Below are 72,089 nucleotides of genomic sequence, written 5' to 3' on the forward strand. Positions count from 1 at the left end.
GTAGAGCCAGGTTTTGATTGCTCTCCTAAAGGTCAGTAAATTGTCAATGGATTGCAGCATAAAGGGAAGAGAATTCCCGAAGTGAGCTGCTTGGACTGAGAAGGCACGTCCGCCCACTCGTACCCTTCTAAATTTAGGGATTATAAGAAGGTTGACACTAGCAGACTGCAGCAAGTGCTTAGGCGTGTATTGTGAAAATCTTCTATGAAGAAAGAGCAGCCACACCGGATGTATAGCTTTATGAACTATACATAAGAAGTTAAGCTTCAGCCTTTTACACAGCTATTACCAGTGAAATGTGTTATAGGCATCGGAAGAAGAAGAGTAACAATGGGGGGACACTGATAACTTGGCAGCAGCCATTTTAATGTTTTAAAGCCATTTGATCAGATAATTTGGTACACCAAGAAGCAGTGAGTTGCAATAATCCAGATGGCTTAAAATAGATGATGGGACTATCAAAGGACTTTAATGGAGAAAGAGAAGTGGCAGGATTTTTTAAGAAGCCTCATTAAAGCAAAATAGTTGAATGATAATTTTTTTGCATGTGTGATGAGTGAACGATCTGCATCCAAAAGAATGCCAAAGTACTGAATAGCAAGAGAGGCAACGGGACAGGATTACTGGGAAGTGGCCAAAAATGAGATAGTAAGGATCCAGATGAACTACCTATGGAGCAACAGAGTATCTCACCACTGAATTTTATAAAATTACAGCCCTGCTATGAAGGGATTTCACACAGACAGCATGGACGGCTTTACGAGGCAAAGGGATAGAACAATCCACTGACTAGATGATCTGTGTATCATCATTGTAGTTCATGAAATTGACTCCAGACTATGGTGGTCATTATGAAAATGGTGGGAAACACCGCACCGCCAGCAGTGGCGGTAACTACCGCTGAAAGGCTGGCAGTCCGGTCCGCCAAATAATGAAGCACATGAGAAACAAATAGCGGGCCATCCACACACCACCATTTTTGTAGTCCCGCCGGCAACGGAGGAGGCCTCCCTTGTAGTGTAGCCATTTTTAATGTACCTTTATGCGTGTTAGCTTAACGTATTAGGCCTGTGTGCACTTTGCCCTAGATGCATTTTATTCAATCTCGCACTGTTATTTTACAATAACCAGTTTCACGGTCTTGTTTTTATTTCATTCTATCACACTGTTTAGCTTACTTCAGCGCTGTGTTCTCAAACAATACATTCTTGCTCGCTCTGTGCTTCAGTCAAGGCTACAGTCTGGTACTTTGCCGGTAAACGTGGTAGAAGTTTAGTCTTTAGTGTTCATAGAAAGTACACATCCTTACGTAGGGACATTTCTTAGAACATCTGCGTGTTAGTTATAAAAACACTTTCTAGTCCTAGTACACGTTAGAGGGAGATTCCGACCAGGAACCTACAACTAGACGCTGACTGCCCCATTGCAGATGCTGATGCAGATTACAGGCCTTTGCTCAGGTATGAGGGTTGATGTCCTCCCGGGGCAACCTGAAAGGCAGGCTTAGGGCTTCACATGCTGTGCTCAGAATATAACTTAGAGAGAACATATTTTAGTTGCACTATGATAGCCTTATTCTTGTGCTTCACTCTTCTCATTACTATTTTAATCCTACTGTGTTGTGTAGTTCTGGTTATTTCAGCTCACGCTTTGTTATCTAAAATGCAGTTGTTTAATTAAACCAATCTTTAAAACTTAAACTGCCTTTGTCATTTATATATGAGACCGTACTGTGTATGAGAGAGCCGGTTGCGACCTGAGTGACCACAACTTCCCTGGGATGTACTAAGATGTAATGCGCTCGGCTGCCCAATTGTCTCTTCTCTTTGAGAGAGACGAACACTGCTAGTTAGCCGGAGCGAAACCGGATTTGGGGTGACAAGGGTCCTTCACCGTGGGACAGACTTAGGCCCTCATTCTGACCCTGGCGGTTCTCTACCGCCAGGGCCAACGGGGGCGGGAGCACCGCCGACAGGCCGGCGGTGCTCCCTTGGTCATTCTGACCGCGGCGCTTTGGCCGCGGTCAGAACGGGAAAACCGGCGGTCTCCCGCCGGTTTTCCACTGCCCCTTAGAATCCTCCAAGGCGGCGCAGCTCGCTGCGCCGCCGAGGGGATTCTGACCCCCCCTACCGCCATCCTGTTCATGGTGGGAAAGCCGCCATGAACAGGATGGCGGTAGGGGGGGTCGCGGGGCCCCTGGGGGACCCTGCCGTGCCCATGGCATGGGCACGGCAGGGGCCCCCTAACAGGGCCCAACTAGGCTTTTCAGTGTCTGCGATGCAGACACTGAAAAGCGCGACGGGTGCTGCTGCACCCGTCGCACGCCTTCCACTCCGCCGGCTCGATTCCGAGCCGGCTTCCTTGTGGAAGGCGCTTTCCCGCTGGGCCGGCGGGCGATCTGAATCAGATCGCCCGCCGGCCCAGCGGGAAAGTCAGAATACCCCTCGCGGTCTATTGACCGCGGGGCGGTATTCAGGCGGCTTCCGACGGGCGGGCGGCAACCGCCGCCCGCCTAGGTCGGAATGACCACCTTAGTCCCCCACACTGTGAACGATCTTGCTGCCCAAAAATCCAGTAGTCTCATTAGGATAATGAGAGCCTACGCGACACCCTCAGGCTGGCAGAAAGGCCCTACCTTCCCACCAAATAATGAAACACCACACCACCATCAGTTCCAGGGCTGGAACCACCGCCAGGCAAAGCGTGGCGCAAACAACCCACATAAAGGGAAACACTCACCGGAGTCACACAGAACATGCCAACGCAGTCATGGAGTGAGAGTTGGAAATAATCCCAGTGCTTCTCCTTGCCATATTCCTCCAGGACCGTGACTGACGACGAAAACAACGGCGGTAAGTACGGCAGCCTAGTACACATGGAAGAAAGGGAATAGTTACACACCCACCCAACCCACCCCGCAACACACTCCCAACCACTCCCACCGTCCCAAACCACACATACCATACCAAGATGTACTTACCAGACACAAGTCAACAAATACCTGCACCAATGCACACACCTGTGCACGCCACACCCTCACAGTGAAACGCTGCACAACGTCTCTAGATTGTGCCAACAGCACTGCTGGGCACTCAAATGTAATAGTAACAAAGAACATGAATGTCCAAATAAGGCCATTGGCCAGTCCATTGCAAAGTCCTGGAAGGGAAAATATAGCCCGAACTTGACCCCTACGATGGTAAAGGAAAATCCACTGGGAAGGGGCATCAATGGGGCAGCCAGGCACCTCAGGGAACAGGGGCAGGGGGTGGTGGGGGTGGGGACTCAGGTCTTGAAGGGGGGTGTTTGGGTTTAGGTTTAGGAGGTGGAGAGGGTTTGGGCTTGCCCTTGGAAGGAGAGGGAGTGGGCCTGGACTGGGGGGGTTGCAGAGGGATCTGGGGTAACACAGGGCTTCTTCCTCCCTGGGGAAGGGACACGGAAATGAGAAGGGCGGTCTGGGGTGTACTTAGACGAGGAAGGGGTGGACTGGGCTAGGGCATGGGAACGTATAGGGACAAGATGGGGTGAGCCAGTGGTTTCAAACAGGTCAACACGGGAGAGGAAAAGCTTCTTAGGTGCAGTTGGAGGGGATTTGGAGCCAGGTCTGGGGGGGGCAGTTGAGGGAGTGGTCTTACGAGGTGTAGGTGTGCTGGACATGGATGCAGGTGCCTGTTTAGTATGCTTATGTATGGTGGATGTGTGTGGATGAGTGTGAACGTTTTAGTGTTTTGTGGGAAGAGAGGGGGTGGACACAGTGGGAGAAGACAGGCTGCCAGTGTAGATGGATTTTTTGTGGGTGTCTGCATGTCTGGTGAGTGTGCTGCAAGTGTATGTGAATGTAGCTGAGGTGAGTGCAGGTGTGGTGTCTGGGGTGCATGGCTGGATATCAGCTTGTGTGGTGACTGCAAGCAGTGACTCAGGGTGTAGTGCATGTGGGTGTGCATGGTGAGGTGACAGACAGGGAGGAGGGGGAGGCTGACACAGTGGGGGAGGTGGATGTTGTTGTGTGTGCCTTGGGATGTTGGGAGTGTGCATGCCTGTGTTGGGAAGTGTGGTGCTTGTGTTTCTCAGTGTGCTTCTTGTGTGTTGATCTGTGTGCATGGCTGTCTGTATGTGTGCTTGGGACGGGTGAAGGGAGTGGGATGCTGGAAGGGGTAGAGGTGGTGGGAGTGGGGACAGTAAGACCAGGGACACTATCTGCCATCAAAGAGGAGGCCAGAGCCTGAAAAGTTCTCTGTAGGCCAGACATGTTACCGTGAATGCCTTCCAGGTATGCATTGCATTGCTGCGTCTGGGATGCTAGGCCCTGGATGGCATTCACAATGGTTTTCTGCCCTACAGAGATGGTTCTCATGAGGTCAATAACCTCCTCTGTGAGGGCAGCTGGGCTGACTGAGGCAAGGGATGAGGTGCCTGGGACGAAGGAGACGCCCACCCTCCTGGGTGAGCGGGCACGGGCAACTCGGTGGGGAGCAACTGGGAGAGTGGTGATGGTATGGGGGTGGTGGAAGATGACAAAGAATGGGTGGGCCCAGTAGGGTCTGCCACCACCAGAGAGCTGCCATCGGAGAAGGTATCAGAGTCACTACCTCCAGTGGTAGTTGCCTCCCCGTGGTAATCCCCTCGCCCTCCAACCCACTGGCCCCCTTGGCGTTGGTCGACTCTGCCTCCTTTGAACCATGGGCTGCTGCATCCCCACTCGCCGGCGCCTCAGCTCCCTCGCCAGATGATGCTAATGTACACAGGGACACAAGAGCACAGGGGTGGGGAAACAAAACAAGACAGAAGTATGTCAATTCCTGGAAACATGTACATTTTGGGACACATACACTCCTACCCAGCTCAGGCACAGACCCTCAGCAGACACAACACACGTTATGAATGTGCCCTTGACTAGTATGCCTGACTCCAGCATACACTACATTACCATCCTGAACCACTACTCTGATACACTTTGTGAAGTGAGCCCATGAGAGACTCTGCCAAGGCAACACATCTATTAGCTTATCAGGCTACATTTAATACAATATTACAAAAAAGAGACCCCTCACAGGCCACAGACCCTGACAAAACTAGCAATGACACTATCTCACGGATGTGGAGGGGGGCAGGACTGCAGGGACACAACTGTCTATGTGCCTGGCACTACAATGCATGCAACCCTTAGCATCTAACCACACTCATCTTAGTGGCATCACAACAGTGTCGGTACTCACCCCCTTGTGGCTGCTGTGCTGCCTTCAAGCGCCCAACCAAATCTGGATAGGCCACTGCCAGAATGCGGGCCATTAGGGGGGTCAGGGTCCGACGGGCACCCCTCCCTCGTTGGGAGGCGCTCCCCAGCTTGGCCCCTCTGGTCTTCCTGTCCCAGTGCCTCAGGTCCTCCCACCGCTTCCTGCAGTGGGTGCTCTGCCAGTTGTAGACCCCCACGGTCCACACTTCCTTGGCAATGGCTTGCCACAGTCCCCTCTTCTGATGGGCGCTGACCTGCATGTGACACACAGAGAAAAGAAACAGACGTCAGTGTGGGTGCCCCGTACACAAATGCCATGCACGTTCATACTGACATGGCCCATGGAGACTTGCAAATGAACAAATAACAAGCAGAAACTGCCAGACACACTAGGGGTGAGCAGCCACACAGCGAACAAAAACGCATACAGGCATCCGCCACAATCAAATAGATCTAAGGACAGATAGCAACCCACCTGCTCCTCTGGTCGCCCATACAACTTGGCATAAGGGGGTAGGACTCCGTCCACTAGCTTCTCAAGCTCCTCCGCGGTGAAGGCCGGGGCTCGTTCCCCTGTCACACGTGCTAATTCAGGGACCAGAGTCAGGACACAGCAGCACACGCAGTGGAGTTCTTCCCTTCACATAATGCAGGAGTCAAGTGTCTGTTAAAATGGCGGTAGATACCGTGGCGGTGTGCACTGTCACCGTCGGCACGATCATGATTGGCCCAGGTTCCCCATTGACAACCATGTAATCCAATGATCAGGTGCACGGCAGCGAACACCGCCTACCGCCATGATGAATAACGCCAGCGGAATTAAGTCACTTCCACACTACAAAACCTGGTTAGCGGGAGGCTGCCATTTTGCTTCCACCACATCTTCATACCCTGGCTGGGGGCCTTATCCATGCACCCATTCTCTCTCCCCTTCGTCGATTACTGACATGAGTACTGGTTCCCCACATGTACTCATGGTTGGAAGTGTGTCTACACTGTGATGTCATTATGACTGTAAAACCTCACCACACATTAGCCTGACGGATTACCTCATTCTTTGTGAGTGCGTTACCTATGTGTTGCATTGTAGAAATGTATAGTGACACCATGTGTTGCAAGTGTATGTCCAAGCTCAAAATGTGTTCCTTCATCACCCATAGGTACAGACACGAGTGGCGAAGGAGAGCCATCTGTTTACAGACCCCTAGTAGATCTGGCCACCATGGAGGAACGTCACATCATTATAACTCACCAACTTAATCGATCTACAATCCTTGACCTCTGTGCAGTAACGTATCCTGTTCTGAAGCTGGCCAATCGGAATCAGCATGCCATACCTACAACTGTGCAGGCGCAATCTGTGCTCCATCTTTTGGCCACAGGCTCATTTCAAGTAACAGTGGGCATGTCTGCAGGGGTATCTCAGCCAATGTTCAGCCACATCCTGTCCAATTTCCTGGATGCATTTGTTCAACACTTGCAAAGTTATGTTCAGTTTCTCCAAAGGGCTGATCTCACGCCATCAATCAGGATTCTATGCCTTTGCTAATATCCCCCCTGTGATATGTACCATTGATGGAACCCATATAGCCCTCATACCCCAAGAGTGAATGAACAGGTGTATCGGAATCGTAGGAACTATCACTCCATGAATGTCCAATTGGTGTGTACTCCTGATCAGTACATTTCACATGTAAATGCAAGGTTCCCAAGATCCGTCCATGATTCATTTGTCCTGAGAAACAGCAGTGTGCCACACATGATGGGACAACTACAGGGGGACAGAGCTTGGCTCATAGGGGAGTGTGTATGACACTGGATCAGTTACTTAGCTGACAGCCAGGCTATATGCCAGTAAAATGTGTGCGTATAAATATTCTTTCGCCCACTTTTGCAGGGGATTCTGGGTACCCCAACATGCAATGGCTCCTGACACCTGTGAGGAATCCCAGGACAGATGCAGATAGGAATTATAATGAGACCCAGGGTCGTACGAGGAGGGTGATAGATCGGACCATAGGACTCCTGAAAGCAATATTTAGTTGTCTTGATCTCTCTGGAGGATCCCTGTGCTATCTCCTTGACAAGGTGTGTCCGATAGTGGTGGCCTGCTGCATGCTGTACAACTTGGCTGCGAGTACAGCTATCTGACTTCTGGAAAAGGAGGGTGTTGTCCAACCAACCCTGCAACCTCAGAGGAGGGATGAGAGTGATGGTGAAGAAGAAGAGGGGAAAGATATCAACTCCAGGACCCAACTAATCCGCCTATACTTCCAGTGACTCTCAGGTACTGTTCTATGATGCTAATGTCTTCACTGCATTGTTTGAGTCTGACTCGTAATAAGTACTGTGGTGTCCTTTACCAATGAAAATGCAAATTCATGACTGAAGTGGCCGATGCCAGTGCACGCAATGAGATATACAGTGTGACATACCTAAGACACTACAGTGTGTTGGATCCCCTCCTGCAATAAAAAAATAAAAGTAGCATTATGATGGTAACTGGCTAATGCATTCACATTCACAAATGAACGCTCATATTGATTAAGGACAGATGTTTTGAGTGCACAGGTGTATTTATTCAAAGTCAAAACATACATGAGCGTTGAGACAGTGAAACGGAGTGGGAACATGGTGAACAACATACTCAGGTACATATGATCATCTGTTGGTTGCACAGGGGTATCATCCAAGGGGCCATTGGAAGATGGTGAGATGGCAGTGGCATGTCAACGAGGTAGATCTGTGGCACACAAGGGAGACAGTTCAGGGCAGAGTCACTTCCTAGCACTGGGCATGGTCTTGGCTGGAGTTTCAGTGGGATATCTGGGTCTGAGGGCACGTTTGCGAAGGTGCAGCTGGAATGCATGGGTAGGGGTGCTGGTGTCCTGTGAGTCCTCTGGCAGTGCCACCAGTCCAGTAGATGCTGAAGATGTAGATGGCAGGGCAGTGTCCTGGCTAGTGGTAGGGGCTTGCAGGTGGGTGGAGGACTCAAGCTGGCTGTGGTACTGGCGCTGCAGCACCCTTGCAATGGAGGCCATGGTGATCTTGAGTTGTTTCCATTGCTCCATGGCCTCCTGGTGGTGTGCTATCTGCAGCCTCTGATTCTGCTCCAAAGTGGCCAGGGTCTGGCCCATCCTGTCCAGGGAATGGTGGTATGCTCCAGTACCTCTGATATCACCTCCTGGGCGGCTGCATCCATCCTTTGGCCAGCACCCAGGGCCACTGATGCCCTCCCACTGGCCCTAGCCCCTGTGCCTGTGTGTCACAGTACCTTGATTCAATTCCCTCAGGAGCAAAAGATTAATTCTCAATTCCCAACCTAAGCCACTCGCAATGAATAATTCCTCATTTTGAGCACCCTGGAAGGGGAAAAGGGAAAGGGGAAAGGGGAATTCTTCTTTTGTTCAGTCTGCTACACTCTTATATGTTTATCTTGAAGTAGCACCTGAAAAATTACAATCACAATTACAAGGGGCACATTGTTTTCTTTAACACCTATAACATTACCAACAATTAATTAGTTTTTTTCTTCTGTTATACTCCACACTCTTTACCTGCACTTTCTGAGGAATTTGCCTCTGTCTTTCTCTCAACTGGTATATATTAGTATTTATAATAAATAAATTACATGAACGACTTATTGATATTCGATTGAAATAATAGTCAATTTGATGTTTTCTTGTTGAATACCATTGTCTCTGTAGGCATGTATTATTAGTTCATTCTTGCCTTAATTTTCTTCTGTAAATAGTGGTTGCTATATTTATATATATCTATATATCTATATATCTAGATATATATATATATAGATATATATATATATATATATATATATATATCTATATATATATGTATATATATATAGATATATATATATATATATATATATCTCACAAATGCCAGATGCCCGAGGCTGCTTTATCAATGGCTGTCCGGGCGTGGATCCAGCTCTCAACAAATATAAATATAATTCCTCCAGTAATATATAGATGAATGCCCGGACGTACGTGAGCAAGGCTACGGCTGAAACGCTTTGTATTGGGAGGAAGCAATTGGTATTAAAGTAAATTATTGACCTCAACTTGCTGTCCGGGCATTCGTCTATATATTACTGAAGGAATTATATATATATATATGTATATAGAATTAAATACTGTCACATGACTTACGAAATTGGAACTCTTATTGACTGTCTTTTAAGTGTTCCTTTGTAGGCAACACTGCTTTTTGTTTGAGATTCTTCTTGTAATGTTCGCTCCTTGAAACTAAGCCAACAACTCTCTAACACCCTGCCGACTACTTCGAAGTCTGTAGCGTCAAAATTCAGTTATAAATGGATCTCTGACATATTTTGGAATTTGTTCTAACAAGTGTTTACATAGATTCTAAGCGGAACTCTCAGGACACTGCGAATAACCTTCAAATCTTTGACAACTTTACATTGTCAAGAATTATCCGAAACTTACTTGAATTGTTCGTTAATTCTTATGGACTACTGTGCCTTCACTGATACCTTTTACCTCAGGGTTTCTGTGAACTATGGTGCCTATGCCGAAAACTTTCACTTCTGGATATGCACTCTCATATTTTGCCTCTGGACTCCAGTCAAAACTCAGTTGAAGTGCTCAACTCGATTGTGGAAGAACAACACTAGAATGGTAACTTGTGCCGGCACAACCTGACAGCCATTTTGGATGCCTCTCTGTGTAATATAATATAACCCAACACAATTGTTTCCAATAAGGACGCCGTCTCTGCCACTGTGGATACCTTTTGAATTGCAAGTATTTCACTCTTCTCTCACTCTTCACAGGAGTCAAAGCATTGCAACTCAGGGGGTTCTTGACACTGTGTCCCCTGCATAGGTCTGGTAGTCCGACTTGTAGTTGGCCCTTCATCATCCTGCCTAGTGGTGGGTGGAGACTCTGGCCTATGTACATTTGAGCAGCCAGTCCATTGCCCAGTGACACTGGTTTGGGGTCGTTTGGCCAGGGTTGATGGTGGTGGCTGAGTGGTAGGGGTGTCACTGGTGTCCTGGGTGAGGCTTCTGGAGGGTGACTGTCCAGGGGTGTGGGATGGGCTGGGGATTTCCTCTGTGTCCAGACATCTCTCTGCACTCTCCTGAGTGGGGCCTCCGTCTTCAGGTGGAGGACTGGCACTCCTTGACGTGTCCGTCTTGGTGGCATGGATGTTGGTGCCTGTGTGTGAGAGAATAGAGATGTGGGTGTCCTGTACTTTTTTTGTCAATTACAGCACTGGTCAGCACTAATTGATGGTTAAATTCCCATGCAGTGGCATGCAAGGTCCCTTTGTGTACATTTAGATGCATTTGCTGTGGGGGTGGTGGTGCATTGTGGGAGCTGTATTACCACTGGGATTCCATGCAGGGGTTGGAGACTGTACACAGGGGGCTGGAGGGTGATTTCTTTGGGGGACTGTGGGCATGCAGGTGACTTGGATGTGAGTGTGTGGGTGTTGTGGACTGGGTAGGGGATGGGGTCCTGGTGGTAGTGAGAGGGATTGGGTGATACATGCATTATAGGTGAGGTGACTGTTAAGGTATTGTAGTTGACTTACCCAAGTCCAGTCCTTCAGTGAGTCCAGTGAGTCCAGTGAGGCCCTCCAGGTGCAGGATAGCCAGGACCTTCTCCTCCCAGTCAGTGTATTCCGGGGGAGGTGGTGGGGGGTCACCACCAGTCTTCTCTACGGCGATGTTGTGACTGGATGCCAAGGGCTAAACCTTCCTGTGCAGGTCATTCCATCTCTTCCTGATGTCCTCCCTTGTGCGTGGATGGTTTCCCACTGTGTTGACTTTGTTGACAATCATCTGCCATAGCTCCATCTTCCTGGCCACAGGTGTCTGCTGCCCCTGTGCCCTGAATAGGTGTGGCTCGACCCTGAGTATTTCATCCCAATGGTCCTTAGCTCCCTGTCTATGAAGAGGGGTGTGAAGTGTTGTAGGTGTATTGGTGAGGGTGCTGTTCTGTGGTTGGGTGTGTGGCTTGTGATGGTGGTTGTGCTATGTATGTGTTTTGGTGGTATATTTGTGAGTGTGACTTGTGTGATGGTTATTTCAGTGTATGGTGTTGTGTTGTCAATATCTGTTGTGCTGTTGACATTGCAAAGGATTGTGGGGTGTGTATGTGTGTGTTTTAAATTGTTGTGTATGTGTGTCAGGTGTGTGGTTTTCGAACTTGCCAATGTGTGCATTTGTTGTTAGCGGGTCCCATTACTGGATGTGGCGGTCCGTGCCGCCAATGGTCGTTCGACATTCACTGTCCGCCAAGCTGATTTGTGCATCATTATTTGGCGGGCGGGGATTTGTCTGTATGGTGGTGGCGGTGGCGGTGGCGGTGGCAGTGGCGGGGTCGGGTGTCCTGGCTTTCTGCCGTCGTTGGTCCTGGCAGTGGGGGGAGGTTGCAAGATTTTTGGAGATTTGTCTTTTTGGAATCAATATACGGCGGTGTGCAGTTCACCGCCACTGGCGGTCTTTTGTTCACCGTCAGCACGGCGGTCGGCGGTGATTGCCGCCAAATTCATAATGAGGGCCAATTGTATCATCTGTGCCAGAGACCTCAAATAGATTTTTTTTTAATGTTGGTTTGAAGAAGAGCCCTGTAGAATCCTTTGCCCCACTGGTCTATTTTCAGACTGGCATGGTGGGAGATGGGTTGCTTGTGTTCTGTTTTCCAGATAGAAGGTAGAAAGTTCAAGTGCCACACCTCGAATTCCAGTGTCCCATAGCCCTGAAGTCAGGATATTTTTGTTCACAGTTTTAAAGACAGCAGATAGATCAATCAATATCGAAGTAACCAATTGGCCCTCATCCGCTCTCATTCTAAAATCATCTATTACAGCTACTAGTGCTGTGAGGTGGTTGGCCCTTAATTGGGTTGGGTCTATTAAGTCATGATCTTCAAGGAAATCAGGGATAAGTGTGTTGACATATTTCTCAACTATTTTAACCTGGAAGGATAAGCAGGATATAGGCCTGAAATAACTAAGAGATAAAGGATTCATTTATGGGATTGTTTGCAGAAGAATCGCCATAGCTCTTTTTCTAATCACAGTTAACTTGCCTGGCCCTAAAGGGTGGTTACACAAGGTTTAAAGGGGCAGGAAATGTTTGACAGAGACTGTGTGATGTAGAAATGTTTTTGTTGTTCTTAGATGACTGATTCACTGATTATTTTGACATAAAAATATGTTTTGCCCTTAGAATTAGTTGTTTGCATGATTGTAAAGCAGTTTTTAGTTCTATTTTTAACTCCAGGGAGTAATTAATGTGCCAATCTTTTTTCTGATTTTGCTGTTCTCAAATAATTGCTGAATCTCCTGTGGGTCACACATGTGAACCTATTCTTCTGGCTGGACGTAAAAGATCTAAAGCCTACTTAATACAGTCATGATAGAAAGTGGATTCTTCATCTACTGAAACCTTTTTTGGCGAGTACAAGGTGGAAGCTGGGCACTAATGAAGCATGTGACAATGTAGCCCAAGGGCAATAAGTGATGAATTTATTGCTAGCTACCCATTAAGGCTCTCAGGTAGTATTAGCACCTTGGTAGGAGTTCCTTGGCAAATCATAGAAGCTGTCTCAGATTCCCAGTAAATCATTGCATTGATTTCAGTTAGCACAGGCTTCCCCCTTGTCAGTCACCCTAAATGAAGTGAGCCTCACCAGTTTACCTCCAGTCAACCTGCTCTTTTCCATGACTCCTAACAGATCATATATATCACAGTCCTCGAACACCCTGCTTTTCTTATACTGCTTTATTTTGCATACTGTTAGACTTGGCATCTTTGGCATGGTCTCCCCTAAATGATTGCCACTACTTCCCAGGTTGTTTCCTTGTGCTGGACTCTGCTTTTGCTGCTTTGTTTGCTCTGGACACTTTACCACTGCTGACCAGTGCTAAAGTGTAAGTGTTCCCTGTATAAATTATATGTGTACATTGGCTTATCCTTGATTGGCATATTTGATTTACTAGTAAGTCCCTAGCAAAATGCACTACAAGTGCCCAGGGCCACTAAATCAAATGGCAAATGCTACTAGTAGGCCTGCAGCACTGATTGTGCCATAGACATATGTAGCCCTGTAAACATGGCTCACACCTGCCACTGTAGTGTCTGAGTGCAGTTTTAAACTGCCAATTAGACTTGGCAAGTGTACCCACTTGCCAGGCCTAAACCTTCACTTTTCATATATGTAAGGCACCCCTAAGGTAGGCCCTAGGTAGACCCATGGGCAGGGTGCAGTGTATAGTAAAGGTGGGACATGTACTTATGTGTTTTACATGTCCTGACAGTGAAATACTGCTAAGTTCGGTTTTTGGTTTTCGCTGTTGCAAAGCCTTTCTCTCTCATAGGTTAACATGGGGCTTCCTTTCAATTTTGTTAAAGGGCAGATTCTGTTTAGGTGCAGATAGAAGTGTGGAGTTTGGGGTCTCTGAACTCACAATTTAAAAATAAATCTTTTTTTAAGTTGGTTTTTAGGTTGTGTGTTTGAAAATGCCACTTTTAGAAAGTAGGCATTTTCTTGTTTAAACCATTCTGTGACTTTGCTTGGTTGTGGATTCCCTGTGTGAGTCAGTTTGACAGTTGGCCTGTTTGCACCTCTCCTCTAGACAGTGACACAAAGGGAGCCTGTATATCCTGATGGGCCATCTGGGCTGAGGGGAGGAGAGGAGTGATCACTTACACCTGAAAGGCCTGCGTCCGCCCTCACACAAGGCAGTCCCCAAACCCATTGTGAGTGTATGGGGCCTGGCCTGGGCAAGGCAGGATCTTGAAAAAAACAGAGACTTCCCTTTGAAGTAGGCCTACTTCAAAGGCAGACAGGGGTATAAGAAGAGCACCAAAAGCCTCTGAAAATCCGATTACTTCTGGAACCAAGAGGAACCTCTGCCAAGCTGGAAGCTGGAGGAGGAGTACTGCCCCTTTGCCTATGACTGTGCTTTGCTGGGTTGGCCTGCAGTAGCTGCGTCTGCCTGAGAGAGGACAAAGACTGACTTTTGTGTGACTTCCCACTGGTGAAGAATCTCCAAGGGCTTGAACTGAGCTTGTGTCCTGTTGTTGAAGTCTCAGGGACATCAAAGACTTCTCTCTGCCAGCACTTGGGCTTTCTGCTGAGTCCTGCCTGCCAAGTGGTGCCCTAAACTGTCTCTGGTCCCTTGAAAGGTGCAGCTACTGGAAAAGGACAGAAATCCACACAAAGACTGCAGTGAGGGGACACTTTTGACGCACCACCAGCCTTGTGGCTGAAAAACGACATGCCGCTGGTCTCGTGGCTAACATCGATGCTCCACCTGCATCACGGCTGGAAGATCGATGCTTCTGAGGTTAAGCCTGCCTGCTCGTGCCAAGCTACCAAGGGGGTGAGTGGGGGTTAACTGAGGGTGATTCTCCTTTACCCTGACTAGAGTGAGGGTCCTTGCTTGGACAGATGATAACCTGACTGCCAACTAAAGACAAAGGGGATCAGCGGTTGGGATTGGACTTGTATTTTTACTTGACATACAGTGACTAAGTGTGCACTACTGTTTTCAGTGCAGACCATTACGTGACCACATACTACTTGTCTGTGTGATTCTTGCTTTATTCTCTTTTTTTGGATCATTCCCTACTTCCATTTGGTGGTAATCCTTTATTGACTTTTAAACTCCTTTTGGAAACTTGTGTTTCTGCGTTTGGAACTTTGCACCTTTAACTCTTTATCATGTCTCAATCTGAAGATGCATTAGCTGGAGCTGGAGAGCTTTGCAGGGAAACTGGAGAGCTATGCGGTTGCCCAGTTGAGGCAGTTGTGCAAAAACTTTGCTTGTCCCATTAAGGGCTCCACCAGAAAGGAGGAGCAGCAAAAGGCACTGAGGGCCTGGTTAACAGCCAAGGAAGTTGAGGGGCACACAGAGGAGGAGGAGGAAGAACAATCCATCCACAATGGTGTAATGGGTTGGCCTGTTATGTTCAGGAAGAGGGTCTCCAAGGCAGGTAGCAGTGTGTCATCCAAGGGTCTGACTCCTGAAGAGTTGCAGGACAGACAGGCTGAGAGGGCTCACCAGTTGGAGTTCGAGAAAATAAGGATGGCGATAGAAGATTTTTTTTTATTGTTGGCCCATGAGCTCAGCTTGAGGGAGCTGGATCAGAGGAGCCAGTCTAGCCAGTCTATAAGAGATGGTGGCAGAAATAGCACAGTGCAGCTTGAGAGGGGGTGCATATTCCTAAGGACCTTCTGAAGGATTACAAAAGGAAGGATAACATACTGTTGTGGTTCAAGGGGTATGAGTCTGCACTCCATATGAATCTGGTCCCTGCAGCTCATAGGGGGTGGGTCTGTGGAGGCACTACGAGGTAGAGGAAAGGGATACTCTGACATCCTTAGGGGATCCAAAGGGGCTCACCTATCATGATGGACGCCCTGATCACAAGGTATGGTCTCACCCCTGATCAGTATAAGGACAGGTTTAGGTACTATAAGAAGAAGGAATCCCAAACATGGTTGGAATGTGTTGATTCTTCTTGCAGGTCACTGGATGGTCGGGTGAAGGGCAGTAAGGTAACAATATATGAGGGGTTTACAATTTGATTGCTTGGGTGCATTTGTACAGTTTATGTTTTCCAGATCTGTGCCAGCACCTAATTGACAGCAAGCTGACTGACCCCAGGAAGCTTGTGCAGGAACGGAGAGCACCAGGGTTAAAGAGAGGTATGGGGGAGACCATGCCAAGGGTGGGCAAGGTCCCCATCAGAAAAAGTGGGGGGATAAGGGTAAACAGGGGGAGCTCTCTAAAGGGCCCCAACCTAGTTCCCAGGGTAAAGAATCCCAGCCCCCAGTAGAAAACAAACCATGGGTCTCTATAGGAAAACCTGCAGAGAAGGGTCCCCGCAAGTGCTTTGCATGTGATCAGGGTGGTAACATGAGGGGGGACTCCAAATGTCCCAGGTATACACTGGCACCCACTGGCGCTCCGTCACAGGGTTTGGCAAGTGTAGCGCTTGGGGAGGAGTTGATTCCAGGTGGGTGGGAGCCATATGAGATGACCCTTGTCTAACTAGGGGACAGTGAGATGGTCCAGAGGAACCTCGTGCCTGATAACACTAATAAGTGCAGGCAGTGGGTGATTATCAATGGACAGAGGGTAGAGGCTCTGAGAGACACAGGAGCCAGTGTGACTACAGTGAGGAGTCACCTGGTGTCTGAAGAGTAGATAGATCCCTGTGTACTTCATCAAATAGTTGCATTGGACAACTCAGAGTGGCGCAGGTTCCCTTTAAATGGGGGGTTCTCAGGTTCCTTGAAGGTAGCTGTTAGTCCAACCATGCCTGTAGATCGTTTGCTTGGCAATGACCTGGAGGATTTCCCTTGGCAGGAGGTGGAACACTGGTCACAATTGGAAATGTTGGGTCAGCCTGGGTGGGTGGGTGTGTCTACCCAGTCAATGGTAGCCTGTCAGGATGATCAGAAGACCATGGAGCCTGAAAGAGTAGCCCAGGTGCCTGCCAGAAGGAGGAAGGGCAAGGGGCATAGTAAACCGGCCCCAGAATTTCCCACGGCCCAGGAGGAGGCTGAACCTGAGGGGGAGGCCCTGGAGCCTACAGGGGAACAGGTGGCTGAACTGGGCAAGGTCCCTGAGCTGTCACAGTGGCAGCAGGAAGGGGGGTCCACCAGGGAAGCATTCTGTTAGGCACAGAAAACATGCCGTACTCTGGAGGGTTTGCAGCAGAAGGCCGCAGACCAGGGGTCTGGCAAGGAGCCTGGATCACATTTGATTCCTTGGGAGGATGGCCTCCTATATAGCCAGCCTAAGATTCCTGAACCAAGGTCATCCGGGGTGCTGGCGGTACCCCAGTGCTTCAGAGCCTTCCCCCTGGGTCTGACTCATAATGTGCCTTTAGCTGGTCATTTGCGGCAAGACAAGACCTTTGAGCGGCTTGTAATCCACTTCTTTTGGTGCCAAAGGCGCAGGCGCTCTGATGCTCATTGTAGGTCTTGCCCAACTTGTCAGGCAAGTGGCAAGAGTGGGGGGAAATGCAAGACTCACCTTCAACGTTTCCCTGTGGTTAGTACCCCCTTTGAAGGGGTTGGTATTAACATTGGGGGGCCTCTGGATCCCAAGACAGCCATGGTCAACAGGTTTATCCTGGTCTTGGTGGGCCATGCCACTCGATGCCTGGAAGCCATTCCTTTAAGATCAATCACTGCCCCTTTGGTGGGCCGTGCCTTGATGGTTTTTTTTACCTGCATGGGGTTCCCCAAGGAGATGGTGTCTGATAGAGATACCAACTTCATATCAACATATATGAAGTCTCTGTGGAAGATGTGTGTGGTAACGTACAAGTTCACCACACCTTACCACCCCCAAAGCAATGGTCTGGTTGAGAGATTCAACCGCACTTTGAAGGGCATGATAATGGGCCTGTCAGAGCCCCTGAGGCGTAAGTGGGACGTCCTCTTGCCATGCCTTCGGTTCGCTTACAGGGAAGTGCCTTAAAAAGGACTTGGCTTTAGTCCTTTTGAGCTGTTGTATGGCCACCCTCTGAGGGGCCCTTTGAGTCTGGTCAAGGAGGCTTTGGAGAACACCCGTGGTAAGCACCCCATGATGTATTCATTTACATGCTGGCTCTGAGAAACCAGACTGCCCACTTCAGAGCTCTCGCACAAGAGAACCTAGAAGAAAGCCAGGAAGACATAAAACGCTGGTATGACCAGAATGCCCCTATGGTTGAGTTTCACCCTGGTCAAAAAGTGTGGGTGATGGTACCAGTGGAGCATAGGATACTCCAGGACAAGTGGACTGGGTCATTTGAGGTGGCGGAGCGCAAGAGTGAAGTCACCTCCCTGGTGAACTTGCGGACTCCCAGGAACCCTTTAAGGGTCCTGCATGTGAACCAGCTCAAGCCACACTTCGAGCGGATTGAATTGTCCATGCTCCTAACAATGCTCCTAACAACAGATGATGGGGTGGAGGAAGAGAGTGAGCCTCTTCCTGACCTCCTATCTGTTGGAGAAAAAGATGGGTCTGTGGAGGGAATGATCCTCTCCCCCTACCTGACCACAGACCAGCAGAGGGACTGTCTCCAGGTGTTAAGTCAGTTCACCTCACTGTTCTTCTTGATCTTAGGGGTCACACAGTTGTGTACACACAATGTGGACACTGGGGACAGTCCTCCTGTTAAACACACAGTTTACAGAGTGACTGACAGGGTGAGGGCTAACATTAAAGATGAAGTTTCTAAAATGTTAGGGTGGGGGGTTATTGAGTTTTCCAGCAGCCCTTGGGCCAGCTCTTTGGTTCTGGTCCCCAAGCTTCTGGTGCCACTCCAGAACTCTGCTTCTGTGGGAATTACCGGGGACTAAATGCAGTCAATAAGACTGACGCACACCCCATCCCCGAGCGGATGAGCTCATTGACCGGTTGGGAGCTGCCAAGGTACCTAAGTCTCTGGGTACTGGCAGATCGCCCTGACTGAGGGGGCTAAGGAGAGGTATGCATTCTCCACACCAGATGGGCACTACCAGTTTAGGATGATGCCCTTTGGAATGAAGAATGCCCCTGACACCTATCAGAGGTTGGTCGACCATGTGTTGACTGGTCTGGATGATTTCAGTGCTGCCTACCTGGACTACATTGCTGTGTTCAGTTCCACATGAGGAACACTTCAGCACCTCTGCAAATTGTTATAGGCCCTGCAGAAGGCAGACCTCACTATTAAGGCACATACCAAATAGACGCCTCAGAGCATGATATTGGAGCAGTATTCTCACAATTTAATGAAGGGGGCCTAGATCTACCTGTAGCCTTCATTAGCAGGAAGTTACTTCCTAGTGAAGGAGCACAATCAGGCTGCCTAGCACCACACACACATCTTTTCATCATAGTGTCTGCATCATGTCTAGTCTAGGTTTGGTACTGGAAGGGCACCCTTCCAGTACAAAATTCTATGCCTAAACAAACTTTAAAACTTTTCAAACGTTGGATTTGGGCTGTACAGTGCAGCACACATGTAAAACTGTTAAAGTTTAGAGAAATAAAAGCATTTCTCCAAGGTAATGACAATCTCAAAGAGGTGTTATTTTGGGGTGTGATAACATGTCCTGCCCTAGGTAATTTACTTAGTCTGGACTCGTTTTAGGCCAATGAACCTTTTGACCCTGATTGGAGACACCTTAAGACGAGATCCCTATCCAGCATGTCAATCAATAGATCAATAGTCTCATCAATGTTCCCAACAGCAAATCAATCAAATTAGTTAATCACATCAATATGAATTTGAAACGCAATATGACCTTTCAGCCATGAATAACCACACGAGTTTAGTAAGTTTTATGATATTTATTCCCTATTGGTTACACTCTACTAGCAAATGTATTAGTCTCAACACCAGAAAACACATCAACAGTGTTATAATGTGGCAACTCGAATAAGATTTGAGCAAAGCGAAGATTATAAATGTTAGAACAAAACACGGCGTCAACACATATCTATTTAGGAGAGTATCGTTAGCGCATCTATTCAACACAGCAAAGATTCAGTCATTTTGTCTGTTTGCACCCAATATTAGTGAACTCCTTGACTAACCTCGAATTAACATCAGCATGTTGGGCTTCATGCAAAACAATTTAGTAACACAAATTTGGAAAACGTCTGACTATGGTCTCTGTCAAAAGCAGTTGGTACCTAGAAAGGAAAGGCAAGCAGACTATTACAATTTCATTATCAAATAGTTACCCTTTGTAATGGGTCAGCATACAGAGTCAGTCTTCGTCCTCAGGACAGTAGTAAATCCGCTATCCTCCAGGATAGAACAGCAAAGTCTCAGAAACCTGGGCAGAAAGTTCTTCCCTCTTAGTTAGGAGAAGAAAAAGATATCGGACAAGACAAGCTGAGGATGGTTTGAAGAATCAAAGCAGCAAAGGCAATAGACGGAATGCCAGAGTAACAGCAGGGGTGTCCCTCTAATGGCTGATGTTTCCTTGTGACACAACGTTAAATTGAATGTGCCAGACAAGTCTCTAATTTCCCATTGGTCGGTATTCGGTGCACCACTGTCTATCCAATGGTTAAGTGGTCACCTTACTAGAATTTTCACCTAAGATAGTTCTCATACAGTTCATTGGCTCCTGTGATTGGTGAGATGGCAGGTAGGAAAAGTTACACGCATGACTTCAGTCAGTATCTCCATTTTCTTTACCAGTTCAGGCGACCTTGTGCCTGTTGCGAATTACACTGTTGCATTCAACAATAATGTCTCCTTGAGCAAGGCGGGTCTCATGAGAAAGAATTTACTACGGATACACACATCTCTAACTTCTGGAAAAGTACAGCTTTATGTTCTTTAGGAAGACAGCACAGTGCACGTTAGAAAAAACACATTTAATATGAGACCAAGCAGCTAGGCCCAGACTCTTGCTAACTAAGGCCAAATGATTTATTCAGCAAAACCTTAACACATAACTCTTAATGCTAAGACAGAATCATACATTAGTACATTAATAATTAATTATTAGTCAATGGCGGTCATTACAACATTGTTGGTAAAAGGATCTTACCGCCGTGCAGAAGACCCCCAACACCCCGCCGCGGAAATCCACCACACCTATTATGACCCACATCTCGGAATCCGCCAAAAGTCACACACCCACACAAGTCCGCCACACCAAAGGTCAGTGATAAACTGGCGAAAACAAAACAGACACCGTCACGCCAACAGAAATACGCCCACACTATCACGACACACAAATCCACGCGGCGGTCTTTCAACCGCGGTATTCCATTGGCGATACACACCGCCGCGCTCAAAATACACACACTCTTACAAAACACAGCCACATTGGACAATTCTAAATACACACACCTGATACACATACACACACCACTCCCACACACCCATTATAAGATAAAACACACACCCACATCACCCACAAACCCCCACGACAAAACATTCCGAAAGAAGGCCAGAGAGAGACACCACCAGCAAGAGCAACAGCATCCACCGGCACACAATACCATCACCCACACAACTTCCACGCACCTCACACAAAACACCACTACATATCACCACACTTATCACCACACACTCCACCCCACACATCACCTATACCACCCCATGGCACTGCAAAGACACCCCAGTTTCTCGGAGGAGGAGCTCAGAGTCATGGTGGAGGAAATCGTCCGGGTAGAGCCACAGCTATTCGGATCACAGGTGCAGCACACCTCCATAGCTAGGAAGATGGAGCTATGGCGAAGAATAGTGGACAGGGTCTACGCAGTGGGACAACACCCAAGATATCGGAAGGACATCAGGAAGAGGTGAAATGACCTACGGGGGTAGGTGTGTTCCGTGGTCTCAAGACACCACCTGGCGGTTCAGCGGACCTTCGGAGGACCCCCATCTCCTCCCCCACAACTAACAACATGGGAGGAGCAGGTCTTGGCGATTCTGCATCCTGAGGGCCTCGCAGGAGTAGGTGGAGGAATGGACTCTGGTAAGTCAAAGCTTTACTATTACATCCCCCACCCTACCTGCATGCTAATCACATACCCCGACCCTCACCGTCACCCCCAGCACCCCAACTCCTCACAAATGTCCCAACATCACAAACCACACATCCCAACACTAAGCCCTGCATGCAACAACAAAGCATGGACACCCATCACCAAAGCACGTCTACTGCACATACCCATACACCCCCCTAAACCATCATCACACAAGCTCCCACACAGGAATGCTAGCACTGGGGTACACGGTCACCCACCCATTGCACACCATTACACACACAGATTTAATAACCATCCTTTTATACCCCTGCAGGACCCCTGCCCAACATCACCGGACAGGAGGGTAGACACATGTCCACACCACCAACAGAAGAGGCCCATAGTGATGACAGCACCTCTGTCCAACTGGATCTAGATGACCAGCCCGGACCATCGGGGACCTCTGGACAGTCGGTTCCCATCACACAGGCACAGGCCACCACAGACCTTCCCCCCTCTGGAAACACCAGCACAGCACCCACCCAGCGGGCCCATACCTTCGTCCCCAGGACACGTCAATCAGCTGTGTGTCCACCACTACAGGGAACCCAGGATAACCCACCACCCCAACAACAACAGGGACCTGGGGGCAGTGGTAGTGGGCACACGGTCCAGGGGACGGAGGCCCAGGAACACAGGGGAACTGGGAGGGCTGCTGTGCAACAGGGGGCGGACAGGCCAAGGGAACCCACTCTCCACAAGGCCCTCTCCTCCATCATGGGAGCCTACCACCACTCCCAGGAGACGATGGCAACGGTAGTGGCAAAGTTTCAGGAGACCCAGCGCATGCAGGAGGAACAGTATATGGGCTTCAGGGAGGAACTCAGAACCATCAGCTCCACCCTGGGCACCATCGTAGGGGTGCTGAAGGAACTACTCAACACCAGGAGGGACACTGTGGCACTACAAGGGGCCCCTGACACTTGCATGGACGATGAACTGCCCACCACCTCCGCCGGCGCTAGTGGACAGGACGCCCCACCACAGGACCACCACACCAGCACCCCACCCCCTGCAGAGGGAGAACCACCCCGCAAACGGTCCCTGAGATCCAGGAACAAGACAGAGAACGATGCCAAGACCCCTGCCAAGAAATGAGACCACCTGTCCCACTTTGTCACCCTGTCCATAATTAAACTACCCCAGCTCCACTTCCTATGCCCATATGGGCAATGCACCTGTGAGACTAATAGACTGGACTCTGCCATGGACACTCCTCCACCATCACCCCTAACCATTTCACTACCCCCTCCAATATTGAGCATTTAAATAGACACACGTAAAGCACAAAATGATCTGGAGTCTGTCTGTGATTTCGAAATAGTGTATTAGCAATTACAGTGCTAAAATGTTTTTTAAATAGTAATGTCAACATACCTATGTTACACAGCTCTAGTCCATGAGGAATCTAAGCAGATGTCACACAGTGGAACCCACATCTGTGAAATCGTAAGGGAAAGTGACAACTCAGTGACCATACAGTGGGTGGAAACGACAGACAGGAGAGAGGTAGTAGTGTCAAAGTACATGTAGTAGGTAGGTTTGGATTTCTACCTGTGTCTCACTGGAAATATTGCAGGATCACAGAGTCCCTGTTGTGCATGTCTTCTTCCTCTGCTTCCTCCTCATCACTGTCCATCGGCTCCACAGCTGCAACAACACCGCCATCTGGACCATCCTCCTGCAGAAAAGGCACCTGGCGTCGCAAAGCCAAGTTGTGAAGCATACAGCAGGCCACAATGATCTGGCACACCTTCTTTGGAGAGTAGAATAGGGATCCACCTGTCATATGTAGGCACCTGAACCTGGCCTTCAGGAGGCCGAAGGTCCGCTCGGTCACCCACCTAGTTCGCCCATGGGCCTCATTGTAGCGTTCCTCCGCCCTGGTCCGGGATTCCTTACTGGGGTCAGTAGCCATGACAGGTTGGGGTAACCAGAGTGACCTGCAAATGGCGAGAGACAACTGTTAGACATACGCTAAACTGGAGGGATAACCCCAGACCCAGACAACCAGTCCCAATAACTGGCTTCCAGGTGCTCACCTAATAGCCACACACGGTGCCTCTGGAGTTGACCCATCACATAAGGGATGCTGCTATTCCGCAGGATGTAGGCGTCATGCACTGAGCCAGGGAACATGGCATTCACATGGGAGATGTACTGGTATGCCAAACATACCATCTGTACATTCATAGAATGATAACTCTTCCGGTTTCTGTACACCTGTTCACTCCTGTGGGGGGGGACCAAAGCCACATGGGTCCCATCAATGGCACCTATGATGTTGGGGATATGTCCCTGGCATGGAAATCACCTTTCACTGTAGGTAAATCCTCCACCTGAGGGAAAACGATGTAGCTCCGCATGTGTTTCAGAAGGGCAGACAACACTCTGGACAATACGTTGGAAAACATAGGCTGGGACATCCCTGATGCCATAGCCACAGTTGTTTGAAAAGAGCCACTTGCAAGGAAATGGAGCACTGACAGCACCTGCACTTGAGGGGGTATTCCTGTGGGATGGCGGATTGCTGACATCAGGTCTGGCTCCAACTGGGTACACAGTTCCTGGATTGTGGCACGGTCAAGCCTGTAGGTGATTATCAAATGTCGCTCCTCCATTGTCGACAGGTCCACCAACGGTCGGTACACCGGAAGACGCTGCCATCTCCTCACATGTCCCAGCGGACGGTGCCTATGAAGGACAACAGCGAGCACAGAGTCAAACAACTCAGAGGTACGTACCCACAGTTTACACAGAACACCATCCATACACAAAAGGTGGCCTGTATGTGTGTTGAGTCTAGGCCTAGGTATGTGTGACGCAGTTGAAAATGAAGCCATGTGGGCCCCTGAAATGGCGGCTGCCTGAACTCTAAGGTGGGACAATGGGATGTGAGGTAACTGCGCTGGCGTTGTACACCGTTGCGGTAGGCGGTCGAAGACTGCGGTGCAATGCTGCATTGGTTAACATTGGGCCTTATGGGTCCCAGGAGCCAATGAAGATGTACGCCAGCGGTGACGGTACGCACCGCCGTGGATGTGACCACCATTTTCTATTTGTTCAATCACTCCATACCTGATCTTTGACAGGAGAGGACCTACACTGCAAGTGCTGCTGTGACCTCGGTCTGGAAGAGACAATGGCTTGTGTGTCTGGGGAAAGGGCCCCTGCCTTCACATCGGAGGAGTTGGAGAAACTCGTGGACGGGTTCTCCCCCAGTACAACCTACTCTACGGTCCTCCAGACAAACAGGTAAGTACACAGCGAGCATGTTGTGGAGAGGGCTGGATGTAAGAAGGAAGGGGGCAGAGTGCTGCATGCATGAAAGTCGGTGAATGCATGTGCCGCATGGCAAGGGTAGGGATGGGGGCCAATCACTTTGATAGTGCAGTTGGTAATGACTTCTCTTCTTCCCCTGTGCATTTCATGTAGGTCAGCGCCCACCAGAAGAACGATATTTGGCGTGCCATCACCAAGGACGTCCGAGCCCTGGGGGTCTACCACAGACAGAGCACCCACTGCCGGAAAAGATGGGAGGACATTCGCCGCTGGAGCAAGAAGACGGCGGAAGCTCAGCTGGGGATGGCCTCCCAACATTGGAGGGGTGCCCGTCGCACCATGACCCCCCAGATGATCAGGATCCTGGCGGTGGCCTACCCGGAGTTGGATGGGCGCTTGAGGGCATCACAGCAGACACAAGGGGGTGAGTACACTCTCATTCTGCTGACTTTGCGTGCAGTGGAGTTGTCTGGGTGGGGGAGGAGGGCTGTGGAATTCCCTAGGCCAGGGTGAGTTCCACAGGAAAGGCCCCTCAGTAAGGCAGGCCATTTGGCACCTCAGCCCACCTCTGTAGAGTGCCAAGTACAGCTATTCATGCCCCTGTGTCATCTATGTGTGCAGATGTCGTCCATAGCCTTCTAGGCCATTTCCCAGGAATTGAACAGTGGAGCCCAAGAGCGCAGCGTATTGCAGGGGGCTTCTGTGTGTGTCGTGTCCGCCAACGGTAGCGGTAATCAATGCACTCAACATGTCTTTCTTCTGTCCCCCCCCCCTTTTTGTGGTCTCCCTGTTCTTGTGTGCATTAGCATCATCAGGCGGAGAAGCAGTGGCACCGGAGCACGAGGGTGCTGCATCCCACATGTCCCTGGAGGGCGAGACTACGGACTCGGAATTCACCAGTGGGACGGACGGTGAGGGGAGCTCCACGGCGGGGACAGGAGCTGGCACCAGCTACACAGACTCGTCCTCTGATGGGAGCTCCCTTGTGGTGGCGGCAACATCTGTGCCCCCCGCATCTACAGGTACAGCCGGCACCCCCCCTACCAGCACCGCCATCCCAGTAGCCCCTCAGCCTTTGCCCCGTGCCCGCTCACCCAGGAGGGTAGGCATCACCTTCGCCCCAGGCACCTCAGGCCCCTGCCCCAGTCACCCCTGCTGCCCTCAGTGAGGAGGCCATTGACCTCCTCAGGTCCCTCACTGTTGGGCAGTCTACCATTTTGAATGCCATCCAGGGTGTAGAAAGGCAGTTGCAACAAACAAATGCATTCCTGGAGGGCATTCATTCTGGTCAGGCGGCCCTTCACTGAGCTTTTCAGACTCTGGCCTCAGCACTGATGGCAGCCATTGTCCCCGTCTCTAGCCTCCCCCCTCCAACTTCCTCCACCCAGACCCAATCCCCTGTACCTCTGCCTATCCCAAGCACACCATCAGACCAGCCTGCACACATCTCAACACACAAGGGAAGCTCAGGCAAACATAAGCACCACACATCCCACAGGCACTCACGCAAACAACACACACATGCAGACACACCAACATCCACTGCCTCCACTGTGTCCCCCTCCTCCTCGTCTCCCTCCTCCCTCCCAGTCTCGTCTACACTCACACCTGCATGCACTACCTCTACAGCCACTACGTCCCTCACAGCACACCCACCAGCACACCCCGCTCACGTGCAGTCACCACCCCCACTACCATTCACACGTCCCCTGAGTCCTCTCCCAGTGTGTCTGTGACGCCCCCTCCCAAGATACAAAAACGCAGGCACACACCCTCCCCACAGCCATCCACCTCACGACAGCCTCCAGCACATGCACCTTCACCCAGTCTCCAAACGTACACCTCCTACTACCACCACCTCTTCCTCCACTCCCAAACCCCCTCCAGCTACCCGTCCCAGTGTGTCCCAAAAACTTTTCATGTCCGCCCTTGACCTTTTTCCCACACCTCCCCCATAGGTCCCGAAGTTGCACCTCAGCCACAACATCTCCGGGACCAGTGGTGCCTGTAGTCACCGGTATGTGGAGTGCACCGGCCACCAGGACAGCCAGTGTGGCACGGACCCACAGCACAGACAGTCCCCCACCTGTGAAGCATCAGAAGTTGGCCAGTGCCCGGTGGGAGAGGGGGAAGACTCCAGCCACCAAAGCCGCTCCCAGGGGTCCCGTTGGGTGTGCGGAGTCAGCTGTGACACCTTCCAAGGTGGGGAAGGGCCACAAGAAACCCGGCAAGTCTGGGAAGAGCAGCACGGCGGAGAAGACCGCCATCATCCCGCTGCCTAGGAGGCCACCGCCAGCCCCAGCCCAGCTGCCCAGGAGGCCACCGCCAGCTGCCCAGGAGGCCACCGCCAGCCCAGCTGCCCAGGAGGCCACCGCCAGCCCCAGCACAGCTGCCCAGGAAGCCATCGCTATCTCAAGCCCCGCTGAACAGGGCACCGCCATCTCAAGCACCGCTGAACAGGGCACCGCCATCTCAAGCACCGCTGAACAGGGCACCGTCATCTCAAGCCCCGCTGAACAGGGCACCGCCATCTCAAGCACTGCTGAACAAGGCACCACCATCTCAAGCACTGCTGAACAGGGCACCACCATCTCAAGCCCCGCTGAACAGGGCAACGCCATCTCAAGCACTGCTGAACAGGGCACCGCCATCTCAAGCACCGCTAAACAGGACACCGCCATCTCAAGCACTGCTAGCCCATGAGCGTCAGGGGCACTGACGCAACTGGGTCCGTCACGGGGTGAGTGATGCACTCTGGGCACCAGTCCCACTCCAGAACCAGTGGAGAAAGGCATCCACTACCTCAGTCCTTGGCAGGATGAAGCACTCTGGGCACCAGTCCCCCTCCAGAACCAGTGGAGAGATCCATCCACTACCTCTGTCCTTCACAGGATGAAGCACTCTGGGCACCAGTCCCCCTCCAGAACCAGTGGAGACTGTGATCCACTACCTCTGTCCTTAACAGGATGAAGCACTCTGGGCACCAGTCCCCCTCCAGAACCAGTGGAGAGATCCATCCACTACCTCTGTCCTTCTCAGGATGAAGCACTCTGGGCACCAGTCCCCCTCCAGAACCAGTGGAGACTGTCATCCACTACCTCTGTCCTTAACAGGATGAAGCACTCTGGGCACCAGTCCCCCTCCAGAACCAGTGGAGAGATCCATCCACTACCTCTGTCCTTCACAGGATGAAGCACTCTGGGCACCAGTCCCCCTCCAGAACCAGTGGAGACTGTCATCCACTTGAGAGACTGTGGCTTTGCACTCCCCAGGAATGAACAGTGGGCAACCTACCCACTGTAGAGACTTGTGAGACTGTGGCTTTGCACTCCCCAGGATTGAACAGTGGGCAACCCACCCACTGTAGAGACTTGAGAGACTGTGGCTTTGCACTCCCCAGGATTGAACAGTGGGCAACCCACCCACTGTAGAGACTTGAGAAACTGTGGCTTTGCACTCCCCAGGATTGAACAGTGGGCATGTGGCCCCCTCGTGGATTTGGTGTTGTGCACTCAAGCAGCTGAGGTGCCCCCCCTTTCCCTCCCCCTGAGGTGCCTGTTTTCTTGCTCTCTGATGCCTCTGCAGTGTTCTCTCCGTCATGGTCGGGGATCTTGTGTGGGCCTCGTCCATACCGTGTGGTCCCAGTGTTCCACGGACTTTCTTTGTGCAGTACCTGGACTACTATGCCTGGTATTTCTTTTGTACATGGTGTAGATATATATTTCTTCCTACTTGTTTTTAATATATTCCGATGGTTGCACTCATTTTCTTTGGTCTTTGCATTCTTCCGGGGGAGTTTGGGGGGGTGTAACTGTGATGTATTGATATGCATTAGTGTGTGTGTTGTGGTCGGTGAGGGTGGGGGTGTTACGTGTGGGTGTCCCTGTTTTTTGCCTCCCCCCCTCCCCTGTGTCGTAGGTGCAGTACTCACCGTTGTCTTCACCGCAGGCGTTCGTGCTCCTGGTAGAGGAGCAGGAAGACTATCGCAGGGAGAATTTGGAGTTCCCATTCCATGGTGTCCTCGTTCCTCATGGAGTGTGTAGAGGTGAGTGTTTTCCCTTCGAAATTCCTGTTTCTGACGTGTTTTTAGCTGCGGTGAATCCGCCCCGGAAAAGGTGGCGGATTTGCCTGTCATAATAGTGTGGGCGGTACATTGTCTCCCGCCTGTCTGTTGGCGGTGACCGCTGCGCTGTTTGTTTGTACCGCGTGGCGGTCTGAGTGTTAAAGGGGCTGTCTTTGTTGGCAGTTTCCGCCACGGTCGTAATTGCAATTTATTTTACCGCCGGCCTGTTGGTGGTCTTACCGCCGCTTTAACATAGTCAGCCAGTGTTGTAATGACCACCAATATCATTAATCATCGTATATACTGGTGGCCACTCCCCGTGGGCACATTTCAAGTGCGTACATTAGAAAGATATTAATGCGTTTTCTATGCAGCTTCATTACACATTATTTTGCAGCAGTTCATGTTAATTTTGATTATAAAAGCTACACTCCAACGGGTGCAAAAATAAATCTATCTTCTATTGAAAGGGGATTGGGCTTTGCATCAAAAACCATTGGTGGCTGCATTGGAACACCTTCCTGATGCAAAGTAATGCAAAGAATTAGAAAGTACTTCGTTACCTTACTTTCAGGCAATTTTTCTGAATTTACTTCCCAGAGTAAATGTTACAGTGGGATGTACAATGTATTTATAATCTGAACAAAGATTTTACATCAGTTTACCTTTCACTTCGCTGTGTCTGAATTTCTGGTTTCAGTGCTGGCACACAAGCCCCATAACAATAACCCATTTTCCCAACAGGAGAATGTGCGGTCAGTGTTCCCCTAAATTATTTTTTGTGTGCAGGGCCAGACTGGCTGTAACAGTCATGGGGCGTTTCCCCGAAGACTGAAGAGTAGGGGTCGGGTTCGTTGCTGGGGAGGCGGTTTTGCAACTGTGCTGCATCATTGGCCCCCAGTAACAAAAGAAGCAAGTCAGCATAATCCTCTCACTCTATTTTTCAGCTGCAGACTACATTGCCAGGGCTGATGTGGTTTCCCAGTCCGGTCCTGTTTGTATGCCTTCCCTCACCCTGAGACCCGGATGGACGCGGACCACTACTTCATTTCAACTTTACAAAAAAATCAAGAAAGCCATGCAATAGAGTCCGTCAAACAACTAAGTATGGTAAAAACCTAAGCATTTAATAAAAAAAACGTGTTACAGTAATTCAACAAACCTTGGAGGAAGACATATTTCTGGATTATGCGTAATTGCATCACGCGCGCAGACAAAAGGTGTCATTTATAGACGCTGGGCCAATTACATCGAGTGCTGCCAGGGTTCCCGACAGGGCAGGCTGCGGCTCGTGCAGAATCTGCTTACCACCGCAAAGCCGCTGCTGAGTTACATCACGTCAGGCCTCGTTTCTGTTACAAAGCTGGGAGATAACATGACAAGCAGGTTGAGATTGATTTTCAGACTCTGGCATGATGCATAGCCTGTCTGCCCCAAACCAGGACTCCAGGAACATTGTGTACAGCAAGCTCAACAACGCACATCTGAGGAGGCGAGAGTTTGGTGGTTGTGGGGTGGGGAGTGAGATTAATGAAACGAATATAGACGTCAATTCCCTAAAATGTAAGAGATAGCAAGAATAAAATTACGCAGTCTTTCACCTCCGGTGACATTGGGTATGAACCACTGCTTCATTTGAACGTAATATTAATAGCTATTAACGATAATCATAGTAATAATATTAAAAACAACAATAACAACGATATTGATAATAATAATAACAACAACAATAACAATAGCAGGGTTCAAAAGTATTTCGTAGTACCCTCCAACCAGTGATTGAGGGAGAAGTTGCCTAAAACCGAGGGTGATTTTATCTCATGCCTTTTTCATTCCATCACCCTGTACTTCCTCGGTCATATCGCATACAGTGAGCACTGGTGCTGACTGGTGCTTTAAGTAGTTTCATTGCTGGAGTAATGTTATTCAGCTCTTTAGAAGCACATGGTTGCTTGTCATAGAAACTGCCTTTGCCTGGAAGTCTAGCAGCCTCTGTTGAAGGATGGAAAGTAAGCAACAAAACATAACACAATAACATACACAAAACAACTTAACAACAGAATTAAAACACAACAGGGCAGATCATAACAAAAAAACAACACAGCAACTGTAGTGCAATGCAACAAAATTACAGTGCAAGTATGCAACACATAAAAGTGCACAAAAAACTATGAAACATATTATCAGCAAAATAAAATACCACATAACAAGTATGCACCACACATATTTTTTCACACATTACCACATCCAGAAACCTGTTTTCATACTACAGTAGTACAATGGGCCAGATTTACAAGGAACTGGCGAAGCACAGCACCAAAATTGATAGCGTCGTGCTCTGTCAGTTCTGAAACGCAGGAATGTGGCATATTTACAAAACTAAGGCGCACCCCTGTGTTTCCCCTAGTGCTGGTGCTAAATTTAGCTGCCAGCACCAATGCAGGCATCCGTGCATCAAAGTGCATGGGGGTCTAGGTTGAAGGAAATGATTGTTTATGTGCAGGATGGTGTCCCTTCCTGCATGTAAACAATCTACAGTGGTTATTTGGTATTTCTATGTGTGCTGCAAAATTTTCCAGCACACATAGAAGTAGCAAATCGTCATTATTTAATAATTGTTTATATGCAGGAAGGGACACCTTCCCTCACATAGCTAATCATCCATGGCGTTTTACTCTTTGTGTGTGTGCTGCAGAATGCAGCACACATAGAAAAAGCAAAATGAGGAGAAATGAAAGTATTTCTCCTCATTGCACCATGCTAAAGCCACCCCCTAGGGTTGGTGCTGCCACAGATTACTGAATTCTTGTCAATCTGGGGCAGTGTCAAAAGCAAAGGATGTTGCAGTGGAACGCCCACAGCAACACCCATTGGATGCACCTCTGCCACATAAATCTGCGTCAGAGGGGGCCCATATTTACAAGGCGGCGTTAAGCCACAAAAAGTGGCTTAGTGCCGCCTTGTAAATATGGTGTAGTGTACAGCACCACTGGAGCTTCACAAAAAGTGACATTTCGGTGGCACTAGGTACTTGTAAATATGCCCCAATGGATTTGCAGCAAGCACTGCATTAATTTTCCACCAATTACATGAAGATTCTTCGCAGCGCCTCTGCTCCTCTTCCCCACAGCACCAGAACTGACGCTGCCTCTGATCCAGCGACGCCTCGCTCCCCGACTCCTTGCACAGGCCTGTTTCCACACTTTTTGCTAAGGCACTGTACCTGGGGTACGTGTAACTCCCTAAACGGCGCCAGCGGCGTCACATTGTGGGAAGCGACTCTGTCACAGCGCCACTTAACATCAAAGTGCAGCATTGGTGTTTTTAGGCACTATTTGTGTGTTTTTAATTGCTAAAGTCAATTTGTTTAATGGTGTATTGTGGAGGTTTATTGTATTTTGTCTTGTTTATTTAGATAAAATATTGACTATTTTTTAAACCCTGTGTTGTGTCATTTTGTAGTGGTTCACTGCCTTACTGTGTGTGTTGGTACAAATACTTAACATATTTGTCTCTGAGTTAAGCCTGCTTGCTCATGCCAAGCTACCAAGGGTGTGAGCTTGGGTTAACTGGGTGTGATTCTCCTTTAGCCTGAATGAGGGTCCGTGCTTGGACAGAGGACAACCTGACTGCCAACTAAAGACCCCGTTTCTAACATTTGTGATCAGCGGTGAGGAACGGACTTGTATTTGTACTTGACATACAGTGACTAAGTTCTCAGTACAGACCATTATGTGACCACATACTACTTTTCTTTGCTTTTGCTCTTTTTGGACTTTTTCTTGCTTCCATACTTTTGGTGATCTGTTTGTTGATTGTTGAACTTTTCACTGGGAACTCTTTGTTGCCTTGGAACTTTGCATTTTTTTGATTTGCCATTGTGTCTCAATCTGGAGATGCACCAGCTGGAGCTGTTTTTGAATTGGAGAAGCTGGAAAGTTACACAGTTGCTCAACTGAAGCAGTTCAGTAAGGATCTTGTCTGTCTCATTAGGAGCTCCGCCAAGAAAGAGGAGCTGCAAAAGGCACCAAGGGCTAGGTGACAGCCAAGAAGGCTGGGGACACACAGACGGGGAGGATGAGGAGATGTAAAATGTCCATAATGTGGTAGTGGATGTACCTGTTATGCCTAGGCGGGGGGGTCTCCAGGGCAGAAAGCGGTGTGTCATCCAAGGATCTGACTCCTGAAGAGTTGCAGGACAGACAGGCAGAGAGGGTTCACCAGTTGGAGTTGGAGAAGTTGAGGATGAAATGGAGAGGGAATTGAAGGAGAGGACGATAGCCATTGAAGAGAAGAAGATGCTCCTGGCTCATGAGCTTAGTTTGAGGGAACTAGATCAAAGGAGCCAGTCTAGTAGAGATGGTGTCAGCAGTACCACAGTGCAGCCTGAGAGGAGGGTGCACATTCCTAAAGACCTAGTAAAGGATTATAAGAGGGAGGCTGACGTATACCTGTGGTTTAAGGGGTATGAGTCTGCTCTCCACATGAATGTGGTCCCAGAAGCACATTTGGAGGGGCGGGTCTGTGGAAGAGGTAGAGGGGAGGGATACTCTGCCATCCTTAGGGAATCCTCAGGGGCTATCATGAAGGACACCCTACTCACAAGGTATGGTGTCACCCCTGAGCAGTATAAGGACAAGTTTAGGTCCTACAAAAAGAAAGAATCCCAAACTTGGTTAGAATGTGTTGACTCTTTCTGCAGGTCAATGGGTGGTTGGGTGAAGGGCAGTAAAGTAAAAACTTATGAGGAGCTTTACAACTTAATTGTTTGAGAGCACTTGTACAGTCTTTGTTTTCCAGAGCTGCACCAGCAGCTGATTGACAGCAAGCTGACTGACCCCAGGAAGCTTGCACAGGACGTGGACTGCTGGGAGAGCACCAGGGTCCAGAAGAGGTATAGGGGAGACCACACCAAGGGTGGGCAGGGTCCCTCTCAAAAGAAAACATGATAAGGGTATCCAGGGGAACTTCTCTAAATGGCTCCAACCTGGTTCTCAGGGTAAGGATCCCCAGCCCACAAGTGAGAAAAAGCCATGGTTCTCCAAAGGGAAACCGACAGAGGGGGTTCACCGCAAGTGTTATGCATGCGACTAGATGGGTCATGAGAGAGGGGATCCCAAATGTCCCTAGTGGACACCGGCACCCATTGGTGCTTAGTCACAGGGTTTGGCCATTGTAGTGCTTGGGGAGGAGTTGGTTCCAGATGGATGGGAACCAGCTGAGATGACCGATGTCTCACTAGGGGACAATGAGATGGTCCAGAGAGCCCTCATGCCTAAGAACACTAAAAAGTACAGGCAGTGGGTGACCATCAATGGACAGAGGGTAGAGGCTCTGAGAGACACAGGAGCCAGTGTGACTACTGTGAGAAGTCTCCTGTTGTCTGAAGAGCAGATAGATCCCCATGTACTTCACCAAGTAGTTGCTGTAGACAACTCAGAGTACCTGTACTGAGGGGGCAGGTTCCCTTTGAATTAGGGGGGGGGGATCTCTGGTGCCTTGAGAGTAGCTGTGAGTCCAACCATGCCTGTAGATTATCTGCTTGGCAATGACCTGGAGGTGGAACACAGGTCTCACTTGGAGATGTTGGATCTGCCTGGGTGTGTGTGTGTGTCCACCCGGTCAATGGCAGCCCGTCAGAGTGATCAGGAGACCCTGGAATCTAAAAGAGTAGCCCAGGTGTCTGCAGAATGAGGAAGGGTAAGGGGCATGGGAAACTGGCCACAGAGTTTCCCATGGTCTGGGAGGAGACAGAGCCCGAGGTTGACAACCCAGAGCCTACAGAGGAACAGTTGGCTGAACTGGGGGAGATCCCTGAGCTGACTCATTGGTAGCAGGAAGGGGAACCCACCGGGGAAGCATTCTGTGAGGGACAGAGCACATGTCCTATTCTGGAGGGTTTGTGACGGCAGGCTGCAGATCAGACCTCTGGCAGTGAGTCTGGATTACCCTTCATCTCCTGAGAGAACGGTCTCCTATATGGTGAACCTAAGGTTGCTGAACCTGAGTCAGCCCATGTGCCGGTAGTACCCCAGTGCTTCAGAGCCTTCCTATTAGGTCTGGCTCATGATGTGCCTTTAGCTGGACATTTGGGGCAGGACAAGATCTTTAAACGGCTTGTCACCCACTTTTACTGGCCCCAAATATGCAGGCACTCAGATGCACACTGTAAGTCTTGCCAAACTTGTCAGGCAAGTGGTAAGAGTGGGTGGAAAAGTAAGGCTCCTCTCCAACCTTTCCCTGTTGTCAGCACCTGCTTTGAAATGGTTGGTATTGACATTGCAAGGCCTCTGGATTCCAAGACAGCCATGGGCATCAGGTTCATCCTAGTGTTGCTGGACAATGACACCCGTTACCCAGAAGCCATTCCTTTACGATCAGTCACCTTCCCTGTGGTGGGACGTGCACTGATGGTGGGGGTTTACCCGCATGGGGTTCCCAAAGGAAGTGGTCTCCTATAGGGGTACCAACTTCATACCAACCTTCATGATGTCTCTGTGCAAGGAGTGTGGTAACCTACAAGTTTACCCCTCCTTACTACCCCCAAGGAAACGGTCTGGTTGAGAGATTCAACTGCACCCTGAAAGGCATGATCATGGTCCTATCTGAGCCCTTGAAGCGTAATTGGGATGTCCTCTTGCCATGCCTTCTGTTCACCTACAGGGAGGTGCCACAAAAGCGTCTTGGATTTAGTCCTTTTGAATTGTTGCATGGCCACCCTGTCAGGGGACTTTTGAGTCTGGTTAGGGAAGGCTTGGAGAAAGGCTCCAGTAAGCCCCTCCCCCAGGACGTATTCAGTTACATGCTGGCTTTCAGGAACCAGATGACACGCTTCAGGAAGCTCGCTCAAGAGAAACTGGAAACAAGCCAGGAAGACATGAAACACTCGTATGACCAGAATGCCACTCTGGTTGAGTTCCAGCCTGGCCAGAAAGTGTGGGTAATGGCCCCAGTGGAGCCTAGGGCTCTCCAGGACATGTGGACTAGGCCTTTGGAGGAAGTAGAGTGCAAGAGTGATGCCACCTATCTGGTGAACCTGCGGACTCCTAGGAACCCTTTGAGGGTCCTGCATGTGAACCGTCTGAAGCCGTAGTTTTAAAGGAGAGCAGTGACTATGCTCTTGGCAACAGATGATGGGGTGGAGGAGGAGAGCAAGCCTCTTCCTGACCTCCTGTCTGCCAAAGAGAAATATGGTTCAGAGGAGGGTGTGAGCCTCTCCCCCTCAATGACTCTAGAACAAAAGAGGGACTGTCTCCAGCTGTTGGGACAGTTTGCCTCATTAATTTCCTTGATCCCAGGGGGTCACTCATTTGTGTACACATGATGTGGACTCTGGGGGCAGTCCTCCAGTAAAACAAAATGTTTATAGAGTGACTGACAAGGTAAGGGCCAGCATTAAGGATGAGGTATAAAAAATATTAGCTCATGGGATTATTGAGTTCTCTAGTAGCCCATGGGCCAGTTCTGTGGTCTTGGTCCCAAAAGCTGCTGCTCCTGATGCCACTCCAGAACTTAGGTTCTGTGAGGATTACCGGGGACTCAATGCGGTCACTAAGACTGATGCGCACCTCATCCCCTGAGCAGATGAGCTCATTGATCGGTTAGGGGCTTCCAAATATCTGAGCACATTTGACTTAACGTCTGAATATTGGCAGATTGCTCTTGCTGAAGGGGCCAAGGAGGGGTCTGCATTTTCTATCCCAGAGGAGCACTACCAGTTTAGGGTGATGCTCTTTGGGATGAAAAATACCCCAGAGGTTGATTAACCAAGTGTTGGCTGGACTCGATGATTTCAGTGCCGCCTACCTTGATGACATTGCTGTGTTCAGCTCCATTTGGGAGGAACATTTGCAGCACCTCTGTAGAGTGTTAGAGGGCCTGCAAAAGGCAGGCCTCATTATTAAGGCTAGCAAGTGCCAAATAGGGGAGGGTTCTGTAGTGTTCCTGGGGCACCAGGTCAGGAGTGGCCAGGTGGCACCCTTACATACCAATATTGACACTATTCTGGCTTGGGAGCCCCAAAGACCCAGACTGAAGTGAGAGCCTTTTTAGGCCTTACAGGTTACTATAGGAGGTTTTTTAAGTGATATGGTACCATTGTTGCTCCTTTAACAGAGTTAACCTCTAAAATGCAACCAAAGAAGGTGATCTGGACTGAGTCCTGCCAGACAGCTTTTGATGCCCTTAAGGCAGCCATGTGCACGGCACCCGTGCTGAAGGCCCCTGACATTTCCAAAGAGTTTGTCGTGCAGACTGAGGCTTCAGAGCATGGTGTGGGAGGAGTGTTGTCACAGCTAAACAAAGAGGGCCTAAATCAACCTGTAACCTTCATCAGTAGGAGGCTACTTCCCAATAAACGTAGGTGGAGTGCAATAGAGTGTGAAGCTTTTGCTGAAGAAGCAAAGACCCTACTTGTTTGGGACTCACTTCGGGGTTCAGACTAACAAAAGGCCCCTTAGATAGTTAATGCAGATGAGGGGAGAGAATCCAAAACTTTTGATTGGTCTATTTCCCTACAGGGGATAAACTTTATGGTGGATCACCCCTGGAACAGAACATGCAAATGCTGATGGTCTGTCCAGATTCTTCCACCTTAGTCATGAGAACTCCCATGAGATTGGGACTTTCTCCCCACTTTCAGCTGCGGGGACACGTGTTAGACCTGGCTTCCTTGGAGTGGTCTCCCCTAACTTTTTGCCTCTACTTCCAAGGTTGGTTGTGTGTGCTGAACTCTGTTTTTGTTACTCTGGGCACTTTACCACTACTGACCAGTGCTAAAGTGCAAGTGCTCCCTATGTGAAATTGTATACATTGGCTTTTCCATGATTGGCATATTTGATTTACTAATAAGTCCCCAGTAAAGTGCATTAGAGGTGCCCAGGGCCTGTAAATCAAATGCTACTAGTGGGCCTGCAGCACTTGTTGTGCCACCCACATATGTAGCCCTGTAAACATAGTTTAGACCTGCCACTGCAGTGTCTGTGTGTGCAGTTTTGACCTGCCATTTCGACCTGGCAAGGGTACACAGTTGCCAGGCCTAAAGATTCCCTTTTTATATATGTAAGGCACCCCTAAAGTAGGCCCTAGGTAGCCCCATTGGCAGGGTGCAGTGTGTATTAAAGGTGGGACATGTATTGATGAGTTTTACATATTATAACACTGAAATACTGCTAAATTTGGGTTTCACTATTCCAAAGCCTATCTATCTTATAGGTTAACATGGTGTCGCATAGACTCTCATTATTCCAATGAGACTACTTGATTTTGACTAAGTCTAACCCACTGCGGGCGACACCTGTCGCTCCAATCCAGGTTTTGCTCTGGCTAACTAGCAGTGCCTCAACTCTACCCGAGGATAGGGATGACTGGCCAGCCGAGCTCATGATATGCTTGGCTTCTCACGGAAGTCATGGTCACTCAGGTCTCATCCATTTCTCTCATTTACATTTCAGTCTCATATATAAATGACAAACAGAGGCAGTATATGTTTCAACAATGAGTTTAATAAAACGACTGCATCTTAGATAGCAAAGCGTGAGCTGCAATAACCAGGAAGACACAACATGAAAGTATTAAAATTGTGACAAGAAGGGTGAAGCATAAAAACAACGCTATCATATTGTCACTATAATCAATAGACTAGCTCCTACTTAGGCTATCATAGAGCACAGCATGTTAAGCTCTAATTCTGCCCTTCAGGTTCCCCTGGGAAGACATCAACCCCCATACCTGAGAAAAGGCCTGCGGTCTGTGTTAGCATTTGTACCGAAGCATTCAGCAATTGGCATACAGTTGTGGTTCCCTGGCTGGAATCTCCCTCTAACGTGTAAGGGACAAGGAAGTGTTTTTATAATAACACAGCCGATGTTCTGAGAAAATGTCCCTACGTAAGGATGTTTGTTTTTCTATGAATGTTGGAGACTAAACTTCTACCGCGTTCACCGGCAATGTACCGTACCGTAGCCTTGGAAGAAGCACAGAGTGATCAAGAATGTCTTGTTTGAGAACAGAGTGATGGCCAAGGCAAAAACAGTTAGATAAATGGAAAATAAAACAAGATCGTAAAAATGGTTATTATAACAATAATAAGACGAAGCTGAATAAAATATATCTAGGTTAAAGTGCACAGCGGCCTAGTGTGTTAAAATAACGTGCATGGAGCTATAACTTAAATGGCTACACAACAATGGGGGCTACCTTTAAATATTTTTAAAGTATGGATTTCCTTTGAGAGCATTGGGGTTTGGTGCCTCTGTTGTTAAAGTTGATTTTTAACTTGTCAGTTTGAAAATACCGCTTTTAGAAAGTGGACATTTTCTTGCTGCAACCATTCTGTGACTCTGCCTGTTTGTGGATTCCCTGTCTGGATCAGTTTGACAGTTGGGCTTTTTGTAAATCCCCTCTAGACAGGGAGACAAAGGGTGCTGGGATGTAGCCTGCATATCCTGAGGAGCCATCTGTGCTAGAGTGGAGGGAGGAGTGGATACTTACACCTGAATGAGCTGTGCCTGCCCTCTCACAAAGCAGTCTCCAACCCCCTGGTGTGTGTCTGGGGCCTGCCCTGGGCAGGGCAGGATGTTGTAAACAACAGAGACTTTCCTTTGAACTCTGCCTTTGAAGCAGTTCAAACATTTCTATGCCACCTGCTATGTGCTTTAATTTTGCTCTGGTGAAGTTATGGCCATATCAGAATCCATTCTTATTCACCTCTTGACATATGCTATAAAGGGACATATGGGGTAACTATATGATTCTATATAATGAGAACACCTACATTCTCATCTAATGTTATTTTATCACATCATTTCATTTGGGGGCCTTTGATCTTGATTTAGTTCAAATAAACTCATCAGGGTGTTGTTAGAAATGGGGTCTCTAGTTGGCAGAGGTATACACCCTTGTCCAAGTAGGGACCACAATCCTAGTCAGGGTAAATCACACAAAATTATCCTGTGCCACCTCTCTGGTAGCTTCCACTGAGCAGCCAGGCGTAGCTTAGAAGGCAATATGTAAAGTATTTGTGCATAAATCATGCAATAACACAGTGGAAACACCACAAAATCACACCACACAGGTTTAGAAAAAAAATCTATATTTATCTGTGTAAATTAAGGTCAAAACGATAAAGATTTAATAAGTACAAGTTGAAATATCACTTTTGCAATGGCAAGAAGAGTCTTAAGTCTTTAAAAATGAACAAATGTCTGTTGTGTGCACAAAGTACCTGGTATGCGTCAAAATTACACACACTAAGACCGTAGAGGAGGAGATGCATGAAAAAAGGAAGGTGTGCGTTGGATTTCCATACGCGTACATACGATGTGTCGATTCTTCTCCACGTGGCAAGAATTCCAGCGCACAGGCTTGAATCTCACTGCGATGCGGGGTCTTTAGAAGCCCAGGGACAATGCTTGGAAATCCTGGGCGTGCAGGACAAAGTCACAGGAGCTTCGTCTATCTGGTTGGCGATTTGTTGGAGTTTCTGTCGCACGACAGGCACTGCTCCGAATCCTGAAGAAGGAAGTCGGGCTGTGTTGTTCTGGCTCAGAAATGTGTCGATCTGGTGATCTGTGCGTCAAAGTTCCAGTCGCAACGCTGGCACTGCGTCAATCTCCACTTGGGGAGCCGGGCTGCATCGTTCCGGGTCAACGTTGCAGTGATTCCTTCGCCACTAGTCAGGCTGTGCGTCGATCCCAGCAGGCTGTGGATTGATTTTCGCCACACAAGGAGTTCCTTTGCAGAGATGAAGTCTTTTTGATCCTGCCTTTTACCTACATAGCACCCTGCCCTATGAGTTACCTAGGGCCTATCTTAGGGGTGACTTATATGTAGAAACAAGGGAGTTAAAGGCTTGGCAAGTACTTTTGAATGCTAAGTAGAAGTGGCAGTGAAATTGCACACATAGGCCTTGCAATGGCAGACCTGAGACATGGTTAAGGGGCTACTTGTGTGGGTGGCACAATCAGTACTACTGACCCACTAGTAGTATTCAATCTAAAAGCCCTGGGCACATGTAGTGCTCTTTACTAGGGACTTGCAAGTAGATAAACTATGCCAATTGAGTATTAACCAATGTTACCATGTTTTAAGGGAGAGAGCATATGCACTTTAGTACTGGTTAGCAGTGGTAATGTGCCCAGCATCCTAAAACCAGCAGAAACAGTGTCAAAAAAGTGGAGGGAGGGAGGCAAAAAGTTGGGGGTGACCACCCTAAAGCTGTCAAGTCTAACAGGTGTCACATTTGAAAGTTCTGGAATTGGGAAAACGTTTTGGACATGGAGTCATATGGTAACTCAACACATTTATTTTTTGCTAACCGTGTTGCTCGTTTTTGTGTAATGTAGATAGACATTATCACCTTGTCCATCTTCCTTAACCCAATGTTTATGTATGCCAGGTGATTCCTCACCCCAATGCAGATAATATTATATTTCATAACTAGGAGTTACGCTGTTTTCTCCTTTCCACTATGTAATGTAGCACTTCTTCTCTTTCTACAAGTTTGACCCACCACCTCTACCTATAACACCCTGCCATCAAGAAGGCTGCACCTGTTTTTTCTGTCTTCATCCAGACAAAACTTCTGGGCTTTGAGGTTAACTTGCATAGGTTTTGTCTTGCTGTCACTTGAGCAACACTTGGAAATAATTTTTAGATGGCATGTTCATTGGTTAATGGTGGCCTATCGGTGCTCGACTCTTGCAGGCTCTTCTCTGGTGGGCTGCCCTGCTATGTTTTCTTGTACTTTGGGCTGCATTTTATGGTGCCTGGAGTTGGTTTTCACCTATTGAAAGTCAAAACAACAGTAGGTAAAATGACTAAATTAATCTCAGTAATTGGTATTCATACAGGGCCAGGTTCCAGTTCATCATTTTTGCCCACTATGCAACTACAGACAGAGGTAGCCCTTTTTAAATCAGACTTAGGGGGTCATTACGACCCTGGCGGTCGGTGGTAAAGCGGCGGTAAGACCGCAAACAGGCCGGCGGGAAAGAAATGGAATTATGACCGCGGCGGTCATCCGCCACTTCACCATTCCGATCGCCATGGCAGTGAAGACTGCTGGGCTGGAGAATGCGGTCTCCAGCCTGGCGGTCATCACTAGACCGCCGATGGTATCAGGATCCTGCATACCGCGATGGATCTCGGGTGGTTGGGAACCGCCATGAGATCCATGGCGGTAGGCACTATCAGTGCCAGGGAATTCCTTCCCTGGCCCTGATAGGGGTCTCCCCCACCCCCTGCAACCTCCCACGAATCCCCCCAACACCCCCCACCCCCCTGCCACCCCCCAAAGGTGGCACAACCCCCCTCCCCACCCCGAACATGCACATATACACACCCCTACACGCACACACCCCGAACATGCACATATACACACCCCTACACGCACACACCCCAAACATGCACATATACACACCCCTACACGCACACATACACCCCGACAACACATACCCGCACACATACAAACAGACATGCACACCATCCGACCCGCACACATTTCACATACACACAGCACCCCAGGCACGCATACACTCACTCACTCACCCCCTCTACACTCTCACACGCACACCCCCATGCACGCACAAAACACACAACACCCTCCCACCCCCTTCCCTAACGGACAATCAACTTACCTTGTCCGTTGATCCTCCGGGAGAGGACGGGATCCATGGGGGCAGCTCCGCCACCAGAACACCGTCACCAGAACACCGCCACACCGAATCATGGGACGTGATTCAGTGGGCGATGTTCTGTTGACGTGGCAGTGGAGGTTGAGCAACCTCCACTTTCCCGCCGTCCGCCAGTATGGCTGCTGGCGGCTTTCCGTACGAAAAAGGATGGCAGCCTGCCAGCGGTCATAATACGTGCCGCGGAAGACCGCCACCACTGGCGTCTTCAGCACAGCAGTACCTCGGCGGTCTTGCGAAAAGACCGCCGAGGTCGTAATGACCCCCTTAGTCCTTTTCCAGTTGGAACAGTTTAGCCCAAACTGACAGGCCAAGTCTGCACAGACCCGTATCAGTGTATTTGGGCCTCACCATTGAGGTACAGCTTCAGTCTAATGACATATGGACTTATGCCTGGCTTGCCAATCTCACTTAGCATTCCTCACCAAATGTAGCTGAAGTATTATTGCTACCTTCAACGTCACAGTGACCATCTGTATGTGCCCATATTTTCAATATATCGTTTGAAGTTCTGACACGTTAGCTATAAAGTGGTGCACTGAAAGCCCATGTTAAGGTATTCATTGTAGACTATAGATCTAAAGTGATGCAGTAGAGCTATTGTATTGAAAATATAATAATTTGTTGTGATTCCACACAAGTGTGAGTCCCACTGCCATGCAAAGGCTGGCAGAAAGGGGGGCCTGGGTGCCCTATGGGGCCTCCATGGACAGCCCTGTCATGCTTTTTACTGCCTGAACACTGTTTCTGCCCGCCGGCCCAGCAGGAAATTCATAATAGGTACCACAGAGCGTTGGCCGCATCTGCAGTCATCCCAACGCTGGACTTTTGAGGGTGGTGGTGCCTTTATATAAGTATTACCTCCACTGCACATGCTACCAATCCTAATTTTCAAGACTCTATTAATCCCCCAGGTAACCAACCACAGGTCCAACATTGCCTGGAGCCTTGGTCACCACCCTGATTCCTAATTCCAGCCTAATCCTGAGTGTTCTCAGCACTCTACAAGTCCAGTGGAGGTACAGCCCATTTTGATTGTGTTTATCAGCAGAACACAATGCTCTGCTGGTCAGAAGTGCACTCAGAGTATACATACCCCAATAACCAAGAATGGCTATTGTTCAGTCATAGCAGGCTTTAGGGACACTGAAACGTTGTGGCTGCTGATTCGAGGGCAAGGGCCAGTAGTTTTTTATATGTACCTTTTATGTCTCTTCCTTTGGAAGCCACATAGACTACCAGCCCTCACAGGTAAAATCCACTTAGATGCCCATAATTGGGGTTCATGCCCATGTCGGTGCTTTACATTTAGGGCCGGATGTACCATCACGGCCCATTGCGATTCGGTAATAGCGATTTTTAAGAAATCACTATTACCGACTCACAAAGGGCCATGTATCACATTTGCGAATCGGTAATAACGATTTCTTAAAAATAACAAATGCTATTACCGAAACGCAAATTGTGATACCGGCCCCATTCGCAGCTATGGGCCTGTTGGCCCATAGCTGCGAATATTTTGCATTTCCAAAATTGCGATTTCTGAACCAGAAATCGCAATTTTGGAAATGCAAAAGGCCAGGTGGCTGGGGGCCTAAGGCCCCCTCTCCTGCACCCCAATTTTTTTTTCTCCAGCATGTAAGGTACACACATGCCAAAAGGGCATGTGTGCTTTACATGTTGAAGTTAAAAATGCAGTTTAACTGCATTTTAAAATTTTGCACCAGGTTACCACCTGGTTGCAAAGCATGGTATTTTGCAAGTGCAAAATGCAATTTTTGGAAAAATCGCAATTTGCAATTTTTTCCAGAATAGCCTTGCGACCTGGAAATTGCGAATCGCAAAATGCGACTCGCAATTTCCAGGTCGCAACGCAAGAAATCGCTATTTTAGCGATTTCTTAGTTGTGGTCTGCGAATGCATTTCATGCATCGCAGACCACGGTTTTGCACTCGCAAACGGACGATTTTACCGTTTGCGAGTGCAAAATAATGTCATACATCTGGCCCTAAGTCCTGAGCTGCGGTCATTCTTTATGGAGTTGGCTCTGATCTATCTTTCTCTTTATTTTTTAAGTTGATATCTTGGCTAATCTGTCCTGCTCCAAGTGAATTTGTTTTATTTTGTGGATTTAATTTTCATGTATCTTAAAGCTATGTTTTGATGCAATTTGCTTGTTTATTAGAAATAAATTAGCAAAACAAATGGCAGAATGTGTAGGGAATGTGCCTGCATATGTGTGTTGTGTGTGTATTTGTATGTGTGTCTATTTGTATATGATGTCTTATAAATGCTTTTGGGACAGGGAAATAGATTTGCTCTCATCTGGCAGGCAAGCTGCTGCAGCCTGGTGGGAGCAATGCTGCCTCCCGCTACGCCGGGATAGGTGCAGCCAGGGGAGCCGGCAGGTCTTCATGGGCCCTGGAGTTCCACACACAGTCCCCAACTTTGAAAGTGCTGTGGGGTGCCCTGGGCGGGCACCAGTCTACACCACTCCACTCTATGCAAATCTACTGTCAGGCCAAGTCTGCACAGACCCGTATCAGTGTATTTGGGCCTCACCATTGAGGTACAGCTTCAGTCTAATGACATATGGACTTATGCCTGGCTTGCCAATCTCACTTAGCATTTCTCACCAAATGTAGCTGAAGTATTATTGCTACCTTCAACGTCACAGTGACCATCTGTATGTGCCCATATTTTCAATATATCGTTTGAAGTTCTGACACGTTAGCTATAAAGTGGTGCACTGAAAGCCCATGTTAAGGTATTCATTGTAGACTATAGATCTAAAGTGATGCAGTAGAGCTATTGTATTGAAAATATAATAATTTGTTGTGATTCCACACAAGTGTGAGTCCCACTGCCATGCAAAGGCTGGCAGAAAGGGGGGCCTGGGTGCCCTATGGGGCCTCCATGGACAGCCCTGTCATGCTTTTTACTGCCTGAACACTGTTTCTGCCCGCCGGCCCAGCAGGAAATTCATAATAGGTACCACAGAGCGTTGGCCGCATCTGCAGTCATCCCAACGCTGGACTTTTGAGGGTGGTGGTGCCTTTATATAAGTATTACCTCCACTGCACATGCTACCAATCCTAATTTTCAAGACTCTATTAATCCCCCAGGTAACCAACCACAGGTCCAACATTGCCTGGAGCCTTGGTCACCACCCTGATTCCTAATTCCAGCCTAATCCTGAGTGTTCTCAGCACTCTACAAGTCCAGTGGAGGTACAGCCCATTTTGATTGTGTTTATCAGCAGAACACAATGCTCTGCTGGTCAGAAGTGCACTCAGAGTATACATACCCCAATAACCAAGAATGGCTATTGTTCAGTCATAGCAGGCTTTAGGGACACTGAAACGTTGTGGCTGCTGATTCGAGGGCAAGGGCCAGTAGTTTTTTATATGTACCTTTTATGTCTCTTCCTTTGGAAGCCACATAGACTACCAGCCCTCACAGGTAAAATCCACTTAGATGCCCATAATTGGGGTTCATGCCCATGTCGGTGCTTTACATTTAGGGCCGGATGTACCATCACGGCCCATTGCGATTCGGTAATAGCGATTTTTAAGAAATCACTATTACCGACTCACAAAGGGCCATGTATCACATTTGCGAATCGGTAATAACGATTTCTTAAAAATAACAAATGCTATTACCGAAACGCAAATTGTGATACCGGCCCCATTCGCAGCTATGGGCCTGTTGGCCCATAGCTGCGAATATTTTGCATTTCCAAAATTGCGATTTCTGAACCAGAAAGCCATCCTGGGGGGTGCAAAGCCACAGTCCATCAGGTGGATTACAGAGTCCACTGGTCATGGAGGAGGCATGGTGGGCAGAGTGCCTCGTGAAGCCCTGCCCGACACAGAACCGGGCCTGCCAATGGGCCAGCGGTGCTTGACAGGAGGGCCCAGCGGAGTGGTGCTTGACAGGAGGGCCCAGCGGAGCGGTGCTTGACAGGAGGGCCCAGCGGAGCAGTGCTTGAGATGAGGGCCCAGCGGAGCGGTGCTTGACAGGAGGGCCCAGCGGAGCGGTGCTTGAGATGAGGGCCCAGCGGAGCGGTGCTTGACAGGAGGGCCCAGCGGAGCGGTGCTTGACAGGAGGGCCCAGCGGAGCGGTGCTTGAGATGAGGGCCCAGCGGAGCGGTGCTTGACAGGAGGGCCCAGCGGAGCGGTGCTTGACAGGAGGGCCCAGCGGAGCGGTGCCTGTCTTGGCGGGGCCTTGTTCAGCGGTGCTTCTCACGGCGGGGCCCTGTTCAGCGGTGCTTCTCTTGGCGGGGCCCTGTTCAGCGGTGCCTGTCTTGGCGGGGCCCTGTTCAGCGGTGCTCTTCACAGCGGAGCCCTGTTCAGCGGTGCTCCTCACGGCGGGGCCCTGTTCAGCGGTGCTCCTCACGGCGGGGCCCTGTTCAGCGGTGCTCCTCACGGCGGGGCCCTGTTCAGCGGTGCCAATACTTCCTGCTCAGTCAGCATCGGACCTTTCCGTTGCGGGGCCCTCCTGTGATGGAGTCCTGGGGCCAAGGGTCTCCTCCGATACCCCCGGAATGGGGCTGGTGGGGCCCTCATGGCCAGGTCGGCTGCTCCCTGCCTTTTGCGCTTTGCTGCCCTTGCCCTCCTTGGCAGACTCTCCGTGGCCCTTGGCTCCCTTACCCGATGTGGCAGGTGACGGTGCAAGGCTACCCTCCTTGGGGGCAGGCGTATCAGGCCTGTCGCGCCTGCCCTTCAGTTTTTTGCTCCTCTTCCCGGGGGGGGGCTGGCTGTGCCTTTGCTGCTGGCCGATGTCCCTGCACAAGGAAAGGGCGGACTCCAAAAACCAGTCACGACGTTCTTGGGAGTTGCCGGGCTGGTGGTGGCTGAGGTGTTTTTGGAACTCTTACGAGATGGAGGGGGTGGGTCAGGTGAGGAAAAGAGGTCCAGTTTATAGAGGATTCGTTTTTTAGGAGCCATGGGAAGGGTAGCTGGAGTGGGTATGGGAGTGGAGGAAGAGGATGTGGTTGTAGGAGAGTCAAGTCTGGTGTCTTTGGGTGCAGGTGCTTGGGCTGGAGGCAGACGTGAGGTGGATGGCTGTTGTTTGGGTGCCTGCCTGCGTTTGTGTGGTTTGGAAGCGGGGGTGACAGACACACTGGGAGAGGACACAGGGGACGTGTACATGGCAGTGGGGGTGGTGACTGGACGTGTGCGGACTGGTGTGGAGGGTGTGCTGGTGATGGGTGTACTGGCTGATGGTGGTGTGCATGCAGGTGTGAGTGTAGACGTCACAGGGAGGGAGGAGGGAGACGAGGAGGTGGGGGACACAGAGGAGGTAGTGGCTGTTGGCATGTCTGCATCTGTATGTTGCTTGTGTGAATGCTTGTGTGTTCTGTGGTGCTTATGTCTGGATGAGCTTCCCTTGGGTGTTGAGGTGTGTGCAGGCTGGTCTGTAGGTGTGGATGGGATAGGCAGAGGAACAGGGGAGTGGGACTGGGTGGAGGGAGTTAGAAGAGGGAGGCTGGAGACAGGGACAATCACTGCCGTCAGTGCTGAGGCCAGAGCGTTGAACGATCGCTGCTGGGCAGCCTGACCCGAATGAAGGCCCTCCAGGTATGCATTGCTTTGATGCACCTCCCTCTCCACACCCTGGATGGAATTCAAAAGGGTAGACTGCCCAACAATGATGGTCCTCAGGAGGTCAATGACCTCCTCACTGAGGGCAGCAGGGGTGACTGGGGCAGGGCCTGAGGTGCCTGGGGCGAAGGAGATGGCCGCCTTCCAGCCGAGGGGCTGCTGGGAGGGCAGAGCTGGTGCGCTGGGTGGCGGCTGTACCTGTAGTATCGGTGGGCACGGATGTTGCCGCCACCGCAAGGGAGCTCCCATCCGAGGACGTGTCGGTGTCACTGACTTCTGCACGGGTCCCCGTGGTGGAGCCCCCCTTGCCCTCCGTCTCACTGGTCCTGTCGGAGTCCGTTGCATGGCCCTCCGGGGCCATGTGAGATGCAGCTCCCTCTTGCGCTGATGCCACTTCTCCTCCGCCTGATGATGCTAATGCATACATTCACAGAAATACAAAGAAAATGGGGGGGGGGGTGGAGAAATAAAGACAAGTTGCGCATGCATTAGGGACACGGTTGGCGGAGAGGACAGACACAGAAGCCCCCTGCACTACGCTGCGCACTTGGGGTACACTACTCATTCCCTGGGACATGCCCTACAAGCCCATGGGCGACAACTGCCCACACAGAATACACAGGTCCATGAATAGCGTTACTAGGCACCCTACAGAGGTGGGGGGCGGGGACACAGGACCATACCTCACGGAGGGGCCTAGCCTACAGAAATCGCCCTGGCCTAGGGATACCCACAGCCCTCCTCCCCCACCCAGGCACCTCCACTGCGCGCAGATATAGCTGAATGTGCTGCTACTCACCCCCTTGTGTCTGCTGTGATGTCCTAAAGCGCCCATCTAAATCGGGGTAGGCCACCGCCAGGATCCGGGACATCAGGGGGGTCAAGGTACGACTGGCACCCCTCCTAGGTTGGGAGGCCATCCCCAGCAGAGCCTCGGCGGTCTTCCTGCTCCCGTGGCGGATGTCCTGCCACCTCTTGTGGCAGTGGGTGCCCCGTCTGTTGTGGACCCCCAGGGCCCGGACGTCCTTGGCGATGGCACGCCAAATATCGATCTTCTGATGGGCGCTGACCTATGTGACATGTACAGGGGGGGAAAAGAAACATCATCACTTCTCTGCATGCTCGATGTGAGTGGCCCCCCCTCCCCAAACTTGCCAGGTGGCACATGCTCTTATCTGTCGTGCCATGCATTCGTAATTCGCTCCCCTCCCCTCCATCGTACATCCACCCCACTCATCACAGGCATTGCCCACTATGCATTGGCCCCCGTGTACTCACCTGTTGGTCTGGAGGACCGTAGAGTAGCGCATACTGGGGGAGGACCCCGTCCACGAGCTTCTCCAACTCTTCGGAACTGAAGGCGGGAGCCCTTTCCTCAGTCGCAGCAGCCATTGTCACTTCCAGACCGAGGTCACAGCAGCACTTGCAGTATAGGTCCTCTCCTGTGGATGCTCAGGTCTCGTGTGCTTAAGCAGAGAGAAAATGGCGGTCACGCCCGCGGCGGTGCGTACCGCGGCGGTGCGTACCGCGACCGCCGGCGCACATTGTCATTGGCTCCTGAAACCCATAGGGTTCAATGTTAACCAATGCTGCTTTGCGCCGCGGTCTTCGACCGCCTACAGCCACGGCGTGCCACGCCAGCGCAATGACCTCACTTCACATTGTCACACTTCACAGGTCAGGCAGCCGCCATTTCAAGGGCCCACATGGCTTAATTCCTACTGCGTCACACATGGCTAGGCCTTGCATCGACACTCATACAAGCTATTCAATCCAGAGAGATTTGTGTACTGTGCAGGCTGTGGGAACTTACCTGTGGGTTGATTGACTCTGTGCTCCATGTTGTCCTTCCTAGGCACCGTCCGCTGGGACTTGCGAGGAGACGGAGGAATGTTCCCACAAAAGACACCCAAAAGACAATGAACAGGTGTACAGGAACCAAAAAAGTTATCATTCCATGAATGTCCAGGTGGTCTGTTTGGCTGACCAGTACATCTCCCATGTAAATGCCAAGTTCCCAGGGTCAGTGCATGACGCGTACGTCATGGGAAATAGCAGCATCCCTTATGTGATGGAACAGCTACAGAGACAGCGTGTGTGGCTAATTGGTGACTCTGGTTACCCCAACCTGCCTTGGCTATTGACCCCAGTGAGGAATCCCAGGACAAGGGCAGAGGAACGGTACAATGAGGCCCATGGGCGTACTAGGAGGGTGATCGAGCGGACCTTCGGCCTCCTGAAGGCCAGGTTTAGGTGCCTGCACATGACAGGTGGATCCCTAATGTACTCACCAAAGAAGGTGTGTCATATCATCGTGGCCTGCTGCATGCTTCACAACCTGGCTTTGCGACGCCAGGTGCCTTTCCTGCAGGAGGATGGTCCAGATGGTGGTGTTGTGGCCGCTGTGGAGTCTGCGGAGAGTGAAGAGGAGGAAGACGAAGAGGACGACACAGACAACAGGGACAGAGTGATACTGCAGTATTTCCAGTAACACACAGGTAAGAATCTACTGCTGCATTTTATTATGGGGGTCATTCTGACCCTGGCGGTCATTGACCGCCAGGGTCAACGACCACGAGAGCACCGCAAGGGCATTCTGACCGCGGCGGTTTGGCCGCGGTCAGAAAGGGAAAACCGGCGGTCTCCCGACGGTTTTCCGCTGCCCTCAGGAATCTTCCATGGCGGCGCAGCTTGCTGCGCCGCCATGGGGATTCTGACACCCCATACCGCCATCCTGTTCCTGGCGGTTCGCCCGCCAGGAACAGGATGGCGGTATGGGGTGTCGTGGGGCCCCTGGGGGCCCCTGCAGTGCCCATGCCAATGGCATGGGCACTGCAGGGGCCCCCGTAAGAGGGCCCCACAAAGAATTTCAGTGTCTGCTTAGCAGACACTGAAATTCGCGACGGGTGCAACTGCACCCGTCGCACCTTCCCACTCCACCGGCTCCATTCGGAGCCGGCTTCCTCGTGGGAAGGGGTTTCCCGCTGGGCTGGCGGGCGGCCTTCTGGCGGTCGCCCGCCAGCCCAGCGGGAAAGCCAGAATGGCCTCCGCGGTCTTTAGACCGCGAAGCGGCCATATGGCGGTTACTGCCAGGCGGGCGGCGACCGCCGCCCGCCGGCCTCAGAATGAGGCCCTATCTCTGTAACAGTACTGGCTCTCTACTGTCTGACCTTTCACCCCAATGTATGGTAACTTAGTTGTGAATTTGCCTTCCTATTTCAGTGATCTGGTCCCCACGGAGTGCCCTCTGGTTTATTTCCCCATGGACTACCGCTGTGTGACACTGGTATGTTGTCATCACAATGTATTTGGACATTTTTGGTTGGTTATATCGAATACATTTGGTTTAAAAAAATAAATAGCAGACTCCAGATGGTTTTTGTGCAATAATTGTGTTTATTGAAGTGCAAAAATTGGTGTATAGTTCTAAAAGGGTGATGGGTGATGGTGGAGGCATGTCCATGGCAGAGTCCAGACTCACGTTCGCACAGGTGCATTGTCCATATGCCTGTGGAAGGTGGAGCAGGGGCAGTTCAAGGTTGGACAGGGTGAACAAGTGGGACAGTGGGATGACATCCGCGGGGATCCGTGCATGGCGGGGGTCTTGACATCCTACTCTGTCTTCTTCCTCGATCTCAGGCCTTTCTTGCGGGGTGGTTCATGTTCTGCAGGGGGTGGGGTCCGGGTGGCCCGTTGCTGTTGTGTCGGGCTTCCTGACCACTAGCGCCGGAGGAGGTGGTGGGCTGTTCTTCCTCCATGCTAGTGGCAGGGGCCCTTTGGGGGGCCACATGGTCCCGCAATGTGGTGACAATCTGGTTGAGTGCCACCACGATTGTACCCATTGCGGAACTGATGCTGCGCAGTTCTTCCCGGAACCCCATGTACTGGCCCTCCTGCATGGCCTGGATCTCCTGGAACCTGGCCAGGACCGTCGCCATCGTCTCTTGGGAGTGGTGGTACGCTCCCATGATGGTGGTGAGGGCCTCTTGGACAGTGGGTTCCCTAGGCCTGTCCTCCCTCTGTCGCACAGCAGCCCTCCCAGTTCCCCTTTGTTCCTGGGCCTCTGTCCCCTGGACGGTGTGCCCACTACCACTGCCCCCAGGTCCCTGTTATTGTTGGGGTGGTGGGTTGCCCTGGGTGCCCTGTAGTGGTAGACACACCGCTGCTTGACCTGTCCTAGAGACAGAGGCATGGGCCCGCTGGGTGGGTGCTGTGCTGGGGTTTCCAGAGGGGGGTAGGTCTGCTGAGGCCTGTGGCTGCCTGAGGGGAACCGACTGTCTAGAGGTCCCCGATGGTCCGGGCTAGTCATCAGGTTCTAGGTCGACAGAGCTGCTGTCATCACTGGGGGCCTGTTCTGGGGGTGGGATGGACATTTCTGGACCCTCCGGGCCGGTGTGTTGGCGTTCGGGCCCTGCAGGGGTAAAATAGTATGGTTATTGCTTCTGTGTGTGCCATGGCATGCGATTTGTGGGTGCCTTTGTCCCCCAGTGCTGGCATTCCCTTGTGGGAGGAGTTGTGAGGGTGGTTTGGAGGGGGGGGATGGGTATGTGCAGTGGTCATGCTTAGGTGATGGGTGTCCATGGTTTGTGTTGGCATTCAGGGGTTGCTGTTGGTTTGGGTGGGTTGTGCTGGTGAGACATTAGCAGGGAGGATATGTGCTGGGGGGTTGGGGGTGAGGGTGGGGGTGGGGGTTGGCATGCTGGTGGTTGGGGGGGGGTGAAGTAGTTGAGATTAGACTTACCAGAGTCCATTCCTCCGCCTACTCCAGCGAGGCCCTCAGGATGCAGGATGTTCAAGACCTCTTGCTCCCATGCTGTGAATTCGGGTGGAGTGGGTGGGGGTCCGCCGCCAGTCTTCTGCACAGCGATGTTGTGTCTTGACACCATTGTCCGCACCTTCCCCCGTATGTCGTTCCAGCGCTTTCGGATGTCTTCCCGATTTCTGGGATGCTGTCCCACAGCGTTGACCCTGTCGACGATCTTTTGCCATAGCTCCGCCTTCCTGGCTATTGTGGTGTGCTGCACCTGTGTGCCGAAGAGCTGGGGCTCTACCCTAATTATTTCCTCCACCATGACCCTGAGTTCTTGGTCCGCGAACCTGGGGTGTCTTTGGGGTGCCATGGGGTGGGGTGGATGAGGTGTGGGGTGGTGTTTGTGGTGATGAGTGTAGTGGTGTGTGGTGTTTTGTGCGTAGATGTAGTGTGAGGGATGATGTTGGGTTCCTGTGTGTGTTGTGGTTTGCGTTCCCTGTGCTCTCTCTCTGTGTATTGCGCCTTGTCTCTGAATTTCGAATTGTGGGGGTTTGTGGGTGATGTGGGTGTGTGTTTTATATCGTATTGATTGTGTGGGAGTGGTGTTTGTATGTGTCTCAGGTGTGTGTATTTTGAATTATCCAATGTGGCTGTGTTTTGTAAAGGTGTGTGTATTTTGACCGCAGCGGTGTGTACCGCCAATGGGATACTGCGGTTGAAAGACCGCCGAGTGGATTCGTCAGTCGTAATGGCATGGGCGTATTTCTGTTGGCGTGACGGTGGAGGTTTGGTCATCTCCAGTTTATCGCTGACCGCTGATGTGGCGGCCTTCAGTGGAGGTCGGGTTTTTGGCGGTTTGGCAGTTGTGGGTCAGAATGACCATGGCGGGTTACCGCGGCCGCGGTAACTGCCTTTTACCGCCAGGGTCAGAATGACCCCCTCAGTCTCTGAGGCTTGGGTTCAGGGCATGGCCACAGGCCAATCCCTGTACCAGCCCAAACTACTGCATTCTACACCATTCCACTGTACATCACCTTACTCTATGGCACTCCACTATACTATTCCGTTCTGTGGCACTCCCCTCTAAGCCACTCCACTCTACTCTGTTCCACTGTATGAAACTACACAATATCTCACTGCACTCCACTCCACGCCACTCTACTGTATGCCATTACATTATACACCACTTCACTCTACACCACTCCACTGTATGCTAATCCATTCTATGCCACTCCACTCTATGCCACTCTAGTCTAACCACTCCACCTTTGGCCACTACACTGTACTTCAGTCCACTTGATGCCACTACACTCTGTGCCACTTTACTGTACACTACTTCACTTTTTGCCACTCCCTTCTAGGCCACTCGACTCTGTGCCACTCTAGACTACGCTATTCCACTGTACCCCACTCAACTCTACCACATTCCACTCCATGGGCCAGATGTAGCAAAGGGGTTTACCCATTCTGTGTCTATTGGAAAATGTGTTCGTACATATGGCCCTATATCCCTTCACTATACACCACTCCATTGTATGGTATCCCACTCCATAGTACTCCACTGTATGCCACTCCAGTCTACGCCACTCCACCAAACACCATTACACTCTATGTCATTGCTCTATGCCACTCCACTCTACACTATTCCATTGTACGCAACTCCACTTTACACCACTCCACTCTATTCCACGCCACTCTTGGCCACTCCACTGAATGCAACTCCACGGTACTCTATTCTGCTGTACGCTGTTCCACTCTACACCACTCCACTCTACCTCACTCAACTCTATGCCTATCCACTGTACATTATTCCATTCTATGCCACTCCACTTAATGCCTCTCCAGTCTATGCCATTCTACTGTGCACCACTCCACTCTGTGCCACACCACTGAATGCCAATCTACTATCCACCCCCCCTCTCCATGCTACTCCACTCTTATATATCCCCCTCCACTCTGTGCTTCTAAGCTCTGTGCTCTTCCACTCTACACCATTCCACTCTACACCATTGAACTGTACCTCACACCATGCTACACCACTCCACTGTAGGCCATTCCACATAATGCCCCTACAGTGTATTCCACTCCAGTCTATGCTATTCCACTGTATGCCACTATACTGTACCTCACTCCACTCTACACTACTCCACTCTACACCACTGTACTGTACACCATCCCAATTTTTGCCATTTCTCCATACACCACCCCACTGTAATGCTATTCCACTGTATGCCATTCCACTCTACCACACTCTCCTCTAAACCACTCCAATCTACAACACTCCACTGCATGTTTTTCCACTCTACGCCACTCCACTCTATGACACTCCAGTCTACGCAACTCCACTGTCGGCCATTACACTGTACCGCACTCCTCTGTATGTCACTCCACTCTACACCACCCCACTCTACACTATTGCGCTCTGCTACTTCACTTTATGCTGCCCCACTATATGCAACTCCACTTTGTGCCACTCCACTGTACCTTACTCAACTCTACACCACTCCACTCTATGCTAATCCACTCTACCCCATTAGACTGTACTTCATTCTACGGTATGCCATGCCACACCACTCCACTCTACGTCACTCTGCTCTATGACACTCCACTGTAAGCATTGTTATGTTATGAGGATTTGTATAGAGTGCTTACCACCTGAGAGGTATCCAGGCACTGGAGTAGATGAGTGGGCTGATCTGGCTCTTACTTGAACTGCCAGGTCTTCTTTTTCTTGCAGCACTCGAGAAGGGATGGGATGGTCCTCATGTGGTGTGGAAGGTTGTTCCAGGATTTGGCAGTGATGTAGGAAAAGGAGAGTCCTCCTCATTTTCTCCTCCAGGTGCTGGCTATTTGCACAAAAGTGAAGTGTAACTGAGCACTGTTGCCTGGTGGGTTGGCGGAAGTTTAGGAAGTGGTTGAGGTAGGCAGTACCAATGTTGTGAAGGGCTTTGTATGCAGTGAGTGAGCAGTTTGAATTGACATCACTTCTGTTTTGGTAGCCAGTGTAGCTCTCTGAGATGGGGAGTCATGTGTGTTATGTGGGGGATGTTGAGGATGAGTGACAGCAGCCTTTTGGGTGGTCTGAAGCATTGGTTCCCAACCTTTTGACTTCTGTGGACCCCCACTTTATCATTACTGGTACCCTGGGACCCCCTCTAAATAATTATTAGACTCTGGGGACCCCCCCACAGAGTCATTACTGAAAGCTTGATACCCCGGCCTAAACATTGTTGATGATTTGGACTGCAGAAACAATACATCAAAAATACAGAAACAAGCATTCATCAAACACATGGACAAATGAAAGCACATTTTATTTAATTTGCAAACAAATATAAATACATATAAATAAAAAAGGTAATTTTAATAGGAAGGTTGGAGCTTTTCTAAACTCAGTTGAAGCCACACATTGTCCATACTATATTCTGTTTGATGCAACTGCACTACTCCCACAAATCAATCTAAGGATACTAATTAAATTTTTAGCCTCCAATTTCTAATTCCTTTACATTTATAGTATGTTTTAAAGTTTTCAATTGTACATGTAGCCACTTTATTTATATACACTTTATTAATTTCCCAGGATGAGGATTTGCGGACCCCCCAGGGTCCCCGGACCACAGGTTGGGAACCACTGGTCTTGAGTCTTTGTATGAGTTGATTAGTGATGCTGGAGTAGAGTGTTTTTCCATACTCTACTTTGCTGGTGATGTGCCTCTGTGTCAGTGGAGAGCCACTGGAATATTTTGAGGAGCATAAATAGAATGAAGAAGCAGGAGAATGTGACAACATTCACTTTTTTGGCCATCATTAGTCTGTCATCCACTATTATGCCAAGATTTTTGGAATGGTCAGTGGGGGTGGGCATGACTCCCAAGTCTGTTGACCACCAGGAGGGGTCCATGGAGCGCTCTTGTTCTAAAAAATCAAGACTTCTGTGTTATCTGTGTTGAGTTTTAGGCAGTTCTGTTTCATTCAGTTTGCTATGTTTGACATGCAGGTGATGAAGTTGGTCCTGGTGATGTGGGTGTTGTCTGTGAGGAAAAGGATGGGCTAGGTATCGTCTGTGTAGAAGACAATGTTAATTCTGTGGGATCTTATGACGAGGATAAGTGCAGTCATGTAGACGTTGAAGAGGAATAGGCTGAGCAATGATCCTTGAGGGATTCAATAGATGAGCCTCGGAAATAGCCCTTTCTGCTGGGTTTCCCCGTCTTTTCACTTCTGACCTCCTGTTTTTGATCCTGTGCTGAATTTAGTTTTTGCTGGCTTTAGGAAGCTGGCCACTTTACCCCTGCTGACCAGTGCTAACGTGCAAGGGCTCTCTGTCTAAATGGTATTTGTGATTGGTTTATCCATGATTGGCACATTTGATTTACTAGTAAGTCCTTAGTAAAGTGCACTATGTGTGCCCAGTGCCTATAAATCAAATGCCACTAGTGAGCCTGCAGCACTGATTGTGCCACCCACGTGAGTAGCCCTGCAAACATGTCTCAGGCCTGCCATTACAGAGCCTGTGTGTACAGTTTTAAACTGCTAGTTCGATCAGGCAAGTGCACCTACTTCCTATGAGCAAATCTTCCCTTTTACCACATGTAAGTCTCCACTAAGGTAGGCCTAGGGCAGTCCCATGTGCAGGGTGGAGTGTATTTAAAAGGTAGGACATGTACTGGTCTGTTTAACATGCCCTGATAGTGAAATACTGCTACATTTGGTTTCACTATTACAAGGCCTATCTCTCCCATGGGTAAACATGGGGATTGCCTTGAAATATCTTTCAAGTGTAATTTCTCATTGGAAGCAGCTAGAGATATGGAGTTTGGGGCCTCTGAACTCACAATTTAAAAATATATATTTTGGTGACGTTGGTTCTTAAATTGTAAGTTTGAAAATGCCACTTTTTAGAAAGTGGACATATTCTTGCTTAACCATTCTGTGCCTCTGCCTATCTGTGGAATACACAACTGGGTCAGAATAAAAGTTGGGTTATTTTTTAATTCACTCTAGACAATCACACAAAGGGAGCTGAGGTATGCCGTGCATATCCTGATGGGCCTTTCTGGGCTAGAGTGATGGTAGGAGCTGACACTTGCAGCTGAATAGAGCTGTGCCTGTCCTCACTCAAAGCAGTCTCCAACCCCCTTGAGTGTGTCTGTGTCCAGAACAGGAAAGGCAGGGTCCTGTGCACCTCAAAGACTTCCCTTTGAATTTTTTCTACTTCAAAAGCAGAAATGAGTATAAGTACTGGACCTTTGAGACTACAACTTTAGAACACTCCTGGACAGAGGGCATTCTGCCAGGACAAGGAGCTAGATGATGTAGGAAAGACTGCCACTCTGCCTGTTGCTTTGTTGGGCTGGGCTGCTTGCTACTTCTGTCCTGGGAATGAAAAGATTGGACCTTGCTTTCTACATCCTGCTGTCCAAGGTTCTCCTTGAGCTTGAAATTATCTTACCTCATGTTAAGCAGTCTCAGGGACATCAAAGAGTTCATGTGCCAGTGCCTGTGCTCTTCTGCTGAGAGTACTGACAAGCCAAGTGGTGCCATCTCCAGTCTCTGGCTCTTGAAAGTGTAAGCTGGTGACCTGAAGGAGAAAATCCACACACTGATGCACTGAGGTAAAAGAATTGATGCAGCGCATGTCCTGCGGTTGCAGAAGCAACGCAGTGCCTGTTTCACTGCAGCTCCATCAGGACAGCGTATCTGGATTTTCTGCTTATCGTCCCTGGGGCATCTATTCCTCATTGACCCCGCACCAAGAAACCAAGGCTTTGTGTCGGGAAATCAACGCATTGCCTTTCCTGTGAGGAAAGAGTCAATGCATCACCTCCCCTGCCAATGAGGAACTGATGCGTCACCTCTCCTGGTGGGAAAAAATTGACGCATCACCTCCCCTGCGCACTAAGGAACAGACACATTGCTTTACTTCTCAAAACCTCCCCTCCTCTGCTGACTACATTGTCTTTGTTTTTGATGCATCCCAGGTATGTTGTGCTAAACAGATACAATCATTGATTCCTATGGATTAAGAATCATTTCAACCTTTAAAAAGTGATATCTTTACTTGTGAATGTTGGATTTTTGTCATTTTGGTCTTGTTGTATTCAGAGAAGTAGTGGCTATGTTTCTCAATTGGTGTGAAGTCCTTTTGTAGTATTTTCACTATGTTACTGTGTGTATGAATACTTTACAAATTGCCTCTGAGATAAGCCTGACTGCTCATGCCAAGCTACCAAGGGGGGTGAGCATGGGTTATCTGAGCTGTATGGCTCCCTTACCCTGACTAGAATGAGGGTCCTACTTGGACAGTGTACAAATGACAGCCAACTAGAGACTTTGGGGGTCATTCCAAACTCAGCGGTAAAAGGCACTTACCGCCGTTCAGAAGACCGCCATAACACCGCCGCGGTAAACCGCCACGGTCATTCTGACCCACAACAGGCAAACCGCCAAAATACAGACATCCACAAAAGTCCGCCACACCGAAGGCCAGCAAGGAACTGGCGATGACCAAACCTCCACCGTCACGCCAACAGAAATACGCCCACACTATCACGACACACGAATCCACGCAGCGGTCTTTCAACCGCGGTATTCCATTGGCGGTACACACCGCCGCGCTCGAAATACACACACTTGTACAAAACACTACCACATTGGACAATTCAAAAGACACACACCTGATACACATACACACACCACTCCCACACACCCAATACAATATAAAATACACACCCACATCACCCACAAACCTCCACTCCTAGAGATTCGTGAACACGCACCGAGAAAAGACATCCGAGCACCCAGACGCCCAATTCACTGTCACCAAGCAATATTTGCACGCACTTCACACAACACAACAATACACATCACCACACTTAGCACCACACAATCCACCCTACACATCACCCACACCACCCCATGGCACCGCAAAGACACCCCAGGTTCTCTGATGATGAACTCAGGGTCATGGTGGAGGAAATTGTACGAGTAGAGCCACAGCTGTTCGGGACACAGGTGCAGCACACCACCATTGCCAGGAAGATGGAGCTATGGAGCAGAATAGTGGACAGGGTCAACGCTGTGGGACAGCACCCAAGAAATAGGGACGACTTCAGGAAGAGGTGGAATGACCTACGGGGAAGGTGCGTTCCATGGTATCCAGGCACAACATCGTGGTGCAGCGGACTGGCGGCGGACCACCACCTCCTCCCCCAGAATTTACAACATGGGAGGAGCAGGTCTTGAACATCCTGCATCCTGAGGGCCTCGCAGGAGTAGCTGGAGGAATGGACTCTGGTAAGTCTCATCTTCACTACTTCATCCCCCCCGCTCCACCTGCATGCCAACTCATACCCCCACCCTCACCCCCACCCCCATCACACCTACTCCTTGCAAATGTCTCACCATCACAACCCACCCATCCCAACACCTAGCCCTGCATGCGTCCACAAAGCATGGACACCCATCACCAAAGCATGCCCACTGCACATACACATACAACCCCCCCCCCAAACCACCGTCACAACAGCCCCCACAAAGGAATGCCAGCACTGGGGTACACAGGCACCCACCCATTGCACGCTATGGCACACACAGAAGCAATAACCATACTTTTATACCCCTGCAGGACCCGAAAGCCAGGTCACCGCGCAGGAGGGTCCACAAATGTCCACTCCACCCCCAGAAGAGGCCCACAGTGAGGACAGCAGCTCTGTCTCCCTGGATCTAGATGACCAGCCCGGTCCATCGGGGACCTCGGGACAGTCGGTTCCCCTCAGACAGCCACAGGCCACAGCAGACCTTCCCCCCTCTGGGAACACCAGCACAGCACCCACCCAGCGGGCCCATACCTCTGTCCCCAGGACACGTCAATCAGCGGTGTGTCCACCACTACAGGGAACCCAGGCTAACCCAACACCCCAACAACAACAGGGACCTGGGGGCAGTGGTAGTGGGCACACGGTCCAGGGGACAGAGGCCCATGGAAACAGGGGAACTGGGAGGGCTGCTGTGCGACAGGGTTGGGACAGGCCCAGGGAACCCACTCTCCACAAGGCCCTCTCCTCCATCATGGGAGCATACCACCACTCCCAGGAGACGATGGTGACGGTCCTGGCCAGGTTTCAGGAGATCCAGCTTCTGCAGGATCAACAGTATATGGGGTTCAGGGAGGAACTAAGAAACATCAGTTCCGCCATGGGTACCATCGTAGTGGCCCTGAATCAGGTAGTCACCACATTGCGGGACACTGTGGCACCTCAAAGGGCCCCTGACACTAGCATGGACCAAGAACTGCCTACCACCACCGCCGGCGCTAGTGGACAGGAGGCCCCGACACAAGACCAACAGGCCACCAGAACCCCACCCCCTGCAGAAGGAGAACCACCCCGCAAGCGGGCCCTGAGATCCAGGAAGAAGACAAAGTAAGATGTCAAGACCCCCGCCAGCAAAGGATACCGCCCTGATTGTCATCCCACTGTCCCACATTGTCACCCTGTCCAACCTTAAACTGCCCCTGCTCCACTTTCCACAGGCATTTGGACAATGCACCTGTGATACTGATAGTTTGGACTCTGCCATGGACAATCCTCCACCATCACCCCTCACCGATTTGCAACCACCCATCCAATTTAGAGCACTTGAATAAACACACTTATTGCACAAAACAATCTGGAGTCTGGCTGTGATTTAGAACAAATGTATTAGACAAGACCGTGCCAAAATGTTCATTCACATTGTGATGCCAACAAACCTCTTTCACACAGCTGTAGTCCATGGGGAAACAAGTCAAACAGTTAGGAGCGCACCTGCCTAACATCCCAGCAATTAATCTGCCCCATTGCATCATGGTAGATGTAGTATCTTCAAAAAACGAACTCCATTATTTTTTAAATATTTCACCTCTAAGTAGGTACAGCCTTTACTGTGCATCTCTGGACACATGTGTTTCTGGGTTAATCCCTTCTTCAGCAGAGAACAAATTTGCGGGGTGCTGGGAATGCTGCCATTAATCACCCGGTTTCAATACCTCTTCACTGGCATGCTGGTGCCTGCTCCAGAGCTCGTCAGCCCAGTAGCTCAAGGGAGCCTTTTTAAAGTCAAACAGTTAGGAGCGCACCTGCCTAACATCCCAGCAATTAATCTGCCCCATTGCATCATGGTAGATGTAGTATCTTCAAAAAACGAACTCCATTATTTTTTAAATATTTCACCTCTAAGTAGGTACAGCCTTTACTGTGCATCTCTGGACACATGTGTTTCTGGGTTAATCCCTTCTTCAGCAGAGAACAAATTTGCGGGGTGCTGGGAATGCTGCCATTAATCACCCGGTTTCAATACCTCTTCACTGGCATGCTGGTGCCTGCTCCAGAGCTCGTCAGCCCAGTAGCTCAAGGGAGCCTTTTTAAAGTCAAACAGTTAGGAGCGCACCTGCCTAACATCCCAGCAATTAATCTGCCCCATTGCATCATGGTAGATGTAGTATCTTCAAAAAACGAACTCCATTATTTTTTAAATATTTCACCTCTAAGTAGGTACAGCCTTTACTGTGCATCTCTGGACACATGTGTTTCTGGGTTAATCCCTTCTTCAGCAGAGAACAAATTTGCGGGGTGCTGGGAATGCTGCCATTAATCACCCGGTTTCAATACCTCTTCACTGGCATGCTGGTGCCTGCTCCAGAGCTCGTCAGCCCAGTAGCTCAAGGGAGCCTTTTTAAAGTCAAACAGTTAGGAGCGCACCTGCCTAACATCCCAGCAATTAATCTGCCCCATTGCATCATGGTAGATGTAGTATCTTCAAAAAACGAACTCCATTATTTTTTAAATATTTCACCTCTAAGTAGGTACAGCCTTTACTGTGCATCTCTGGACACATGTGTTTCTGGGTTAATCCCTTCTTCAGCAGAGAACAAATTTGCGGGGTGCTGGGAATGCTGCCATTAATCACCCGGTTTCAATACCTCTTCACTGGCATGCTGGTGCCTGCTCCAGAGCTCGTCAGCCCAGTAGCTCAAGGGAGCCTTTTTAAAGTCAAACAGTTAGGAGCGCACCTGCCTAACATCCCAGCAATTAATCTGCCCCATTGCATCATGGTAGATGTAGTATCTTCAAAAAACGAACTCCATTATTTTTTAAATATTTCACCTCTAAGTAGGTACAGCCTTTACTGTGCATCTCTGGACACATGTGTTTCTGGGTTAATCCCTTCTTCAGCAGAGAACAAATTTGCGGGGTGCTGGGAATGCTGCCATTAATCACCCGGTTTCAATACCTCTTCACTGGCATGCTGGTGCCTGCTCCAGAGCTCGTCAGCCCAGTAGCTCAAGGGAGCCTTTTTAAAGTCAAACAGTTAGGAGCGCACCTGGCCAACATCCCAGCAATTAATCTGCCCCATTGCATCATGGTAGATGTAGTATCTTCAAAAAACGAACTCCATTATTTTTTAAATATTTCACCTCTAAGTAGGTACAGCCTTTACTGTGCATCTCTGGACACATGTGTTTCTGGGTTAATCCCTTCTTCAGCAGAGAACAAATTTGCGGGGTGCTGGGAATGCTGCCATTAATCACCCGGTTTCAATACCTCTTCACTGGCATGCTGGTGCCTGCTCCAGAGCTCGTCAGCCCAGTAGCTCAAGGGAGCCTTTTTAAAGTCAAACAGTTAGGAGCGCACCTGCCTAACATCCCAGCAATTAATCTGCCCCATTGCATCATGGTAGATGTAGTATCTTCAAAAAACGAACTCCATTATTTTTTAAATATTTCACCTCTAAGTAGGTACAGCCTTTACTGTGCATCTCTGGACACATGTGTTTCTGGGTTAATCCCTTCTTCAGCAGAGAACAAATTTGCGGGGTGCTGGGAATGCTGCCATTAATCACCCGGTTTCAATACCTCTTCACTGGCATGCTGGTGCCTGCTCCAGAGCTCGTCAGCCCAGTAGCTCAAGGGAGCCTTTTTAAAGTCAAACAGTTAGGAGCGCACCTGCCTAACATCCCAGCAATTAATCTGCCCCATTGCATCATGGTAGATGTAGTATCTTCAAAAAACGAACTCCATTATTTTTTAAATATTTCACCTCTAAGTAGGTACAGCCTTTACTGTGCATCTCTGGACACATGTGTTTCTGGGTTAATCCCTTCTTCAGCAGAGAACAAATTTGCGGGGTGCTGGGAATGCTGCCATTAATCACCCGGTTTCAATACCTCTTCACTGGCATGCTGGTGCCTGCTCCAGAGCTCGTCAGCCCAGTAGCTCAAGGGAGCCTTTTTAAAGTCAAACAGTTAGGAGCGCACCTGCCTAACATCCCAGCAATTAATCTGCCCCATTGCATCATGGTAGATGTAGTATCTTCAAAAAACGAACTCCATTATTTTTTAAATATTTCACCTCTAAGTAGGCACAGCCTTTACTGTGCATCTCTGGACACATGTGTTTCTGGGTTAATCCCTTCTTCAGCAGAGAACAAATTTGCGGGGTGCTGGGAATGCTGCCATTAATCACCCGGTTTCAATACCTCTTCACTGGCATGCTGGTGCCTGCTCCAGAGCTCGTCAGCCCAGTAGCTCAAGGGAGCCTTTTTAAAGTCAAACAGTTAGGAGCGCACCTGCCTAACATCCCAGCAATTAATCTGCCCCATTGCATCATGGTAGATGTAGTATCTTCAAAAAACGAACTCCATTATTTTTTAAATATTTCACCTCTAAGTAGGTACAGCCTTTACTGTGCATCTCTGGACACATGTGTTTCTGGGTTAATCCCTTCTTCAGCAGAGAACAAATTTGCGGGGTGCTGGGAATGCTGCCATTAATCACCCGGTTTCAATACCTCTTCACTGGCATGCTGGTGCCTGCTCCAGAGCTCGTCAGCCCAGTAGCTCAAGGGAGCCTTTTTAAAGTCAAACAGTTAGGAGCGCACCTGCCTAACATCCCAGCAATTAATCTGCCCCATTGCATCATGGTAGATGTAGTATCTTCAAAAAACGAACTCCATTATTTTTTAAATATTTCACCTCTAAGTAGGTACAGCCTTTACTGTGCATCTCTGGACACATGTGTTTCTGGGTTAATCCCTTCTTCAGCAGAGAACAAATTAGCGGGGTGCTGGGAATGCTGCCATTAATCACCCGGTTTCAATACCTCTTCACTGGCATGCTGGGAATGCTGCCATTAATCACCCGGTTTCAATACCTCTTCACTGGCATGCTGGTGCCTGCTCCAGAGCTCGTCAGCCCAGTAGCTCAAGGGAGCCTTTTTAAAGTCAAACAGTTAGGAGCGCACCTGCCTAACATCCCAGCAATTAATCTGCCCCATTGCATCATGGTAGATGTAGTATCTTCAAAAAACGAACTCCATTATTTTTTAAATATTTCACCTCTAAGTAGGTACAGCCTTTACTGTGCATCTCTGGACACATGTGTTTCTGGGTTAATCCCTTCTTCAGCAGAGAACAAATTAGCGGGGTGCTGGGAATGCTGCCATTAATCACCCGGTTTCAATACCTCTTCACTGGCATGCTGGTGCCTGCTCCAGAGCTCGTCAGCCCAGTAGCTCAAGGGAGCCTTTTTAAAGTCAAACAGTTTGGAGCGCACCTGCCTAACATCCCAGCAATTAATCTGCCCCATTGCATCATGGTAGATGTAGTATCTTCAAAAAACGAACTCCATTATTTTTTAAATATTTCACCTCTAAGTAGGTACAGCCTTTACTGTGCATCTCTGGACACATGTGTTTCTGGGTTAATCCCTTCTTCAGCAGAGAACAAATTTGCGGGGTGCTGGGAATGCTGCCATTAATCACCCGGTTTCAATACCTCTTCACTGGCATGCTGGTGCCTGCTCCAGAGCTCGTCAGCCCAGTAGCTCAAGGGAGCCTTTTTAAAGTCAAACAGTTAGGAGCGCACCTGCCTAACATCCCAGCAATTAATCTGCCCCATTGCATCATGGTAGATGTAGTATCTTCAAAAAACGAACTCCATTATTTTTTAAATATTTCACCTCTAAGTAGGTACAGCCTTTACTGTGCATCTCTGGACACATGTGTTTCTGGGTTAATCCCTTCTTCAGCAGAGAACAAATTTGCGGGGTGCTGGGAATGCTGCCATTAATCACCCGGTTTCAATACCTCTTCACTGGCATGCTGGTGCCTGCTCCAGAGCTCGTCAGCCCAGTAGCTCAAGGGAGCCTTTTTAAAGTCAAACAGTTAGGAGCGCACCTGCCTAACATCCCAGCAATTAATCTGCCCCATTGCATCATGGTAGATGTAGTATCTTCAAAAAACGAACTCCATTATTTTTTAAATATTTCACCTCTAAGTAGGTACAGCCTTTACTGTGCATCTCTGGACACATGTGTTTCTGGGTTAATCCCTTCTTCAGCAGAGAACAAATTTGCGGGGTGCTGGGAATGCTGCCATTAATCACCCGGTTTCAATACCTCTTCACTGGCATGCTGGTGCCTGCTCCAGAGCTCGTCAGCCCAGTAGCTCAAGGGAGCCTTTTTAAAGTCAAACAGTTAGGAGCGCACCTGCCTAACATCCCAGCAATTAATCTGCCCCATTGCATCATGGTAGATGTAGTATCTTCAAAAAACGAACTCCATTATTTTTTAAATATTTCACCTCTAAGTAGGTACAGCCTTTACTGTGCATCTCTGGACACATGTGTTTCTGGGTTAATCCCTTCTTCAGCAGAGAACAAATTTGCGGGGTGCTGGGAATGCTGCCATTAATCACCCGGTTTCAATACCTCTTCACTGGCATGCTGGTGCCTGCTCCAGAGCTCGTCAGCCCAGTAGCTCAAGGGAGCCTTTTTAAAGTCAAACAGTTAGGAGCGCACCTGCCTAACATCCCAGCAATTAATCTGCCCCATTGCATCATGGTAGATGTAGTATCTTCAAAAAACAAACTCCATTATTTTTTAAATATTTCACCTCTAAGTAGGTACAGCCTTTACTGTGCAGCTCTGGACACATGTGTTTCTGGGTTAATCCCTTCTTCAGCAGAGAACAAATTTGCGGGGTGCTGGGAATGCTGCCATTAATCACCCGGTTTCAATACCTCTTCACTGGCATGCTGGTGCCTGCTCCAGAGCTCGTCAGCCCAGTAGCTCAAGGGAGCCTTTTTAAAGTCAAACAGTTAGGAGCGCACCTGCCTAACATCCCAGCAATTAATCTGCCCCATTGCATCATGGTAGATGTAGTATCTTCAAAAAACGAACTCCATTATTTTTTAAATATTTCACCTCTAAGTAGGTACAGCCTTTACTGTGCATCTCTGGACACATGTGTTTCTGGGTTAATCCCTTCTTCAGCAGAGAACAAATTTGCGGGGTGCTGGGAATGCTGCCATTAATCACCCGGTTTCAATACCTCTTCACTGGCATGCTGGTGCCTGCTCCAGAGCTCGTCAGCCCAGTAGCTCAAGGGAGCCTTTTTAAAGTCAAACAGTTAGGAGCGCACCTGCCTAACATCCCAGCAATTAATCTGCCCCATTGCATCATGGTAGATGTAGTATCTTCAAAAAACGAACTCCATTATTTTTTAAATATTTCACCTCTAAGTAGGTACAGCCTTTACTGTGCATCTCTGGACACATGTGTTTCTGGGTTAATCCCTTCTTCAGCAGAGAACAAATTTGCGGGGTGCTGGGAATGCTGCCATTAATCACCCGGTTTCAATACCTTTTCACTGGCATGCTGGTGCCTGCTCCAGAGCTCGTCAGCCCAGTAGCTCAAGGGAGCCTTTTTAAAGTCAAACAGTTAGTAGCGCAGCTGCCTAACATCCCAGCAATTAATCTGCCCCATTGCATCATGGTAGATGGAGTATCTTCAAAAAACGAACTCCATTATTTTTTAAATATTTCACCTCTAAGTAGGTACAGCCTTTACTGTGCATCTCTGGACACATGTGTTTCTGGGTTAATCCCTTCTTCAGCAGAGAACAAATTTGCGGGGTGCTGGGAATGCTGCCATTAATCACCCGGTTTCAATACCTCTTCACTGGCATGCTGGTGCCTGCTCCAGAGCTCGTCAGCCCAGTAGCTCAAGGGAGCCTTTTTAAAGTCAAACAGTTAGGAGCGCACCTGCCTAACATCCCAGCAATTAATCTGCCCCATTGCATCATGGTAGATGTAGTATCTTCAAAAAACGAACTCCATTATTTTTTAAATATTTCACCTCTAAGTAGGTACAGCCTTTACTGTGCATCTCTGGACACATGTGTTTCTGGGTTAATCCCTTCTTCAGCAGAGAACAAATTTGCGGGGTGCTGGGAATGCTGCCATTAATCACCCGGTTTCAATACCTCTTCACTGGCATGCTGGTGCCTGCTCCAGAGCTCGTCAGCCCAGTAGCTCAAGGGAGCCTTTTTAAAGTCAAACAGTTAGGAGCGCACCTGCCTAACATCCCAGCAATTAATCTGCCCCATTGCATCATGGTAGATGTAGTATCTTCAAAAAACGAACTCCATTATTTTTTAAATATTTCACCTCTAAGTAGGTACAGCCTTTACTGTGCATCTCTGGACACATGTGTTTCTGGGTTAATCCCTTCTTCAGCAGAGAACAAATTTGCGGGGTGCTGGGAATGCTGCCATTAATCACCCGGTTTCAATACCTCTTCACTGGCATGCTGGTGCCTGCTCCAGAGCTCGTCAGCCCAGTAGCTCAAGGGAGCCTTTTTAAAGTCAAACAGTTAGGAGCGCACCTGCCTAACATCCCAGCAATTAATCTGCCCCATTGCATCATGGTAGATGTAGTATCTTCAAAAAACGAACTCCATTATTTTTAAATATTTCACCTCTAAGTAGGTACAGCCTTTACTGTGCATCTCTGGACACATGTGTTTCTGGGTTAATCCCTTCTTCAGCAGAAAACAAATTTGCGGGGTGCTGGGAATGCTGCCATTAATCACCCGGTTTCAATACCTCTTCACTGGCATGCTGGTGCCTGCTCCAGAGCTCGTCAGCCCAGTAGCTCAAGGGAGCCTTTTTAAAGTCAAACAGTTAGGAGCGCACCTGCCTAACATCCCAGCAATTAATCTGCCCCATTGCATCATGGTAGATGTAGTATCTTCAAAAAACGAACTCCATTATTTTTTAAATATTTCACCTCTAAGTAGGTACAGCCTTTACTGTGCATCTCTGGACACATGTGTTTCTGGGTTAATCCCTTCTTCAGCAGAGAACAAATTTGCGGGGTGCTGGGAATGCTGCCATTAATCACCCGGTTTCAATACCTCTTCACTGGCATGCTGGTGCCTGCTCCAGAGCTTGTCAGCCCAGTAGCTCAAGGGAGCCTTTTTAAAGTCAAACAGTTAGGAGCGCACCTGCCTAACATCCCAGCAATTAATCTGCCCCATTGCATCATGGTAGATGTAGTATCTTCAAAAAACGAACTCCATTATTTTTTAAATATTTCACCTCTAAGTAGGTACAGCCTTTACTGTGCATCTCTGGACACATGTGTTTCTGGGTTAATCCCTTCTTCAGCAGAGAACAAATTTGCGGGGTGCTGGGAATGCTGCCATTAATCACCCGGTTTCAATACCTCTTCACTGGCATGCTGGTGCCTGCTCCAGAGCTCGTCAGCCCAGTAGCTCAAGGGAGCCTTTTTAAAGTCAAACAGTTAGGAGCGCACCTGCCTAACATCCCAGCAATTAATCTGCCCCATTGCATCATGGTAGATGTAGTATCTTCAAAAAACGAACTCCATTATTTTTTAAATATTTCACCTCTAAGTAGGTACAGCCTTTACTGTGCATCTCTGGACACATGTGTTTCTGGGTTAATCCCTTCTTCAGCAGAGAACAAATTTGCGGGGTGCTGGGAATGCTGCCATTAATCACCCGGTTTCAATACCTCTTCACTGGCATGCTGGTGCCTGCTCCAGAGCTCGTCAGCCCAGTAGCTCAAGGGAGCCTTTTTAAAGTCAAACAGTTAGGAGCGCACCTGCCTAACATCCCAGCAATTAATCTGCCCCATTGCATCATGGTAGATGTAGTATCTTCAAAAAACGAACTCCATTATTTTTTAAATATTTCACCTCTAAGTAGGTACAGCCTTTACTGTGCATCTCTGGACACATGTGTTTCTGGGTTAATCCCTTCTTCAGCAGAGAACAAATTTGCGGGGTGCTGGGAATGCTGCCATTAATCACCCGGTTTCAATACCTCTTCACTGGCATGCTGGTGCCTGCTCCAGAGCTCGTCAGCCCAGTAGCTCAAGGGAGCCTTTTTAAAGTCAAACAGTTAGGAGCGCACCTGCCTAACATCCCAGCAATTAATCTGCCCCATTGCATCATGGTAGATGTAGTATCTTCAAAAAACGAACTCCATTATTTTTTAAATATTTCACCTCTAAGTAGGTACAGCCTTTACTGTGCATCTCTGGACACATGTGTTTCTGGGTTAATCCCTTCTTCAGCAGAGAACAAATTTGCGGGGTGCTGGGAATGCTGCCATTAATCACCCGGTTTCAATACCTCTTCACTGGCATGCTGGTGCCTGCTCCAGAGCTCGTCAGCCCAGTAGCTCAAGGGAGCCTTTTTAAAGTCAAACAGTTAGGAGCGCACCTGCCTAACATCCCAGCAATTAATCTGCCCCATTGCATCATGGTAGATGTAGTATCTTCAAAAAACGAACTCCATTATTTTTTAAATATTTCACCTCTAAGTAGGTACAGCCTTTACTGTGCATCTCTGGACACATGTGTTTCTGGGTTAATCCCTTCTTCAGCAGAGAACAAATTTGCGGGGTGCTGGGAATGCTGCCATTAATCACCCGGTTTCAATACCTCTTCACTGGCATGCTGGTGCCTGCTCCAGAGCTCGTCAGCCCAGTAGCTCAAGGGAGCCTTTTTAAAGTCAAACAGTTAGGAGCGCACCTGCCTAACATCCCAGCAATTAATCTGCCCCATTGCATCATGGTAGATGTAGTATCTTCAAAAAACGAACTCCATTATTTTTTAAATATTTCACCTCTAAGTAGGTACAGCCTTTACTGTGCATCTCTGGACACATGTGTTTCTGGGTTAATCCCTTCTTCAGCAGAGAACAAATTTGCGGGGTGCTGGGAATGCTGCCATTAATCACCCGGTTTCAATACCTCTTCACTGGCATGCTGGTGCCTGCTCCAGAGCTCGTCAGCCCAGTAGCTCAAGGGAGCCTTTTTAAAGTCAAACAGTTAGGAGCGCACCTGCCTAACATCCCAGCAATTAATCTGCCCCATTGCATCATGGTAGATGTAGTATCTTCAAAAAACGAACTCCATTATTTTTTAAATATTTCACCTCTAAGTAGGTACAGCCTTTACTGTGCATCTCTGGACACATGTGTTTCTGGGTTAATCCCTTCTTCAGCAGAGAACAAATTTGCGGGGTGCTGGGAATGCTGCCATTAATCACCCGGTTTCAATACCTCTTCACTGGCATGCTGGTGCCTGCTCCAGAGCTCGTCAGCCCAGTAGCTCAAGGGAGCCTTTTTAAAGTCAAACAGTTAGGAGCGCACCTGCCTAACATCCCAGCAATTAATCTGCCCCATTGCATCATGGTAGATGTAGTATCTTCAAAAAACGAACTCCATTATTTTTTAAATATTTCACCTCTAAGTAGGTACAGCCTTTACTGTGCATCTCTGGACACATGTGTTTCTGGGTTAATCCCTTCTTCAGCAGAGAACAAATTTGCGGGGTGCTGGGAATGCTGCCATTAATCACCCGGTTTCAATACCTCTTCACTGGCATGCTGGTGCCTGCTCCAGAGCTCGTCAGCCCAGTAGCTCAAGGGAGCCTTTTTAAAGTCAAACAGTTAGGAGCGCACCTGCCTAACATCCCAGCAATTAATCTGCCCCATTGCATCATGGTAGATGTAGTATCTTCAAAAAACGAACTCCATTATTTTTTAAATATTTCACCTCTAAGTAGGTACAG

Source organism: Pleurodeles waltl, chromosome 9 (genome assembly GCF_031143425.1).
Source record: "Pleurodeles waltl isolate 20211129_DDA chromosome 9, aPleWal1.hap1.20221129, whole genome shotgun sequence".
Taxonomy (NCBI): Eukaryota; Metazoa; Chordata; class Amphibia; order Caudata; family Salamandridae; genus Pleurodeles; species Pleurodeles waltl.